Source organism: Lissotriton vulgaris, chromosome 2_1 (genome assembly GCF_964263255.1).
Source record: "Lissotriton vulgaris chromosome 2_1, aLisVul1.2, whole genome shotgun sequence".
NCBI lineage: Eukaryota > Metazoa > Chordata > Amphibia > Caudata > Salamandridae > Lissotriton > Lissotriton vulgaris.
This window is the reverse complement of record NC_141687.1, coordinates 1,523,417,637-1,523,489,725: the sequence shown is the minus strand read 5'-3', so window position 1 is coordinate 1,523,489,725 and position 72,089 is coordinate 1,523,417,637.

Sequence of the window (72,089 nt, the reverse complement as noted above, 5' to 3'; positions counted from 1 at the left end):
CTGATAGTGCCGTTAAAATCTGTAATCAAATTAAAAACATCCTATTGAATTCTTCCAGGACAGACTGAGCCCAGTTCTCACCATAGAAGAATCAATATCACCACTGGTTTACCCTTAATAGACTCATCTACATACAATAACAAATAGGGCTCTTGGGCATAATGATTAACAAAACAAGATCAAGTAATACATTCTAAATTCAAAGACATAGGTATTTCATCAATGTGCCTGAGTCAACCAATGTAATCTCATGATTAAAATGCTACCTACAAAATTCTCTATAAATAGATATAAAATTACTACAAATACATTTTACAGGATTCAAAACCGGTCCCCATAAATGAAGTCTCAAAGGGCCTATATAATGCATGTTGTTAACCCTTTCCATGCTCATGACGAGCTCAGCTCGTCATGATGCACGGTTGAGCTGTGCTGATGACGAGCTGAGCTCGTCATGATTTATGGACTTTAGCAATTTCCAGCATAGGAAGGGAAAACTGCTAGCAGCCAAGGTGTTAATCAACTCATGGATATGCATCAAGGCTTAAGACTAATCCACTGCCAATCACAACTATTCATCCTTATTATTCCTCATCATGAGAGAGTCGAGACATATTATTATGAAGTATTTGATATACGGATACTACATAAACATGTGCAAATTAGCATCAACGATAAAAGGCTAGATAACTTATATTGACTCACATTAAAACAATAAATAACTATCAAAAGATAAAAGCCATTTAAAACATAATGTCCATACTTCAATATGCCTTAATAGTATCCAAATAGACTCCTTCTACATCTAATGTAAGCAACTATACAGACCTTCTGTAAGGTTAAGACCCCCCAGGTTGCTTGGTATCAAGTTGAAGGATATATTTAGTCACAAGTTTTCACAGTTTAGACTCTCTATTGCCACCCCTTCTGCTGGCACTCACTGAATCAATTACATAGTACTGTAACCCTTAATTATTGCTCTGGTGGGACTCTTTAAAGTGTCTGGCTACCGGGTACGTATTGTCCTGGTTTGTTATTGCCCTGAGGTGAAGTATTCGTTGATGCACTGGGAGTTTAGTGCTCCCTACATAACGAAGGGCGCAGGGACATTTCTGGATGTATATCGCATATTCAGTTTTGCCTGTAAGAACTTTGCTTATTGTATATTCCTTATTGCTGATTCTGCCCCTGAATATCAACCTGTTTGTACCATGAGTACAAGCCTTACAAGTTTTACACTTGAAAAAGCCTTTGTTCGTTTGCAACCATGTTGTTTTTACAGGATTTCAGGGCCCGTGTCGACCAGTCTGTCCTTCATAGAAGGGGCTCTACTATAAGTAATTGATGCCTTTTTAGGGAGTAAATTGCTGATTACAGGGTCTTTTAATACTATTGGCCAATTCCTATTAATGATTTTACGCAAATCCTTATGTTGGTTGCAATAGCCAATAATAATTCTGAATGGATCAGCGGGTTTAAGTGATAGGGTGTTACCCTCCAACTCAGTTACTAGTATCTCATCTGAGACATTATATTTACTTAGTAACTGAGTGCGGCTAATCAGCATGGATTTTTGTACTGCTTTCTCAATAAACTTTCTGGAGTAGCCTCTTTCTATGAATCTCGCTGTACTAGCTTTCTGGGCCTGTTGCAATTCGCATTCATTGCTACATAATCTCCTCAGGCGTATCATTTCACCGTAGGTATATTCATTATTAAATGTGCAAGATGTGCACTTCCCGCATGAAGCGTTGTATTGCCTGTAGTGTTTTTCCTGTACAAGTGTGTCTCAAGGCTATTTCCACTAACATATACCTCAGTGTCCAAGAAGGGTACCTGCATCTGACACATGGTTACTGTGAAATTCAGATTAAATTGGTTTACATTAATTTTTTCCAAAAAGTCTAATGCCTCAGCTTTGGTACCCCTCCATACCACGAAAAGGTTGTTTATAAATCTGTACCATACTGTCACATTTTGAGCCATTACCTCCCGGTGTTCCACCCTGAGGACCAGTTCCTCCCAAGCTCCTATGTGCAAACATGCGTAGCTTTGGGAGAAACTGGCCCCCATGGCTACACCCTGGATTTGCCTGTAAAGTAAGTTGTTATACATAAATATGTTATGTTGTAAGCAGAATTCAAGCATCAGAATCAGCATATCATTGTGTTTTTCAAAGATAATGTCTCTCCTGGGTAAATAATATTTGACTGCAGCCACACCATCCAAGTGCTTGATACTTGTATATAACGCTGTTACATCAAGGGCCATAAGCCAATCTCCTTCTTTCCAATCCACATTACGCAGTTTAAATAGAAAGTCACCAGTGTCTTGTATATATGAATCAAGTGATTTCACAAATCCTTGTAAAAAAAATCTATGTACACTGAAGTATTTTCCATCAAACCACCCCTGGCTGAGATGATGGGTCTGCCAGGGGAGTTGTTACGATCTTTAGGTATTTTTGTTATGTGGTACATTGATGGAATCACCAGGAAGTCATTCTTCAAATATCTGAATTCACTTCCGACAATAATTTTATGTTCCTCCATATTGATAAGTATTGATGGTGCTCAGTCTGCATTGTCTTCATCATTACTGCATTTATTCTTTCATAATGTTCACGATTGTTTAGTTGGTTATAGGCTTCCTTGTCATAATTCAGCTTTGTCTGCAGTACGATATTACCACCCTTATCACGAGGGCGCACAATGATATTCTTATCCTTGCTAAATTTAGCTACCAACAATTCGTATTCCGCATTTGTTCTGTCGAATTTGTAACCGCCTTTGCCTGTCTTTCCATGTAACGCCTTGAGCTCTACAGTCACATTCTCATGAAATATGTCAATAGTGTCACGTGGCATAATTGGACTGAACGTGAACCAGTAACGGAGAACACGATTGTAAGAACTGAGAAGTCTACCTATCAGACAAACAAAGAACACTACCAGTGCCAAAGAGAAGAGTCGCCCCTACTCCTGAACCACGAGGCCCCTCACGTAGAGCATACACTGGATGAGACAGAAGTCACCAACCTTCCTACATCCTTCACCCTCTCCAGCACAATCCCAACGGCATTCACACTTCCACCTTCAAACGGACTACCAACTACTCAGGATCTATCTAACTCCATCAACCTCCCGATACCGCTCGCTATCACAACACCAGCGACATGCAGACCTACACCCACAAACATGCTCCTAGTAACTCGGAACATATCCAGCACCAACAACACACCTAATAGAATTGGATCCGACAATCAAAAGGAGAAGATAACGGAAATGGCAGCACAACCTAGAACTGAGCCAAAAAGGAGAAGAGTTGAAGGGAGGTATAGATCGGCCGCCCTTAAGAAGTCGCATCAGAACAAGAAGGACTTTAATAAGCTTCAGAAACTAGTGAGCAAGATAGCAGAAGCCACTATTAATACCATACAGACGATTGATAAAATTGGAGAGATGACGGTGAACATTCATTCTAAAGTCACGGATATCCAAAACCTTGCTCATTCTTCACATAGATAGCGTACCGAGGCGGACTTGCGTTTAAAACAAAGAGACAACAGACCAGACAGGACTAAACCACTATCGAAAGAGGAAACGCTGGCCTTAATCCGAACATATGATCGATCGGACCACATTGAAGGGGAGAGAATCAAAACATTACCACCTGATGCTAACAGAACTTCGAGAAAAAACAATAGAACATCCAACCCCCACAACTTACAACATATACAGCTTACTCCAAACGAAGCCGAAAATGTGAACATTAGTACAATAGGAAAACATCTGACCTGTCTACTACTCAACTGTCGATCAGCAACCAAACATGCATCGGACATAGCGGACCTCATCCTCAACAAGGACATTGACCTGGCAATCCTTACAGAAACATGGCTTACGGAATCTTCATCCCCAATCATGGATTTGCTAGTACCACCGCAATTCAACATTTTGAGACTTGATAGACCTATAAAGCTAGGGGGAGGGATAGCCTGTATTCATCGATCTGACATAGAGGTTAAACAAATTCAGGCCGACCCGCTTGAATCCTGTGAGTATCTTGGTCTTAACATAAGATCAACCAACATTCACCAATGCAACTTGCATACATTCTACCACCCTCCAGGAGATAATGAAAAGTTTATAGTAGAGTTAATGGAGATCATAACAGCCAACTCTAACAACACTGCCAATAACATATTTCTAGGCGACTTCAACCTTCACTGGGAGAACTGCAATGACAAACTGGTCAACATGCTGAAAGGCTTCCTCACTGAACTAAACCTCACTCAAGCGTGCACACTACCCACACACTCTAAAGGAGCGACGTTAGACTGGATTATCTCAAGAAACAATGCTGCAACAATTCACTCCATAACACCTTGTGACTGGTCTGATCATCATGCCATAACTTTCATTATACCCACATTGAGAAAAGGTAGGACCAGGCAACCTTTCAAAGCCAAAAAGTGGACCCGGGACACAAAAGAAGCAAATATGGAACTTCTGGTCGAAAGCTGCGAAAGAGACTTAAAGCCACCCAACAACCTGGAAAAAGTTAACGAGCTGACAGAGCACTACATAGCAGCTGTTGAAGATATCGTTAATAACACCATGCCATTAAAATTGAAAAGAATCTCAGAGAAGACAAAAAACCCATGGTTTAACGAAGCACTAAATGAAGAGAGACGCAAATTGAGAACGGCCGAAAGAAAATGGAGGCAACACCCATCATCTCCTGAACTGGAAGCCCTCAGGAAAATAAGGAACCAATATAATAAAAAGATCATCAACTCAAAAAAGGAATTCATAAGAGCAGAACTGGATAATGCCAAAAACAGGCCACGCAAACTATTCGAAATCCTAAAGGAGCAATCAAACAAACTAGCCAAATCAGTGCTAGAAAATTCAAAAACACCTTTAAACTGTGATGAATTTTCTACATTTTTCACGGAAAAGGCCAAAACACTCGAAGTAGAGCTTAGAAACTCGGCGTCGAACCTTCCCAACGGACCTCCGCTTACTAACGATGCTGACTCTACAACGGATTGCGCAATGGATTGCACCATCGCAAAAAACAAGGCGAGCTGGGAATCATTCGAACTATATGACCAACACACGATTGCTAAGATGCTCGCAGGAATCAAACCTAACAACCACTACCAAGACCCTCTGCCTGCAAAATGCGTAAAAGAAATCAATCACATCCTGATCCCAATATGGACTGAAATAATAAATGCGTCACTCTCACAAGGGATCCTACCCGACTGCCTAAAAACAGGTCAAGTCGTCCCCATAATCAAAAAACCCACAGCGGATCCATCAGATCCAAATAATTTTCGCCCAGTGACTAACATCCCTCTATTGGCCAAGCTGACTGAGAAATGTGTGCAGAACCAACTGAGCCAACACATCACCAAATTCTCCTTGCTAGACGAATGTCAATCGGGATTCAGAGCAGGGCACAGCACGGAAACAGCGATTCTCCATATTATTGATGACGCGCTGCAGGCCCTTGACCAAAATCAAGCTTGCTTACTGATTCTCCTAGACCTATCATCGGCTTTTGATACGGTAAATCATGAGGCATTACTGGCCAGGCTACGGGACAGGATGGGACTATCGGGAATGGTGCTGAATTGGTTCGAATCCTTTTTACAGAACAGAACGCAGCGCTTCCTGGTCAACCAATCTACTTCACTTCCTTGCCCTATCTCAATTGGAGTCCCTCAAGGTTCGACATTATCCCCTGATCTGTTTAACCTATACGTCGAACCACTCACAGAAATTCTCCAAAAATCTCAAATATCCTATCACATGTATGCTGACGACACGCAAATATACTTAAAGATCGCATCCCTGAAAGATTTGGAATTAATGAATGAGACTCTAAAAATGGCACTCCAATGGTTAACCACAAACCACCTGAAGCTGAATGCACATAAAACAGAGTTCTTACTAATTTCTCCACCAAGGAGCCATACAGAAATAAAGGATTGGACGGAAGTCGTGACTGCGCTTAACTGCACCCCAACCCTTGTCAACTCAGCTAAATCTCTAGGAATTACCCTAGACGAGAATCTAGACATCAAAGCCCACATTAATTCAATGGCGAAAAGCGCCCGCTTTCACTTGAACTACTTAAGAAAGCTGAAACCATACATCACAGAATCCGACCTCAAAGTGGCAATCCAATCTTTAGTTATCTCAAGGATTGAATATGGTTGCACTACCTTGGCTGGATTACCAAAAACGTCCATAGCACCACTGAAAGCCTGCCTTAACGCTGCAGCAAGACTTATCACCGGAACCAGGAAATATGATCACATATCCCCGCACCTGAAAGTATTAAACTGGCTACCGTATGAAGCAAGAATCCAAATGAAGATAGCATGCATCACACACAAAGCACTACATGAGAACACCCCAAGTTATCTAGCCAAGAAAATTCAGCTGTCCGGTGGCAACAGACCAGCTAGGAGTGCTAAGGAGTTGCTGCTACGGCCAGCCTTCTTCCGAAAGAAAAAAACCTATGACAGAGCGTTCTCAGGAGCCGCCCCCAGAATTTGGAACTCACTCCCTCCTAACATCAGGAAGATCCAGAATCTGGTAACATTCAAGCGGGAAGTGAAGAGCCTGCTGATGAATAGATACATTACCTAGAACATTGTTCTGGGTTCGGATTTACTACTGCTTGTACTGATCATGTACTCCATTAGGAAGGGAGACATATGCAATTCTTTATTGGAATACATGTCCTATGATCCGAGGATATGAGATCAACCGAAAGGCCATTAGTAATGGCTACTTTGATTGAACAGGAGAACAGCATCTTTAATGAACATATACCGAGCTACCTCATATCTGTTATATATACATGCGTTTGTTAGTAGTTTGTCATATCTGTTATATTTACATGCTTTTGTTAGTAATTTTGTCATAGCTTATTTATGCACGCTAACGTTCACAGGTGTTACGATTTAATATTTATCATCTACCTCACAGCGGTTGCTCGCTAACTGTTTATATATATGTTAACACTTTTTCCCTCTCTCATGTTAAGCGCTCTGATACCCACGGGTCTTGTTCGCGCTATATAAAACTCTAAAATAATAATAATAATAATAATAACGTGGAGGGTGGTTTAAAGGGAGTTAACAGGGCTTCCAATGGCATTGTTGAGATTCCCTGACTGCCGGGTCTGCCCATGCTGATTACTGGAGCCCTCATATCGGCCCCTTCAGTTTCCCATAACTCTCCAATTTTCTGTGTCAGGGATCCCTCCATGTTACTGGCATTCAATACCCTTGAAGAACAATTGGGGTTACTGTTTGCTGTTTTAAGCAGATGGAATTTTTTAAGTTTTAATTTTCTTGTTGCTTTATACATGTCCATTCTGGTAGCAGCATAATTCATATCGGTTTTAGGCGCATAGGAAAGGCCAAGCTTTAGTATATTTTCCTCTGCTATTGTAAGGACCGTTTATGTAAGGTTTACAATAGTTAGCTGAGTATTGCTTTCAGTGCTCACTTTTTGGTCAACTGACCTCTGCCTCGCCTCACATGTTGTCCGCCATTTCCTTGTCCTGTACCTCTTCCTCCCTGAGTAGTTCTTGTGCTTTCTTTGTGATTTCTTTATATCCGCGGCCGTAGTGATGATGCGGTCCCGGCACAAAAAACTAATTTCTTCACTCGGAGACAGTATTTTTTGTGCTTTAGATGCTGCTGCCCCTCGTAGTTCTGACTCAGATTCGCTCCCTCCACCGGAGGTGAAATCAGACATTGTAGAGTCGGCTTGATTTTTATTGCGATTTTTATTGCTCCATCTGCTTCGATCAGTTGTTTGTACCCCACCAGATATCCCACATAGACTATCATATTTTTTAGAGAAATTGAAGATTTGAAAGGGTTCGTAATCTTGTCTGTCTCTTTGGAATTTGTAGGTTTTGCGTTCTATGATTTTTTCTTCTCTCTTTTTTAATCTTGCGTTCATTTCATTTGTTAGTTTCAGTTTTTCCTCAGCAGAGCCCATGCTTTCCAATTCCTCATATAGGGCTGCAATTTCCACTAAGAGCTGTGCTCGGTCTATGTCGGCATACTTGATGAGTATCTGGACTAAACGCCTTGAGGCCTCCAAATTACTCTCAGCCCACTCTCTAAAAAGATCAGGGTTAGGGCTCTCGTAGCTCGGCGCCATGAGGATTCTCAACCCCCAAGGATTTCGGTTCACATCTATATATCGCTGGAGGGATGTCGATTCCCACCACTTACTCTGCTCTGCCTTGGATTTCTTTTCCAATATTTTAAATTTCTCTTGTAGTGTGATATTATTGGGACCACCAGCAGTGTCCAGTCTATCACGGATATTAGCAGGTACTGGATGGCTATCGGAGAACATTGTGTTCGCCCGAGCCTCCCTTTCTCTCACGCTGTCGGACGACATTTTTTTATGCACTTCCACTCTTTGTGCGGGCTTCTTGTACCGTGTTGTGGTTAATTCCGTTAACAAGATTACATCCGCGCATCAATGAATCTCCCCTCCTCTGTGTACCTGGTGCACTTCGGGATCCTGTTAATCGTCCCCAGTATCTCGCGTCCTCTGGTACAGCAGTCACGGAGCTCCTCGCTTTACTTCCTGTGTGCAATGTAACCCTGGGCGTAGTACGCGTAGTGGGGCTATGCGAAGCTACGCAAAGTGGGTGAGAAACTACGCCCACCTTCGCACTTCACGTAGCCCCACTACGGGCCGTATGCCCCCCTCCCCTACATAGCGAATTTAAGTAGATGCGCAAATAAAAATAAATAAAAGGCACGTACCTTATCCGCTGCGTCCCGGGGCTCCCTCTGCTTGTTCACACCACTGTCTTGATAACCAGTGTGCATGCGCAGCCGCCCGCGCATGCGCATTTCTCATGAGAAATTTTCCAAACTTTTGACCAGCTCAGTTCCGCTCCTTACCCAAAAGTTTGGGGGTGATTGGTGAAGTGGGGGCTGAGAAAAAAGGGGGGTCCCTAAACGCGTTTTCCCCATGCAATTTCTCATAGGACCTTTAGCCACAGCTACAGCTCGAACGGCTGAACGGAATTACACCAAATTTGGCAGAGAGGTAGTCCTCAGTTCCGACTTGTGCCTTTGGCATGTCTGGTGTCAATCTGTTCAGCAGTTTCTTTGAAAATTCCGGTTAATGTCATTTATATATCTATGGGCGCGGAGGATCTGCGGATTGTGCGAGGATTGGCCTCGTAGGATAAGCGCACCGTTCCGATCATGCGCTGAATTCTAATTGGCTGTAAAGCGCTTGTAAACATTCAAAACCAGGAATTGTTGGCATCCATTTTGTGCCTCGGTAGAAGCGAGGGTGAAGAAGTCCGTGAAATATGTTGGCAAAATGTGAACAGGGACAGGTTAGACACACCCTGACCCCCTGGACCTGCTCAGGGGGTGACATAGGGACTGTAGGGCAAAAAAAGTAAGAACATTTTATTACCAAAAAAGTCACGAGATGCGCGTAGGATCTGTGCATTTGGTCGCTGAAAAAAACGAAGCATGTATTTTTGAGATATATAGATGGGTGGTTCTACAAGGAGCCCTTGTGTTTATTGAGAGATTTTAGTAATTACAAGTAAGTACCGATGCAGAGTCTAAAGTTCACGAGGAAGACTCGGTTTCCTTCATCTGTAAAATGCACACTATCTCTTTAATAGATGCCATTCATATTGAAACGCAGATTATTGTGGTATATGGACAATATTCTATAGTCTCGTACAAAAGTAGAAAGATTTATTCACATGTTTCTTCACTTATCTGCGCAGATAAGGTGTTCCATTCTTCCCCTATCTCGATGACTGGTTGTTGAAGGCGGGCTCGCCCCAGACATTTGTCTTCCACTTCCAGACTACGGTCGACCTCTTGCACCTGCTGGGGTTGTCCATCAACGTGCCGAAGTCACACCTGTGCCCCTCTCAGAAGATCCTCTTCATCGGAGCGGTTCTGGACTCTGCACAGTTTCAGGTTTTTCATTCCGAAATATTTACGGATATTTAGGCTCTGATTCTGATATTTCAGCTTTTATCCCGGGTCTCAGTCAGGTTGACGCTGCGGCTCCCGGGGCTGAAGGCCTCCTGCATCCTAGTGGTGCATCACGCAAGGTGGCATGTGAATAAATATAAACATAGGTCAGGCAGTTTCCGTCCCGTAATACACAAATTTCAGGGGGTGGTGGTTCCCGGGGCTTGAGGGGAGTCGTTGAAGCCCATATACTTGTAATGTTGTAGGGGGAGTTAGACGCAAAAGTGGCAGAAGGGGCTTGTTAGTCTGCCACACAGTGTTGTCTTACTTTGCTTTCCTTTCTGGCATGTAGAGGATCCTGTGTAAATATAACGATTTCTGTACAGCCAGTACCTTTCAACCATAGCCCAAAACTGCTTACTGCCTGTTACCATATTAACAGTACATGGAACACTTACGTGAGCACAGAGGTTAGAAGTGCACCACAGAATGTTGCTAATCGTTACACTTACTGTGCTGGAGTTGTGAAAGTTTTCCATAGGAACCGGTAGTCGTAGGTATAGACTCTGGTAAAGAGTTAGCCTCAGTATTATACTTCTAGTTATAAATATCATTTCTATTTTTAAATGTTTTCTAACTATATGATTATCACACTAAATAATGGTGAAATGTTGTCAGAAAAAGAAGACGTATATACTTTTTTAATTAACTTTTATTAAAATAACAATAAATAACTAGAAATGTAACTTTAAGAAAACAATGTAATAAATAACTAGAAACATAACTTTAACATAACAATATAATAAACAAAATGTGATATGGACTCCAATAGAAGTAGGGTAGGTAATCTGTAAAACGGAAATTAAAATAAGTGTTTAAAATTAGATCGATGTGACAGAAGGAGGTCAAAGATTAGAAGTTAAGGTAATATTTGGCAATATTTCTTAATTTGCAGGTCTGCAGTGTGCCTGATACATTTCACCTCTCTTATAGGCCCGGGTTCATGAGGTGTCTGTACGGAAGTGCCTACTGCATCAGATTTACATTATGGACGAACAGGTCTTTAGAATGATTCAGAGATGAGATAGAATTAGGTGAGAGATCAGGTCATTATGGCGGACAATATTCTTTGGGGCTTAATTACAAGCCTCTTGCACCACATTTGCGTTACTTTTCCCATGCTAAAAGTGACGCAAAAGTTGTGCAAGGGGCTTGTAAATAAGCCCCTTTACTTCTAAAGCATTTAATCGGAGGCATTGTGTATCTAGTCCGCTCTGATTGCCTTCTGTACACACTCACAACATGAACTCAGCTTTGGTTGCACACTGCAGACTGTCTTACATTCAGACTCAACAGAGTGGACAGCAGCTCCATAACTTTAACCCCTTCCATGCTGGTGACGAACCCCAGCCGTCATGCACTACAGTGCTCGTGTGCTGATGACGGCTGGGGTTCGTCATGGCCCGCCCGTGTTCTGCCGGTTGCAGCACACGGGGAAAATCGCGGCCGCACGGAAGGGGTTAAAAGAGAAAGAGAAAGAGAAATGATGTGAGAGAGAGTGAGAGAAAACACAACATTAAAACTGTGAGAGAGATAAAGTTATAGATGGAGCAGTTAATACTGGAGAAAATCTTCGTAGCTCACCTTTTTGCCTCCTTTGTGTGTCCAAGCATGTGCCGGTTCATAGTATACCCTCTAGTTTAGTGATTTGAAAGATAGTATGTAGAGTTAGTAGTAACATAGTACATACAACTGCACCAGCATATTCTTGCTTTATTTCTTTGTACACTCAGGATACTGTATTTCATCAACTTCCACTGTAAGGAGGCGTCTGTGCGCTGCTTTTCTTCCAAAGTACTATATCCCATGCACTCCCACTGCAAAGCGGTGACTTTTCAATACTGCGTACCCAGACTGTTGCACCCAATTGACTCCCAGAGTCCGGAGGTGAGTACTTTTTCTTGTGCACTCATTGGCAGATTTACAAGCTCCTTGCACCACTTTTCCCATGTTAAAAGTGACACAAAAGTTACGCAAGGGGCTTGTAAATCTGCCCCTGAGACTGTTGTAACCTATCTATTATCACTGCTCGGAGGTAATTGTACATTCTTATGCAGTCAAGCTGCTGCACACTACCCACTCTCTCCATCCACAGATGACTTGTTGTTGTTTCCGAAACAAGCTTCTTTGCTCACCTTGTGCCATTGGCGTGATTCAAAGAGGGTGCACCATGTGTCAAAGCAGCCTTTTCAGACGTTGTTATGATGGCCACGCATCATCGCAGAATGCACAAACTTTGAGCTTTGGAGGTGTTGGGGGGACGCCAATTTGTGAAACACAACCACATCGATACTTTGCTAGGTCCTGTAACGACTCATGCATCGTGTTGTCCCCAGCGGCTACCTATTCTGATGACGGCATTCGTTGAGACTTCACCACTCTGAGTAGGTGGCGGTGAGGTACAAGAGGAAAGCAGCACCAAACAGGTACAACCTTCTGTGAGCATTGCTGATCCTAACATCGATGATAGCAATCACGCAGAGAACTGCACAGTTGCAGTATTTTCGAACTTTCACCTGATGTTGTAGACCAATTTTTTGCGAGTCTGTCTGAAATGATGTTCTCCCCTGAGCAACGAGAATGAACATTTTTAACAAGCACACAGCGTTCCCTGAACTCTGAATTTGGCCTTCAGTTTTGATAAACAAAGCTACCGAAAATATTTGGAACTATTTTTTCCCCTGAAAGCGAAATAATTTTTTTCCATTTTCCAAAATATTTACCTTTTTTTTGGCACATGGTGCTCTGCTTAAAGTAGAACTATTCTTAGAGAACAGAGCTTCTATTTTTAGGATACTAGAGACAATATTTAACCTCAGCCTCTAGCACATATACAGCATTTTGTATAAATATGTGATGGAATTAAGCCTGGGTGAATTTTGCGAATTCGCGACCCGCGAATTTGCAGATTTGCGAATTCGCAATCCGCAAAATTTGCGAATTTGCGGATTTTTTATTTTTGCGTGTTCGCGGGGGACTTTGGGCATTCGCAGGGCGCTTTGCGTGTTTGCAGGGTTTTTTTTGCCTGGTTTATCACTGCCACCCTCTTGTTTTTTATGCCCTTCTGCCCTGTGTACCACTTGTTTTTGGAAAGAGGTGACCAATCGGTCCCCCCGAACGTATGGTTGGGTGCCCCGATCCCCCCGGGAAACCATTTTTGGTGGGAGGCGTGGCTCGGCTGGTATGCCCGAAGTGGCATAGCCGGGGCACGCCTTTTCCCGCCCAGGAGGGGTTGTCCTAGACACCCGCACGGAAGACCACAACCAGTAGGCGTACCGGAGGAGGGTCCCCGCCCTCCCGCAGATGGATAAATAGAGCGGGAATCCGAAGAAGCGTCCTCTTGTTCCTGTGCTCTGAAGGCTGCACCCACTCGTTGCTCGTGAGCCCTCGACGGTACAAGCGGCAATTTTGAGAACTTGTAATCTTGTTGTTTCTCTTTCAGTTATTTGGAGTACAAAGGATCCAGGACCTCGTTGATCAACTAGAGCAGAGTACTCGAAGCCATGGCCAGCAAGAAAGCAGGAAAGGGCTCCGAGATGGAGAAGGTATTGCGCCACTTGTCGAACCGAATGGCGAGCATGGACCGAAAGCTCCGAAAAGTTGACTCGATCGGCCAGGGTTTGGCCGAAGTTAAGAAACAGTTAGCGGCCCAGAACAGCTCAGGCCGCCCTAAAAAGGTGATAGGCCCGGCCTTGCCGGGAGTCGCCCCTGAGGGTAGGGGGAAGCGTGTTAAGAGGAGGGCGGTTTCTGGGGAAAATCCGGTTCCCGAGGTACCCCCAGTCGCCCCCATTACACCGGCTGTCAGCCCGGTACCAAACCCAGACATAGGTTTACCAATCCCGGTTTTAATTACCCCTGTTAATGACGAGGAGATGCCCCCAGAACTGGCCATCCAGTTAGCGGCAGTGCTGCCCTGGCTCAAGAAGAAAGCTGGGGGGACAGTGGCCGCGGGAGACCCGGCCGAGGAAGCTAGACTAATAATCGAGCAGTTACGGCAGTCGAGAGAGGCCGCGACGGCGAATGTTTCTCTTGTTCCTCCACATGTGGCTCCTGGAGGACCTGCGGTTAGCTGGGACAAGGCGGCAGACACCACGGTCGAACCTGGTAAGCACACATTGCCAATGGCAGAGGAGGGTTCATTACCTTCAAGGCGCGAAAGGGTGGCCCAGCACATCCCTGCGGCCACGAAGGAACTGATATGGGGGGAGAAATATGTGAATATGTTTCCCTTGTTGACTGACCATCGCGAGATGGAATATGCAAAATCCCAGAAGGATTTATGGCACCCCAGTGTATGGCGGGCCAAGATGGCGGAATTTAGGGTCGATGAGACTGTAGCAAATTGGGTAAAGGCATTTTCGATATTTACGGCAGTCATGGGGGAACGAAAACCAGAAGTCATGACCGAGTTGACCTGTTATCAGAATAGGATTATGGATTTTTATACCATGTATGAGGGGGACGAGTGGAAAGGATACAATATGAAATTCCGAAAAGTGAAAGAGTTTGATGCAACTTTGACCTGGGATTGCCTCGACTCGGTGTCATGGCACAAGCAGCTCTTGCCTGGGGCAGCGGGTACATCCTCGCCGGGCGGGAGCGGGTCAGGGTCAGTCCGCCAAAAGCCCGCGGTGCCCTTTCGAGCGGGCGCCGGTGGGGAATATCAGCCCAAGACCGGCGGGAATGGCGGCAAGCGGGGGTTTTTTTTGGAACTTCAATAGAGGCAACTGTAGCAGGCCCCATGGAACATGTAGGTTCCGGCAAGCGTGTGCGGGCTGTGGGAACTCCTCACACCCGGAGAGTAGCTGTAGATCAAAAAACAGCGGAACGGGAGGAAAAGGGGGGTCTAAGCAAGAGTGAGGTGGTACTTTGTAACCGGTTGCCTACACCTGTCGATATCATGGCACTGACTCCTTGGTTGAACAAATACCCTGATCATGTATCCGCCGGGGTGTTGAGGAATGGATTCCTATATGGCTTCAACATCCCGGCGGGGGATTTTCGGGGGGACTCTTTTTGTAAAAATCAGTTATCTGTCCAACATAGCCCAAGTGTAGCTGCAAGAAAAATTTCCAAAGAAGTCAGCTTGGGGCGGGTGGCGGGGCCTTTTCTTCGCCCGCCGGTGGCAGATTTCGTATGTTCCCCGCTAGGAGTGGTCCCAAAGAAAGACCCGGGGGAGTTTAGACTCATTCACAACTTGTCTGCCCCAAACGGTTCTTCGGTGAACGAAGCCATTGACCCGGTTATTTGTTCGGTGCGGTATGCATCGTTCGACGATGCCGTGGCCATGTTAAATCACCTGGGCCCCGGAGCGCTGATGGCGAAATCAGACATCAAATCGGCATTCCGGTTGCTCCCGGTACGCCCGCGAGATCAGCGATTGCTAGGTTTTGCTTTTCAGGGGAGTTATTACATGGATAAATGCATGCCTATGGGTTGCTCCATTTCTTGTGCCTATTTTGAAATGTTCAGCTGTTTTTTAGAGTGGGCATTCACCGAGGCCACAGGGCATAGGCAAGTTATGCACTATCTGGATGACTTCCTGTTCTTGGGAGCAGCCGGCGATATGAAATGTGCGCAGGCGCTGCAGGACTTCTGCATCCTCATGCGGGAGTTCGGAGTCCCTTTGGCACCAGGTAAGACGGTTGGACCATCTACTTCACTGGAGTTTCTGGGAATAGAGCTCGATTCTGTGGAGGGATGTTTCCGTTTACCGATGGAAAAGGTGGCCAAGTTTAGGGCTTCCTTGACACAATGTCTGGGCAAGGAGAAGGTGACCCTGCACCAGTTACAGCAAACAGTGGGTCAGCTTAACTTTGCCTTGAGGGTGATACCAATGGCCCGCCCCTTCTCACGCTCTATTGCACAAGCTATGGTTGGTCTCAAGGAGGGACACCACCGTACGAGACTGTCGGCGGAGGTTCGCCAGGATATGCGCATTTGGTTGGCATTTCTGGCGGACTTCAACGGTCGAGTTGTGTGGAACAAGCCACCAGCGTCTTCAGATGAACTAGGTCTGTGGACTGACTCAGCTGGGAGCGTGGGATTTGGCACCATCTTTGGTAACCGATGGTCGGCGCAAGTATGGCCGACGTGGTGGCACTCCAGCGGTCTGACAGGTAACATTGGGTTCTTGGAGCTATTCCCCATTTGGGTTGCTCTGATGGCATGGCCAGACGATTTCAGGGACCGCTCAGTGGTGTTTTGGTCTGATAATATGACCAGCAGGCAGCCCGCTGCAAGTGGATCTTGAGATTGTTGAAAGAAATTGTACTGCTTTGCATGAGATTGAATGTACAGTTCAGGGCAAAACACGTGCCAGGCGTACTGAATCATGCAGCTGATGCACTCTCTCGTTCACACATGCAGGCGTTCAGGGGCTATCTACCCACAGCAGACCTAGTGGCGGCACCGTTCCCCGAAGCACTATGGCTAATCGGTGCTCCGGATTACAAGACCTCGTGGCAGCCAGCTTAGCCCCCAGGACAAGGAAGGCATACGAAGGAGCGTTTCGTTCATACTGCACATTTTTGGGTCCAACAGGGAGACAGAGCTGGGGTCAGGAGGAATCCTTCCTGGGGTTCGTGGCAGCGCTGCACAGAGAAGGCTGATCAGCGGCAACAGCCAATAGGCATAGGGCGGCCATTTCATTCATGGCACAGGTGCATGGCATAAGAGACCCGACGAGTTCCTTTTTGGTTAAGAAGGCGCTCCGCGGCTGGCAACGACTCGAGGGTCGCAAGCAGGATGCGAGGCACCCGATTGGCTTAGACAGATTGTCTTTACTTGTAGCAAAGCTGGGTGAGACGTGCTCCTTCCCTTTCGAAGCAGTTCTGTTCCAGGCAGCGTTCGCCTTGGCATTCCATGGGGCTATGCGGGTGAGCGAACTCGTCGCAAGGAACAAGAAAGATATGGAGGGAGGCTTGGGCAGGGATCACGTCCAAATAAGGGGTGATTCGATGGTGATCTCGATAGCCAGTTCCAAGACTGACCAGGGAGCTATGGGAAATAGTGTTATCGTGGAGCGCGAGGGTCCCCCACGTGTCCGATAAAGTGTTTACAGGAATATTTGGCACTGAGGACGGCTACATGGGGGGGAGTTTGCTTAGGCACAAGGATGGCACCCCACTGACGAGATTTCAGTTTCAGAGGGAGCTAGCACTGTCAATCGCTGCCGCTGGCATTAACCCGTGCGAGTTTGGGACCCACTCATTTAGGATAGGGGCTGCTACTGAGGCTACAGCCAGGGGTCAGAGTGCGGAGGAAGTAAAACAGCTGGGCCGTTGGTCCTCGAATTGCTTCAAAAGGTATGTGCGATTGCACATGTTGTAAAGATCAATTGACATGCACTCACGCTTCTTGTCTTTTGTTTGAATTACAGTTTCGCGAGCCTGTCACGCGGGGCGGAATTTGAAGTCGACCCAGCATCAGGAGACCAGCGGTCAAGGATCACCGACTGGAGAGAGAGTGGTATGGGTCGTGGGCCACTCATATGTGAGGCGCGCCGGGGACGTATTCAAGTCAGGTGACGCGACTCACGCATCTGGGGAATACGGGTGCAGAGTGACCTTCCATGGGAAGGGCGGGCTCTGTTTTGACCAATTCCAATCGTTTTTTGAAGGTCTTTTAGGGCGGCAAAGGTCACCGCCATCTGTAGTCGTAGTACACCTTGGGGGCAATGACTTGGTGACGCTGGGTAGACGAGTGTTATTAGAACTCATCCTGTCGGCTGTTAGCTGGTTGGCTAAAAAAGTCCCGGGGTGCACTATTGCCTGGTCCCACATGATCCCCAGGAAGGTCTGGCGGGGGGGGCTTTCAGTGTCAGCGCTGAACCACTCAGTGAAAAGGGTTAACAATAAAATTGGTAAATTGTTTCGCTCTGCGCAGTTGCATAGCATTCCTCACGGGTGTATTCGGGGTGATCACATGTATCTGAATGATGGGGTTCACCTGTCCAGGGAGGGGAATGATTTACTCATAGGAGACTTCATAGCATGGCTAAGGGGTTTGAGGAAGCATGACCTTTAGGAGGAGTAGGGGGGGCCGGATAGTCGGTCAACTATCCGGCCTGTGGTGGTAAGGCCATGATCGGTGAGCAGTAATTTCAAGGTCCCTAGAGGGGGGCGCCACCCAGAATGGATGGGAGTGCCCGGGGGGAGGCGGCCATTGGCCCCTTCCACGGGGAGGTGGCACCCACTAAGGATGGGTCGCCTAGGGGGAGACGGCCATAGGCCCCTCCCAGGGGGAGGCGGCTAGATGCCCCTCCTACGAATTTCCCGGGGGCCGGATATCCGCGACGGCGGATAGAGAGTGGGGGCATGGGGGGGAGTCCACGCTGTCCTTCCTACAGATACCTCACACGGGAACTCGGACGACCTTTAAAGATGGCGTCGAGTGAAAAGGGGGCCCCCACGACAAGGGAAGTTACAGTTGGCAATGAGGGTAGAGTCCTCTGCGCATGCGCCACTCACACCGCGAGGGCGGGATTTTGGTAGTTGGGATCTGACACCGGTTAAGACCTTGCCGTTGGCCCTTAATGCTAGGATGTACAATTTTAATTTAGAATGTATGCATTTTCAGGATGCTAGACTCGGCTAGGAAACTTTTGTATTAGAGATCTGTTAAGGTTAGCCAAAGAACATGTCTTCATCGAAATGTAAGAAATGTAAAATTGTACATAAGTCATGAAACTTTTATTTAATGTTTTAAATTTTGTTTCATATTTTAATAAATACGGCCGGGGGGGTAACTCCCCCCCCGCCTTCCAAAAGTTCAAACCTGTGTCCGTCTTCTCCCATTGGGGATTGGTGTTGGGAGGGGGTGGCGGGCATCCCGGCCATATGGAAAGGGGCGACCACTCGGTCCGCCAGAACGTATGGTTGGGTGCCCCGATCCCCCCGGGAAACCATTTTGGGCGGGAGGCGTGGCTCGGCTGGTATGCCCGAAGTGGCGTAGCCGGGGTGCGCCTTTTCCCGCCCAGGAGGGGTTGTCCTAGACACCCGCATGGAAGACCACACCCAGTAGGCGTACCGGAGGAGGGTCCCCGCCCTCCCGCAGATGGATAAATAGAGCGGGAATCTGAAGAAGCGTCCTCTTGTTCCTGTGCTCTGAAGGCTGCACCCACTCGTTGCTCGTGAGCCCTCGACGGAACAAGCAGCAATTTTGACCCACCCACCAGCCCCTTATGGCATAGTTTGTTTAAATAAAGTTTTGATTAGAAAGAAATGTATAGGCCTTTTTTCCTTTGTAGAGAAGTAAAGGAATGTTTCATATAATGATGTGACTTCTGCCTTTAGGACACTCTTTCCCTTTGTAGGAAAGAGCAGTTGATAACTCATCAAGGCTATGTCAGTATTTTTCTTCCCTTAGTAGGTAAACAACTGCCGTATTTATTTTTTGGTCGGGCGGTAAGGTCATGATCGGTGAGCAGTAATTTCAAGGTCCCTAGAGGGGGGCGCCACCCAGAATGGATGGGAACGCCCGGGGGGAGGAGGCCATTGGCCCCTTCCACGGGGAGGAGGCACCCACTAAGGATGGGTCGCCTAGAGGGAGACGGCCATAGGCCCCTCCCAGGGGGGAGGCGGCTAGATGCCCCTCCTACGAATTTCCCGGGAGCCGGATTTCCGCGACGGTGGATAGAGAGTGTGGGGATGGGGGGGAGTCCACGCTGTCCTTCCTACAGATACCTCACATGGGAACTCGGACGACCTTTAAAGATGGCGTCGAGTGAAAAGGGGGCCCCCACGACAAGGGAAGTTACAGTTGGCAATGAGGGTAGAGTCCTCTGCGCATGCGCCACTCACACTGCGAGAGCGGGATTTTGGTAGTAGGGATCTGACACCGGTTAAGACCTTGCCGTTGGCCCTTAATGCTAGGATGTACAATTTTGATTTAGAATGTATGCATTTTCAGGATGCTAGACTCAGCTAGGAAACCTTTGTATTAGAGATCTGTTAAGGTTAGCCAAAGAACATGTCTTCATCGAAATGTAAGAAATGTAAAATTGTACATAAGTCCTGAAACTTTTATTTAATGTTTTAAATTTTGTTTCATATTTTAATAAATACGGCCGGGGGGGGGTAACTCCCCCCCGCCTTCCAAAAGTTCAAACCTGTGTCCGTCTTCTCCCATTGGGGATTGGTGTTGGGAGGGGGTGGCGGGCATCCCGGCCATATGTGCCTTTCTGCCCTCTGCCCCACTCTTGTTGTGCCCTTTTGCCCTCTGCCCCACTGGTTTCTGTGCCCTTCTGCCCTCTGCCTAACTCATGCCCTCTGTCCCACTTTGTGCCCTTCTGCCCTCAGCCATAAGTCAGCTTTAACAGGAAGCACTAATAGATCAAGTAAAGCAGGTGCTTGAGTTGAAGGTCAAATTAAGTTACACAGTCATTAATCACCCCAAGTTTGAGGTGATTAATGATTGTGTAACTGAATTTGAGATTCAACTCTAGCACCTGCTTTACTTTATCTATTAGTGCTTCCTGTTGAAGTTGACTTTTGTAACTATTTTAGAGGCTCTGGCAGCTTGCCGGCGCCATTCTAAAATAGTTACAAAAAGTCAGCTTGAACTTTTGACCCAATCTGTTCCGCTCGCAGATTTTGCGGGAAATTCGCGAATCTCGCGGATTGCGAATATACCGAAATCCGCAAAATCCGCGAGTGGAACGGATTTTGCGGCCATGCCTAGATGGAATGGTCCTGACCTTCTTTTCTGTATTAAGAGCCATTTCATGTGTAATTTTGGCAATTCATTCAGCTGTTCTATATATGCATTTATCTGAATGATGACACTGCTTGAAATGCGTACAGCACCAACACTCATTTTCGTGTATTTACCATATACCATTTCAAATGCGAACTATGTATTTTGGGGTGGGTTGGAAAACAAACATGCATTGTTAAATGTTTACTATTGCTTCGTTTTTTAGTAATGATAGACATTAATCCGTGGAGTGGGTGTTGTGTTTGTATCTAGGACCCTAATTTGATATTCCCGATTCATGACCTTGTGTGGTTATAATCAATAATATCCTGATAAAGGCATAAGAATCATATCCATATTCAGTAATAGCCCATGCAGTCCAAAGCACAGCACGGCTACTCCCATCGACTTCTAGAAAGCACAATGCGTTCTTTAAACAAACCAAGCCTCCAGCAGCCCGGGAAATCCCCCCCTGCTTTTGTTTTGATTTGAACAAGAACTCCTGGAGTCCAGAATGAACTGTTAGTTCTTAGTGACGTCTTATGTCCAACCTTACGTCATACTCGGCACCTTTCAGGTATAAATATATCAACAGTTGCCTTAAGCAAACACTCAGTGGTTTGGAGCAGAGCGGCCATCTACTTGCCCGAGAGCCCAGCTAATGCGAGAGCCCACGGAAGCCGTCCCACCCGTTTGATGCACTGAGAGAAACGCTGTCTTTTTCTCCAGCCGAGAAAATCCAGCTCCGGTGTTTCCAGCCTACCCTTGCGGGTTGCTGGGAGATCGTGTCCTGAAGAAAGAGATACCAGACCTCCCACATTCTATTACCAAGGTACAGAGCTGACTAAACCCTTAAGAGAATTCTTGATGCAGATTCTTGGCAAAACACTCTTAACCAACTTAACTTAAACTGCTACTTACTTACTCCTTCCCAAGAATAATGCTTAGGTCAGGTACACTGTGGTAGGCATAGTTAGAAGCACCAGTTGAGTACGTTAGTCAATGTTTTTATGTATGTATATATTTTATCCATTTTAAAGTACCATATGGCTAAGAAACCATATCAATGCTTTTACAGTATTATTTCAACATACTACTTTTACTGTACGCACTTTACTTTATGATAAGTATTGCAATTGTGGCAATTCATTTCTCTTGCATAAGAAAGAAGACTGCTCAATAAATAACACCTTTTATTGAAAACGCCCGTCTCTCTATTTCTCTGCACTCTGGTGAAACTAAGTATGCACGGTTGACTGAGTGAAATAGCTGCCTATTGTTTTCACACGACTCTAGAGATACACTCTTATTCTGAGGGAGCAAAGTTGTCATGTTTATGCGGTTGTCAGAAACTGAATCCCTCCTTGTCTGAATCAGGGAAGTTCATCCCTCCCTATACATTCAAGAAAGTTTCTAGTGACCTCTGAGCTAGCTGGCGCAAACCTAAATTACGTTTAACATAGGCAGTAGAGACCTAGATGACTTCAGTCCTACGTCTACACTGCTGTTTATGTTATTCCAATGCGCAGAGCCTATTGAGAAAATAGGAACTACACTACATGATCAGGACATAGGCTTCAGAATGGAAAAACTCTGGTTGTACAGTGTCATTTGTAGTATAGTTACCAAGGAAGTGGTTTCCCCAGCAAAGTGTGGACTTATTCACCAGTTCAGAATTTTGGAAAGGTGGGCAGCTGAGTTGATCACAAACATATGATCGATTGAGCCATCTTTTTTCACAATACCCACCACTTATGGTGTTCAGAGGCATTGCTAATGCTTTCGTTCATACAGATCAATATGTGGTCCATGTATAGGGGATTTAGATACATTTTTGTAACTTCCGTGATAGGACTCTCACCTTGGATTTTCTTTAACATCCCATTGGATTCCGGGATCTGTAATCTTGATCACATAACGTACCCATGCCTGAAGCCTGCACTACTGGGCAATCATTGTCCCCCAAAAAAAAGGTTTGAAGCACTGAACTAATATCAGCTGGCCATTTAATATAAATATGCCAGAGTCAAGTAGTAGTGGGCAAATATCAGCTGCCTATATGATGTACATAGGCTTTCACAACTTGCCATATATGATAGACCAACGAAACAGAAGCCTGCACAAGTGGACATTTCTGACTCGGTAAGGAACATTTGCAGACCTCCATTATATGTGCTGTAATGCTAAAGTCATCTGCACATCTGAAAAGTGTAATTTTCAGAGCCCGTACTACATCATTACATACTGTGCGTTTACAAAGGGTCTGCCTTGTATACTATAAACATATCTGTGAAATTACATTTTACATGAGCATATGCACATTTTAGAGACCTGAAAGATGCATATATTCAGAGGTTTTAGATGTCCATAGTGGGCATATTACAAGACTGAATGATGTGCATGGATGTCCTATTACTTACTGGTAATCTTCATTACTCCTGGTCCTGTTGACCTCGCCCCATTCCTTAAAACATGGAGATGACCATCTCCACAACAGAAAAAAGAGTACCAGCCCAGCATGCAGCCTGAAAACACCAAGCCAACAACAGGAAGGCCGTCCGCAAGGGAGGGAGGGAGGAAAGTAAGGAATGGGACGAGGTCAACGGGACCAGGAGTAATGAAGATTACCAGTAAGTAAAAGGACATTACCCCCAGGCCCCTCCTGACCTCGTCCCATTCCTTAAAACATGGAGAATACCAAAGCAGAGAACCCGGCCTTCCGGAACCCCACCAACAACAAGGGCACCAGACCAAAAAACAGCACCCCACAGGCCCGAACCAAGACCCCAAAAGTCAGAAGGGGACTGCCACGGAAACAAGAACCACCAACCCGGCAAGCCAAAAGGGAGGCACAGAAGCAGAACCAAGCCAGCGACCCAAACGCAAAGCGAACGGGACGCCAAAACAGGGACAAGAAAGGCAAAACCAACAGAGGCGGAGACCCGGCCCCCAGAGCACATGGGAAAAACCCCGGCACTGAAAGCAAAGGAGAGGAGGCCGAAGAAGCCAAAGGCGCATCACTCATAAAGGGAGCGGGAAGGAACACCCCAGCACCAACGAGAGAGCAAAGGGCACAGGCCGAAAACAGCCCGCACGGGAGCACAGGGCCAACTACAGGCCCCCAAAGCCCCAGGCCCGAAGCAAAGCCAACCGCAAACCAAGGCAGAGCGAGAGGGGCGGGAAGCAGAAATCCGGCCACACACCAGGGGAGGCAGACACCCAAACCCCACAAGCAGGGAAAGGCACGGCCAACAGGGCAGGGCAAAAGAGCCGAACAACCCAAGAACAAGAGGCCACCCAAAGCAAAAGCTAAGGAAGACCAACAAATCCCAGCCACCACCGGAGGGAAACAGGGCGGCAGGCTAAAAGAAACCCGAGCCAACACCACCAAAAAGGACAAGGCCCACCAGCACAGAGGAAAGGCACAACAAACCCACCCGGAAACCAGGGGGAGACACCACCAGAAGGTAGACACTCCGAGAACGGGACAAGCAAAAGCACCCGAAGGGAGCAATAAGCTCCCAACAGCGAAAACCACAGGCAGGCAGGCACACACCCCGCTCGAATCAACAGAAGTGCAGGAACCAAGGGGCGAAAGGAAGTCGCAGAGAGGCCACACACCCGGGGAGACAAACACCCAAAACCCACCAGCAGGGAAAGGACACAGCTCAGCCAGGACCGGCAGGCAGGGTGGGGCACAGGAGCCAGGCACACGAAGAACAAGTGCCCACCCAATGCAGAGACCAGGGAAGACCAACGACCCAGCCACCACGGGAGGCAAGAGCGGCCAGCGTAGCAAAGCCCCAAAGCGCAACCCATCATCCAGAGAAACGAGAGGGGAGAAGGAAACCACAACTGGAAACCAAACCCCACCAGGCAGAAGGCGAGAAGCAAAACCTACAACAACAGGACCCACCAGGAGCACAACCAGCCCGGCCCGGATCCAACAGCCGAACAAGGACAAGGTGCCACCAGGACAGAGAAAGGGCCCATCAGCCCCCCAACAAGGAAACAAGGGGAGGACACAGGAACCCGCCGAAAGCCAGACGCCCTGAGCAGGGCCCAAGCAAAGCACCCGGGAGGAAGCAAGATGCAACCAGCAGCGGATACCGCAGGAACCCGACAGGCACGCACCAGGGCCGAACCCACAGGAACGCCAGGAACCAAAGGGCAGCAGGCCACTGAAAGCATGCCACGGCCCAGCAGGAAGGCACCCTACCAGGGATGGCCAGGCAGCAGGAGGACCAGAAGCCAAAGCCACAGGGCAACACAGCCGCAGAGCACAGCACATGCGGCAACCGACCAACTCCAAGCGGCAAGCACCAGGGGACAGGTCAACACGTCACACAGACACCCACCGGCCAGACGCCAACAAGCCACAAGCTCCAACAAGCGGGAGCCAGAAGACCAGAGGACCCCAAAACCGAGGAAGAAGCCCCCGAAGGACCAGCCCCAGACGGAAACAGCAAAGAAAGCCAGCAAGAACCCCAGATCCAGAAAGCACCGGGAGCCGCAGCAGCAGGAAGGGGCCAGAACACTAGCCCGACAAGGCCCATCCAGAACCCCCAAAACAGCACGAAGGCCAGGGGAACAGGAAGAAAGCCCAATCCATGTCGCAAGGGCAAGCGACAAGGCCCAACTGGAACCCACACAGGAGAAAACAGAGGCGTCCCCGGAACACAAAAGAACACAGAGGACCAGGGTGCAGGCAGGAAGCGAGAATGCACACCACTCTAAGGGCACAAGCGCACCCCACCAGGGGCGGAACAAATGCAGAGCAGGGGGGCCCGAGCAACAGGGGACCCCCCAGCAAGAAAAGCGGTCCGGAGAACTCCAGAGAGAGCCAAAAGGAGGGGGCCTACCCCGAACGATGAAGGAGCCCCAACAACAGGATAAACACCCCAGAACCCCTTCAAAGTCGTAACCCAAGAGAAGGAAAAAGGACTCAAAGGGGGCAGGAAAAATGCACCAGCAGCCCACCACCCCGGCCAACAGAACACAAACAGCCGAGGAGGCACGGGGAGGGCAAACCAAGGCTTCAAGCACGCCAACAGCAACCCCAGCAGCAGAAGAGCGAAGGCAGCACAGGAGACCAAGTGACATGCGGACACGAGCGGAGGAAACTGAGGAAAACAGCACACACCCCACTCATCCGGCAGGGAGACGCCCAGAGGACGACTACCACCAGCAACAGCCATGGACAACATCAGGTCAAGAGACGGAACCATGTCCAGCAAGGCCAACCCGCCCAAACACCGCCTTAAACGCCACACAATACACAAGGACAGCGAACAGGAAAGAAACAGGGACTTCCGCTACACGGTACTCACCAGGGGGGCAGGAAGAGGGCCACAACAGCACACCCCCCCCCACCCCGAACAGACTGCCCAGGCGCCCACCAGAACACCAGCGCCGGGCAGAGAAGTCCGCCCCGCCGAGGCCACAGCAAGACCCACACTGGCCACAGGCAGGTAGCCAAGGACCGGGCCCAGGAGGAACCTGCAAAAGAAAGACAGCAGGAAACCCAGACATACAGCAAAAAAGAAAGAAACTGGGAACGCTATGCGGTACTCACCAGGAGGGCAGGAGGAGCGCCCCAACAGCTCACTGCCCCCCAATAGACTGCCCAGGTGCCCTCCAGGACATCAGCGTCAGGTAGATCAGACCACACCTCCAAGACCACAGCACCGAAGGAACCAGAACCACCGGAGCAACAAGTGGCACCAACCTGAGGAAGGTCACAAAGAGACAGCTCTAACACAAGGGAACCGTCAAGGTAAAGGCCCCACAGCAAGAGGGGATCGCATCCCAGTGGCACGGCACATCTCAACTAGAATCCCGAGAGCCAGCCAGCCACATGCCAAAATCCAAGACAAGCATAGTAAACGTCCAGAGACGCCGGGGAGTGATGGCAGGATGCTCCCTCCGACTGCAGCAAACTCCACGGAGGCCAGAATCCAGGGAGCAAAGCCCAGCAGAGCCCCCAGGACCCACCAACCCCCATAGCAGCGCGCCTTCCACAACCGGCCAAGCCCCAGGGAGACGCGCACAGCAACCCGGAAGAGGACCGGGAGAGCCAGCGCCCCAGCCACAAAGGGCCGGGCGGCATCCAACGCTGCTCCTGGCAAGCCCGGCAGGCCAGGAGAACGTGGAGCCTGACGTCGAGAAGCCCAGCCGCATGACGTGACAGAGAGGAGGACTTCAGGGACGGAGAGGACAGCCCAGCAGCCCGAGGAGACGACCCTGAAGCCACCACAGGTAAGAACAGCAAAAACTCCACATCCATTCTGTCGGAAGACAGAAAAAAGAACAGACTGCATGCTGGGCTGGTACCGCTTATGTACTCCCAGTGGGAGGGAGCAGGTAGGGTATCCCAGCATGCTCCTTTTCTTTTTTCCGTCGTGGAGATGGTCATCTCCATTTTTTAAGAAATGGGACGAGGTCAGGAGGGACCTGGGGTTAATCAGTTACAGGCAGTGCATATGCTAGAGAGATGCATACTGTGCATCTAGCAGAGTCTGATATTCTTCATGTGATAGATGACTTCATAGTGGGCTCATACCTCTCAGCTCTATAACACAATATATTTTTTGGTAACAAGATGTACATATACTAGTGAAATGCAAATTCCCTAAATTCTCACAGCAAAATAATAGAGAAGTGTGTAAGGTGTGGTACTTTTTTCAACTAATAGAGTGGTCCGTGGCAGTTTAGGTTGTTATTTTAAAATCAACACTGTGGAGAAACAAAACACAATAGAAGTAGAGAGTAATGTCAGCATTACTTTAGAGTCAGGCCTTTCAAGGTCAGAAAAAGTTCATTTTCTGCGTTTCCAAAAGGTATGACATCCGGTCTCTTTTGTGGGTTTGCCTTGATTTTATCAACAACGTGTTTTGCTGAAATTCAGACTGGGTATTACATCTGGCTTTCAGGGCCAGTGATAGTTGAGGATGTGGGTGGAGCCAATAAAGTAAGTGGGTCGAGCTAGTGGAGGAAATGGGTGGAGCCAGGGATTGGGTGTTGCCTCCTATGAATGAAATGAAATGAAAAGGGGTTTTGTAAAGCGCAACTGCTGTCCTAAGGTGTCCAGGCCCTGCCCTAAAAATCTGAGCACCTGTACTTAATATTTTACAAAGTAAGCACTAACTGTGAGAGGTAGTCAACTAGTAAGTCAGCGAGTAGCCCTTTTATACACTTTTAATGAGGAATTGTTGACTGCATCGTGTAACTTTAGCAGGAACACAGAACATAACAAAAGCTAAACATCTTATTGAAAACTATTTGCTTCACTCTAAGGCGGAAGATCCTTCTAAGGTCATTGTTTATTTTAAGCTATGTCGCTATGTTAGTTTCCAAAGCTAGCAAAACATGAGGTGAGAAGTTTAACATCCCAGTTGGCCCTCACTCCTACTCTTAGCCCATCTTGTTCTTCTAGATGACAGATGCATCCTGTTATTGCTACATCTTCTTGATATTCAGAAAGATGTACACACAGAGGAAAGGGGCTTGGAGACTTGTTCATTAGAAAGTCAGTGACCTGAGGTTATTGGCCTTCATAGGAGAGATACATCTTAGGTTTCAGGACGGCAGGAGGTCTACTGCCTCTGTAGATGCTGAAGGCAGTGTGGTCAATTTTAGCACAGCCTTGTCTATGGGCTGGCAGGGGCATTTGAAACTCCCATGCTTCAGATGTGGGCAGAATGGCCGTGGGGCAATATATGGTAAATCTAGACACCTGGTCTCAACAATGTTAACATATAGATTCATCAATTTACAAAGAATTAAGATACATAATCTACACTTATGAAATAGGAAATAATACCCATTAGTTAAAGTGAAGTGTACGAAAAAATACAACACATATCTGAGTATCCAAGAATAGACATGGAAAAGGTGGACCCCCTCGATTAGATCATGAATTTGATCAGGTGGTATCAGTGGTGGAGATGCAAAAATATGCCCCAGGAGTCCCAAAAAGGTGATTGCTCATTCATCCTGCAAATCAAATGCTCCCATGCCACTGTCTGCAACATACTATCCATCCAGTCCTCAAGGATGGGAACTGTGGGCTTAGACCGGCTCAGAAGAATAAAAATGTTGATGTTGCCAAGCCAGTAGAAAGCCAGGGCATAATATGTCTAGTTACTGAAAGAACATTCCAGGCTTCATGTAAAATTATGAGTACCACCGGAGGTCCACAGCCCAGGGCAAGGTATCCGTGCAGTTCTCTGATGTTTATACAATTATTCACAGGGAGCATTCATGAATAGAAACAGAATATGGTCCTAATAAAATAATAACTATGCATCATTCCGTGTCCAGAGCCTTCCTCTTCACGGGTGCTAGAGGAACTGGTTCTCGTATCCTACCTTTTGCGTAAACTGAAGGATTTCTTGAGTGGCTCACAGAGTAAAATATTTCAAAATAACCTGGTCCAAACCCAAAGAAATGCCCAGCATGTCTCAATTTCATTGATGGCAGGAAGCTGGCCAGCAAATGCTTGTGCTGCCATCAGCTAAATACTGCTGCTGTGATGAATTATATAGACAGCAGAGAAGAGCTGGGCTGTTGCCCCTACTCTCCCCTCTCTGTTTCTGCTTTTATTCTTTTTTTAAACATCTTCTAGTGCCTTGAAGAAGGTGTGTAGTCAGTTGACCACTTCACAGCGAAACGCATGTCGGCACCTCTGATTTTTTCATTCAGACACTGAATCAAACTACAATTGTGAAATATGTTACCAGGCATACGTGCAGCAGGAAGAAGAGGAGGACACAGACGACGCTGAGGTGCTGGACCACCCGGAATCCCCGGAGGGTCGGGTGGAGCAGATGCCATAGTATTTATTGGAGGAGGCTGCGGGAGGGGGGCGTGCGGTGATTAGCAATAGGATGAGCCGGGTCCCGTCTGGGTGGCCTGGGTTGGGGAGAAGGGTTCCTGTGGTATTGACTGTAGGTAGTGAAATATTAGCATACTGTCACCTCCGATAGGAGTACACCACCAGGAGCATTATTGCAGGCACACGGGGGGAGGTGAGGGTTGGTTGGGGTAGTTAGTTTGTTTCTGGACTGTTTTCGTATTTCTAAGGCCTTAGACACAAGCGATCACCAGATGCTTTCTAGCGCTACTGGTCCAATATACTCTGCTGATTGGTTGTTACTGAACAATGTTCTTTGGAGGATTGCTGCTTTGTACGCCGCCGGGCCCCCAGGATGCCGGCTAAATGGCTGTGTCCAACATAACTAAGCTAAGTGATCCAGTCGCACTGTTAAGTCTGAACATGCAATGTTATGTGCTGTACAAAGCAAGCTATGTTTCATAAAGAATAAAGGTCTTTATTAAAAAAAAAAAAGTGAAATATGTTCTTTCTGATTTTCATATCTTTATTTTGATGTTGATAAAAGATAACTGAACTAAATAATCTGAACAGATGCTTGAACGGACGTGTAAATGCATGTATGGTCTAGAGAAATATGTGTGTGCTAAGGCAATATCAATTTGGACCATTGTTGTGAGGGGAAATATGCAGTCTTTCTCCTTGGGTTTTGGTGTTCTGAAAGGTGTGTTGGTATGTTGTTTGTGAGGGGGAGACAGTTCTGGTTCGATTAATTGATGCTTAAGTCATTGTTTTCAAATTAAGTTTATGTACAATAAATAAATGAACGAAATCAAGATATTTCCATTATAATACATTGTTGTGTTGCTGGATTAATTTTTTGACTCTGCATAGAGTGTAGCTTTGGAAGTCTTTTGCATGTTCCCATGTACATCATGGTTTCAGGGGAGAGAGAGATTTATCTCTATCATAATTAAATAGGCAAGTGTTTTGTCTGCCGGGCTCATTGTCCGGGCCCTTCATTTCCATGAGCTGAGATTGAGGAAGGTTCAGTGGCTCTTCAGAAGTAGGTTGGGATGTATCCATGTTCACAGTTTGGGTCCCCGCTTGTTCCACTCTTAAACAAGTAGCATTAGAGGGATACAAAATCAGGCCACCCTCCACTCACACAGTTTCTCAACAAAAAGACCTGATTGCGACTGACACAAAGAACTTTTGTATTCTTAATCCACTGGGTACAGAATATGCCTCCTGGGTACGGCCATGCTTATAATATTTAGTCATACCTCTCATGTGTGTACATTTATTTCAAATAAGACATTCAACCAGCAAAGTATTCTAATAACCCTAAGGCTTGAGGATGATATTGGCACATTGGTCATAAGAAATGTGAAAAAATGTGAGGTGGGTCAGAAAGTGCCTCACGTAAGCAGCCACCACAGCTGCTGGTAGGTACTCATCAATGTGCTCTCTTTGTCATCATCCGCACTTTCATGACAAGAAAAAATGGAAAATAAATGTGACCTAACTTAAATAAATGTGAGAATAAGAAAGGTATTGACCATCTCTACCCTGTAACGTGTAACAAAGAGTCAACTGCACTCCCCATTAAAATAGGTTGTGACACCTGTCATATGTATTTATTATTCGTCTAGTGTTAACACCCAATTTTAATAAAAAAGGAATATACCCAGGAGGTATATTCAGTACCCAGTGGATCAAGAATACAAAAGTTCTCTGTGTGTCAGTCACAATCAGGTCCCCTCTTGTTCCAGCCAAAGTTCAAGCCCCACCGCATCGTAAAAGACCTTGGCATGGTCATTCACAGAGACAATCATGAGTAGTGGATCCAATCATCTAAATTGCAAATCGAGCTGCCTTAGAGTGGGACAAAAGGCTGCAAATTTCTACTGGGTAATGTGGGTTTCATAGGAGTTAAGGGTATGGAGAACCGTGGGCCTTATCAGGGAACCGTTGTTGAAGGTAGAGAGTAGCAGTGCCATTCCAAGGAGCACCACCACCGGCTCCAGTTGTTGGGGTGTGGGAGCTGATGGCTGTGCAAGGAGCTGAATATAGAGTGGTATGACAAACTAGAGGCGTAATGGTCAGTGGTTGATGAGCTGAGCGGTGGCATTTGTAGGAGATGTCCTGGGAGGCAGCTTGCTGGCTATGGAGTAGGTATTGATGTCGCTCTGGACTGTTCTGCACCCGCTGTGAGTGTCGGAGCTTGGGGAGCAGTACTAGTAGGCCACCTTGAGGCCTCCATGCATGGACGTCATTTGTAGGTAGTCAGGGCCCTCAAAGACGGGTAAACCTTTGCCTCCTCTGAGGCCAGGGGACCCGAAGGGATTGCCAGAAGTAGCTGACTACCCTAAAATGATCTTCATACCTGTGTGGTGGAGTGGAGAATTCAAGCAGGTAAGTGAACTGGGCAGGGGAGCATCTTGTGGGCGCCCCCAGGAAGAAATCAAAGGGGAAACAATTGTACCGTATTGGAGACTCGTGAGGAAGGGCCACCAGAGCTGCACTAAAGAGCAGCCATCTTCTTTGCCGTTTAGCTCCTCCCCAAAAATATGATTGTTGATGGAACTAATGTTCATAATGAGTAAGCCTGCTTAAAGAAGAAAATCACATTTTAAGATTATACCTAAATGATTTTAAATCGGCTTTGGAGGTGATTGAGTGTTGTGATGTGACTTCTCCTTTTTGGACTCTGCTGTGTCCGGTCCATGTATTACATAACAGAGAGAATGTTGATATCGCTGTGTTCTATCTGCAACAGTTGGTAGAGCTGGCGTGAGGTGACACGCTGCTCTTGCCGTTTTGAGGGTCATCTTGTTTTTCATGGTAATGAACCTTTCCTGACTGATCCCGTGTTTGGTGTCATCACTACATTTTCGTGGTGACGAGCGCCAGCCTTTGTAGTGACACCCTTACGGCAAGAGGCGTGTGAAGAAAATTTTGTTTTCTGCCTGTGTTTTCCTGTCAACATTGACGCGTACGGGGTGTAGCGCATGTCTGCGCAAGAAGAATCATCACTAGAAGAGTCAGCGGCAGGTCAGCCACAGAGTGACAGGTTAAAAGGAAGTATGCTGATAACAAACATGGATACTAGGGGTCTAACAGTATGAGGATAAAGAAACTTACAGTGGCTTGAGTGTGTCTCCATGATATACAGAAAGTTGAGAAAAGAGAAAAGAGAAACCCATCAGCCCACCCAGTGGCGGAGCATCGTCATCTGGGATTTTATAGAAAAACTGGTATCTATTCTAGGTATCTCACTAGTTGTTATCGTGAGATATCCTAGTCTGTATTCACCAGTGATGAGAAACACCCAAAATGAAGATGCAGTGGTGCTGAAAAACAATTTGCAGTGCTGTAAATGTGTAAGAACGCAAAACGTGAGGTGAAAATCAACTACTATGATACCAAAGAACAAGTTTATTGAGGGGTCATCATAGTGTCAAGATTAAAAATAGTGTTAGATAGTATGAATAAATGGTAACTATCTTGTGATGGTTAAGGAGGTCAACATGTTTCAGCAATTCCAGGACGGTAGGTAGACCAGTGGCTTTCTTCAGTACCAGTTAAATAACACTCCTGCAAAAACAAGTGCAAAATAAATAATAATAAATAATCAGAGATACACCCTACCATTTGTTGAGTTCCAGATTCTGGAAATGATGTCTCTGTAATATGATTCTTTTCCTGCAAGATAACATGTATACATATAGAGACACAGACAATTTATTGAACGCCACTGTAAAAAACGTATAAATAGCCACATAACTGCATTCTGTAGCTACTGTATTCTATCAGCATATTGAATTGATATCCATCCGGTATATCAACTATGTCAACTTTTCTCACCCAGAAACCTCTTGGGATCAGACCTCACCTCTCCCGGCGCTCGCTCAGGCAATGAGGTCCGCTCTATAGATGTGCAAAAAGAAATAGCAAGAAAACAAATATTATCCTGCCATTTTTGGTATGTTAGCAACCAATCAACCTTGGTAACTTGTAGAAACATGAGGGAGCAGTCTATAACAGACCCTATGATGTCTAATGATGATTTATAGAGATGTATCCATTTACGTTGTAGGCAACCCAAATACAGTTGTTGAAAATTAATTTAATGCCTCGGTATGTACGGGCTGGTGTTAAGTACCTGTGTACCTGGACAGTACTCTCAACACATGGATTGGGAAGTTGTAAAGAAGCTCATCAAAGCCCCAAACCAAGTGGAGGTTAAAGATTCAAAAATGATGATTAGCGAATCCTGCTCTCGAGGAACCTCCTCGAATATATAGAATCCGCTATGCCCAGCCCTGCTAAGAAGCCTGTAAGTGGAGCGGCGAAAAACGCCAAAGGACAGATCCTTCCAAACGCCTTCCTTGTGTCTTGCAGCCATACCTGTCCGTCGGTACCTCAGGCTTTGTCCTAAGCCGAGGGGGAGGTACCAGACGGAACAGGAAGACCGCTATTTATATCCTGTTTGTGAATATTCCGATTAGAGCCCGCGGACCAGAGTGGGAACTGCTCGCGAAACCGGAAGATAAGCTTGTATCCGGCTCGCGCTCGGCTCACGATAACAACTAGTGTGATACCTAGAATAGATACCAGTTTTCCTACAAAATCCTATAGATGATGATGCTCCACCACTGGGTGGGCTGATGGGTTTCTCTTTTCTCTTTTCTCCACTTTCTGTATATCATGGAGACACACTCACACCACTGTAGTTTCTTTTTTAGCCTCATACTATTAGACCATTAGTATCCATGTTTGTTATCGGTACAGTTGGATTGGGGGATAGGATACTAGAGGGTCGGTAATCTCAATTCCCCTTGGACCCTCTAATAAAGTTTATGTTTACATAAAAGGAAGTATGCTCCAGACTGAAGTAAGCGTTTGAAAAGAAATCGCTTGTCATCACCTCAAGAAGGAGGGAGAAACTCATGCGTGCGTATGGGAGCATTAGAACTGTCGGTGTGGCATAATTTAAATAAGAAGAATCTTATAAAAGAAATATAGCAGATGTGATGAGAGGAGCGTTTAATAAGCTTTGTATGATTTGACAGCTGGAGAGTGTCAGCGGAATTGAATTGCGTGTGAAGGACATTCATTTTTGCGAAGGAACACCTGTGTAGTGAGGAATGCTGACAAACGCTGACAGGATCCGAATAACATTGTCAAAGTGATCTGAACACTTCAAACCCAACGATTTGAGTATGCCAATGTAAACAGCTGACTTCCTTCGTTCTAGTCACGTCTGTGTCAAGGACAATTATCATTTCTTGGCAAAGCGAGCCCTCTACTGGTTTCTGGGTGTATTGCAGATACTCATTTTACCACCATCTAAAGAGCTTTTTGGTTATCCATTGGGAATTCTGCAATATAGTTATTTATAATGGCGGTATTCTCAATTTTAATTCCACCTTTCTTTCTGGCACAACCTGGGCAACCTTCAATGCCATGGGATCAGTGGATTGATTTATTTGAAAATTACATCATAGCTTTAGATGGTGTGGAATTCTCTGCAGAAAAAAAGCACTTCTTTTGGGCACGATAGGAAAGGAAGCACTTCGCATTTTCAAGTATTTACCACAAATGTTCGGAAGTGGAAATCAGGCTGTTGAGGATGAATACCAGGAAGCCAAGTTAAGGTTGGAGAAAAGGTTTGCTAAAGAAGAGAATGTCGTCCTCTCACGATATGAGTTCCACACTAGGCCACAAAAACCAGAGGAATATGTGAATGATTTCATTTCAGTTCTGCGCGAGTTGTCAATCAAATGCAATTTTGGTCAAATGGCAGATGAACTTATTCGTGACCAATTTATTGTCCAATGCCACAGTAAAAAGACACAAGAGTGCTTATGGGCAGCTTAGAACCCAACACTGAAAGACGCAATTTCCATCTCAAAGGTTCTAGAGGAGAGTGAGCGATGTATGAAGGTCATGAAAAAGAAAGAGGAGGTTGCAGAGGAGGTGGCAGCTGTGGGAAGGAAGGATTACCCAGTGAAGTATACAAATGAAAAGTCCAGTATGGAAGTGCAGAAAGGCACAAAGCAAAGGGGATGTGCAAGATGTGGGAGTTCTGTACATAACAGGGATTCAAAACGGTGTTCCGCAGAAAGTGTGGACGTAGAGGTCACTACGCAAGAATGTGTAAGAAGCAGGACCGGTCGAGGGTTGCGGTTGCGGAGGAATCACGTTTGGATGGAGATACTGAAGAGCGCGTCCTGATGGTCCTTCCAGGCAAAGTTAATGAAGGGAAAAGGCAACGTCCTTAAGCAACATTTGACATCCAAGGCAAGCAGGTGGAACTGATGGTGGATTGTGGATCTTTGTGGATAATTGTGCCGAAGTGGATGTGGGAAAAAGAGTGGCCGCAAGTCACACTTGAACCAAAAGACATTGATCCAAGAGGATACCAAAGAGAGACAATCAATGTCTTGGGCTTATTCACTGCTTCAATCAATTTCAAGTCAAGGAAAACTATGGGGAAGATCTACGTTGCAGAGGATGGACCTCCCATTTTGGGGTGGGGTCATTAGTTTGATCTACATATCATCATAGATCCGCATGCTGAGGGGCAAGTTCTCAGTGTGTCGGATGTGTCCACTGAGGAAGTACTGAGAGAAATGGAGGAAGTATTTGCTGGGGGACTGGGAGAATTGAAGGGGTACACCCACAAAATTATCTTGAGGAAGGGCCCGGTCTCTGTGAAACCTAAGATGGGGAGGGTACCTTTTGTGGAGAGAGATAAAGTGAAAAAATGTTACAGGAAAGGTTGGAGGAGGGAGTCATAGAACTGGTCATAGAACCGGTCCAAGCCTCAGAATGGGTCTCTCCCGTGGTTAGCAGCAAAAAAAGTGATGGGAAGTTGAGATTATGTGTGGACTTGCTCAGTCTGAACCAGCATATCGTAACTGACATATTTCCTCTTCCAAACATTAATGAAATGTTGTTATTGATTGGGGGTGGTAAGTACTTTTCAAAACTGGATTTGAAGAGTGCTTACCACCAGATCAGGTTGCACAAGGAGTCAAAAGATCTCACATCATTTGTCACCTTGGAGGGAACCTTTAGATTCAGGAGAATACCATTCGGGCTATCATCAGCATCTAGCGTCTTCCAACGCATCATGTCAGAAGTGTTGAGGAATGTTGAAAGAGTAAAGTAAAGATAAACTTAGGTCCCTCATGGGCTTAATTGAGTATTACGCTAAGTTTGTCAGTTTGTTTGCAACCAAAACCGAAGCCTTGAGACTACTGATGAAAAAGAGATGTTCATTTTTATGGGGAGAGGCACAACAGATAGCTTTTGAGCAAATTAAAAGAAACATATGTGAAGGGGGTGTGCTTGCACCTTTTGACACACAAATTAGCACCTTTCTTACAGATGACGCAAGTGCATGTGGTCTGGGGGCTGTCCTGTCCCAAATTCATAAGGGGTGTGAACGCACTGAGGCGTTTGCATCCCGTACGTTGACTGAGTGCGAGTGCAACTATTCTGTCATAGAGCGGGAGGCATTGGCTGCAGCGTGGTCTGAAGAACACTTCAGGACCTTCTTGTGGGGCCTTGATTTCTGTATTCATACAGACCAGAAGCCCCTGGTTAAAGTATTGAGCCCAGGTGGTGCTGGTAAGGGGTCAGCAAGATTAGCCAGACTCGCGTCTCAGCTGCAGGAATATAGGTATCAGGTCACACACATTCCAGGCTGGAGAAACGCACAGGTGGACTGTTTGTCAAAGTTGTCATTAAAATACAAGGATGTAATGAGTGGAAGCTCTTTATGGGAGCTAGAGGGTGCTGTTGCCTCTTTAGGTGATGTGGCAGAGTGTGGGGAAGCTGCATTTTCGAAAGAGGAATGGAGGACGAACATGGAGTGCAATTCCACCCTTAGGGAGGTAGAATATATGTTGATCAAAGGCGGAAGAAAAGAAAGCATTGTTGTGCCTACTGTCAGACCAAACGTAAAGATTTTGGATGAGTTGAGCTTGAGTGATGCTAAGGTATTAATGAGAGGTAATAAATGTGTACCCCTTATTGGGTTGAGACGTAAGATAATCGCACTTGCACATGAGGGTCATCTCGGCCAAACCTTGACAAAGAAACGTGTGAGAGAAAACTTCTGGTGGCCCAGCATGGACAAAGAGATCAATGCGTGGGTGGTTGGCTGTGAGGTGTGCTTGCTTAGACTTCATTGGACCCATGCATGGAGTTGGGGAGGAACTCAGAAATCCATTGGTTATGATAGATGTCCAATCCTGGTTGCTCATTGTACATTGTATGCCTGAAGTCACTACTCATAGCACCATTGAGCAGCTTAAAGCTGTATTCAGAGAGGAGGGTCTACCTCATGTCCTGGTCACTGATAATGGGACCCAAATTGTCTCAAAAGAAATGAGAGATTTCAAGGACAAGTGTGGGATCATGCACCATCGTACGTCTTTATACAACCCCCAAGCCAACCGTCTGGTTAAGGGTACAATTTTGATGGCTATCCAGAGTGGTAAGAATGTGGGAGAGATGGTTGATGAGATGATGTGAACGCATAGAACTACTGTGCATAGAGTATCTAAATCTTCTCCATTTGAGAAAATGCTTGGTAGGAAGCCAGGCACTAAAATCATACCTGCATGGCTTTTTGCCCCCTCTACTATTAATGTTAAGGAGGTTGTATCCAGCTCTAAAAATTCTATGATCTGCGCTGGGGTCTTAGTTAAAATAAGGTACGGAAGGACTGTGAGAGGTCTGTCCTAGTTTTGGGGTCCATTCAGGGTAAAGCAAGTGTTTACAGATTATTTTGTGCTAAACAATGGTAACATTTGGAACAAACGCAAGGTGGCATTGTTTCGCAAAGGTGGAGAAAGGTGGATTAAGACGGACAGTTATGACATTGTTGCTGCTAAGAACATTTCCAATGACTTCTGGCTTTTGAGTGATGTTGAAAAACGTATTAATGACAGTGTGTTGGGTGGTGACGGTTGTTCTGGTCTCCCCTCAGGTGGAGCTCTAGAAAACCTTCCCATTACCTCTTCCCTCCGCTCGGGGGATGTGTCCGCATGTCCCGGTTGTGACAAGAGCCCACCTCGTTATTTGGATGACTATGTACTTATATGATTTTCTTTGTTATTCGTTTTATGCTTCACCCTCTTCCCCTTTCCAACCTTCCCTTTCACATCAGTTTTCATTCTGCTGTTCTTTCATGTGAAGGGAGGGGTGTGTGTTGTGATGTGACTTCTCCTTTTTGGACGCTGCTACGTCCGGTTCATGCATTACCTCACCGAGAGAATGTTGACATTGTTGTGTTCTATCAGCGACAGTGGTAGAGGCTGACGTGAGGTGACACGCTGCTCTTGACAGTTTGAGGGCTATCTTGTTTTTCATGGTAATAAACCTTTCCTGACTGATCCCGTGTTTGGTGTCATCACTACAGTGAGCAAGAAGGAGATTCCACATGGCAGGTGCGTTTACAGCAAAGGGCTTCCTCCAGATTTATCCTTAGAAAATGTTGGCTAATCCAGCAGTTATGCTCAAGTCGTTCTTAGTTTGCATGCTTAGAGATATTTATTCAATTGTCATGCTAAAAAGCGGGGGAAAGGAGGGCAAGGCCGCCAAGGATCTTGAATGTAGGGGAGCAGGTTTTAAATTGGATGTGTCGTTTACTGGCAAACAGTGGAATTGCTAAAGTAAAGGGATTGCATAATTCCAATATTATCCGTGTTAATTCCTTTGTAACAAGCTGGAGTTTTTGTAATGTGATATCGGTGAGGCCAATATAGACTTTGTTTGCATAGTCAATTTTCAATATTGTTACTGCTATAACAATCATCTTGTGTGCATGCAGTGGCAAGTGAGGGACCATTTTATTTAGCATCTTAAGAGTGGCTATGCATTTAAATCTTACTGAGTATACGTTGGGTTTCATAAAAAGGCTACTGTCGATAAACACGGCAATAATTTTTGACTATGTTTTTGACTCTGTTGTTTCTTCTATTCCCACTGGCCCGTACAACTGGAAAAAGTTGTTCCTATAATTTATTTGCAATATCCTTTTAACATATTAAAGAGGAACATTCATTTTTGTTAGGCACGGGGAGATTAAGTGATTTTCCAAAAATCACACAAAATCACAAGATGTTCAGTGTCATTGTCGAGACTCGATTCCGGTTCCCCAGATTCGAGGTCGACCGCCCTAGCCGTTAGTCCAACTCCTCTCCCCAATGATCATTCCATTGCCCTTATGCCAAAACTATTGCTCTTACCTAAGTGTCTCCCAATAAAATTTTAAGCAGTACCTGCTTCAACTATCAAGCAGTAGCCCCCAACTTAGCTAAGAATGGAGATAGAATATTAAATTAATCCAGTCCTTTATATGTGGGAAGTAAGTTTGGATAGATGTAGGAATACTCGTAAAAAATCATACAGTGGGACAGTTAATTGAGGTTGTAATTGTGGTAGTCACTATTTCATACTCCTAATTTTTTTGCAGATCATGGTTTCATGTGGAACCCTACATACACCATCCTATTCACTTATGAGGTGACAGAGAAAAATTGCAACAATTCTCTTTTACTTGCGTCCACTACTAATCATATGCTTACAATTTTTAGGCCTTGCCTACAGACAGACTTAGCTGCATGATGACGCCTAATGTACCCCACAACATAACACCACACACACACACGCACACATGCAGAAAAACACACATACACACCCCTGCACACGCACACACACACAAACACACACACACACACAACGACAACAACATACAGGCATACGTACAGCAAGAAGGGGGTTTTGGACAATCTCTTTCAGCCATAGGCTACTGTGGTATAGCTGGCTTTAACCATCAGTTGTGCATCACACTTTTTATCAGCCTATCACAAAGCATATTGCAGATGTCAACTACTTAAAAAACCCAATCCACATCATATTCCCATTTATTATTTATACAGCGTTATTATTATTATGGCTGCCAGAACCCTTGCTCTCTGCACTTTCCCTCCAGTGGTCCTGCTCCAGTGCTCCCCATCCAGCACTGTCTTACATTTTTTTTTACTTTTAATTCAGTTTGAGTAAATCAACCATATAAGCAAAAACAATCATAGTCAATCTTCACAATATTAATATATAAAAACCACAAGATACAGATTGAAAAAATTGTAAATATGAGAAAAACCCTGATACAGTAAGTACAAATACATAATTCATATATAGACCCTGGCGATATATATACACATGTATAATTCCAGTACAAAAAAGTGCAAGTGCAAAAATTATGTGAGAAAACCTATAGATCATGTAGTTAAAAATCATTGGTCATAGATTTCCTAATGCTAATAGCTTTCAAAAGAAATGTTGCTGTATAAAAACACAGACCTGGTTCCTCTAATCTGAAGAGCAAAATCATATGATCTTTAGTGGATCTTATATTATTGTGCAGGAAGAATGGTTTTAAATAGAATTTTCTAAAATTAGAGTACCATTTGCAAAATGATAACATATGGCAGCAGCTTTTGGAGGGAGACTCCATCGCATGGGCATGGTTGGGTAGAACACTGTTTCATAACTGGAAAATTGACAAGATGATGTATGGCACCCAATCTTAGACGTGTTAACAGAAATCAATGTGATACTCTTGTCACGACTGACAGGTAACTTTGAAACCCCTGTTTAAGATCCAGTTGAAGCTAACTTGTTTGGATCTTAAGAACACGAGAGCGGGCCTCTATTTTGTGGGCTAGTAGGGTTGATTTTATCTCACTTTTAGCAACATAATCTGCACATTTGGGATCCTATTGGATATCAATATTAAACAGAAGTTTAAACCAGTGGAAGATATAGTTTAACCACGGAATTCTTGAACAATACTCAATTTTAAGGCAATCCCGTTTTATAGATTGAGTAAACAGAGTCTCCTCTTTGGAACATATAGATTTCCAGAGTACAAGAGGGCGCAATGAAGCCAGGTCAGAGATATATTTGATGCCCACTTCATGGTGAATGATTTCCATGGAGGCCGATAATGGGGCACACAACAAACGTTTTAAAAATACATTTTAGGTTTGTTGTAATACATTGCCTTGGCAATGTCCCCAAACCCCTGCACCATGAAGTGCGGCAGTGACACATCGTATCTCATAAATTGTCAACATATCTCTAATACATCGATTGCGCAGCTTATCAGCAAATCTAAAAATACACTTTATATTCCTCAGCATCTTAGCACAGGCGTTGTCATGTTCCTGCGCCCATGACCTGTTCCCTGCAAAAGTAATGCCCAAATAGCAGTACGTTTTTTTTGTAGGTTTTTTTTTGTTTAAAATATTTTATTGAATTTGTATATTGATAATACACAGAGACAATACAAAAAATATTACAATAAGGTGAAAATACCTACAACAAAGTACAATAAATATATCAAAATATAAATAAGGTAAATAGAATAGCAATTTCATATGAACAAAAAAAAAAAGGGAAGGGAAGGCATAAATGCACAATGAGAGCATTAGGTATTGACAGAGCTACTATAACAATAAAAATTAGCAACACTTGAAGAAATATATAACATAAACTAGAAAATTATATATGCATTACTTAATATCTAAATATAAATTATCAGTAGTCCTCTTTATAGATAGTTGAGCCCCTTTTCTAGTCAAAAGAACCCATGACCACCATGCATGAACAGATAATGAAGAACTATCTTTCCAACAATAAGTAACCAATTTTAATGCTGCTGAAATTAGAAAATTGAAAAGTTTACTTTCTAGAACAATTTAATTAAATAGCTGAAAGTTTTAACTGTCTAAACCTTAGAGCCTTCTATATAATAAGATCTGGATAAAATTGGGTTCCTGCTGCAAGCCATAACAAAAGTTTTACATTTATTAATTAAGAGCTTTCGTTTGGCAATAAAAATAGTAAAACTATCAATAAGACGCTGTAACCCAATGGGGGTATGAGAGAGTAAAACTGCATCATCAGCGTATAAAAGAATTGGAATGGGATTCCCATCCACCCTCGGGGCATCTGACTCTGTCAATTTCAGGGCTGCGTCCAAATCATTGATAAATATTTGGAAAAAGGGGACCCCTATATAGTACTTTTGCACTTGCTATACATAGGGAAAAAGTAGGTTTAGGAAAGGTCTATAGCCAAGTGACAAAAATAGATTAAACAAATTATTTTACTATTTTCTAAAGTGAAACCAAAGGTATTATATACCACATATATATATGATGTGTAAAAGTCCAACTGTATACAAAACCAATAAGCATTAGATATTTCTGATATAACTTTATTATTTTTTTTATATATAAATATAGACTTTTAAGTTCTTTTTTTCTTTGTTATCTTGTTTTGTTTTTTTGGGTGAATATTTTTTGTTATATAATATTCAGTTAAAATTACTTAAGAAAAAGATACAAAATCAATAGACATGAAAGTCGTGTAGAATGTTGAAGGCAAAGCGGTAGACACCACTACGCGCGTTTCGGCTCTTGAGCCTTCTTCGGGTGACCGTCTATTGTTAGAATTTCAGAGAGTAAATAACTCAGGTTTGAATGTGGCGGGTTTAATAAGTCAGTCGAAAAACAGCTTCTTGGAATCTCAGAATTGACGAAATATAGTCCTATAGGGTATCTTGTGATATTTTAGTCCCAGAGAAGTAATGGGAGTAATTCTAATTTGGATTGAAGTTTAGAGTGATATCTCCACAATTATGTTTCACTTCAGGCAGAGGACACAATGGTGATGGAAATGTTACTGGAAATGATTAACTATCTCCACCTGTAAAATTTACATCCGGTAGTGGAAGATGATAACGGATGGTGAATGCGAAAAATGGTTGACCATCTAAATTGTGAAATTATTTTCAGCTTACTTTTAGATGGTCAACCATTTTCCGCATTCACCATCCGTATATAGGACTATATTTAGTCAATTCTGAGATTCCAAGAAGCTGTTTTTCGACTGACTTATTAAACCCGCCACATTCAAACCTGAGTTATTTACTCTCTAAAATTCTAACAATAGACGGACACCTGAAGAAGGCTCAAGAGCCGAAACGCGCGTAGTGGTGTCTACCGCTTTGCCTTCAACATTCTACACGAGTTTCATGTCTATTGATTTTGTATCTTTTTCTTATGTAATTTTACTTTAATATTATATAACAAAAAATAATCACCCAAAAAAACAAAACAAGATAACAAAGAAAAAAAGAACATAAAAGTCTATATTTATATATAAAAAGAATAATAAAGTTATATCAGAAATAACTAATGCTTATTGGTTTTGTATACAGTTGGACTTTTACACATCATATATATATGTGGTATATAATACCTTTGGTTTCACTTTAGAAAATAGTGAAATAATTTGTTTAATCTATTTTTGTCACTTGGCTATAGACCTTTCCTAATCCTCCAAATCATTGATAAACAATGAAAAAAGTAGGGGAGCTAGGACGCAGCCTTGTTGAATGCCTCTTTTAACTTTAAAAAAGGGGGTATAGTCACCTGAATACCCGTACCGCACATTACTAGACAGTTCCTCATAAAGTCTTGCCAGGAAATAAACTATCTCTTTGGGGGCACCCATCTTTAACAATAGGCGCCATAAGATAGAGTGGTCTACCAGATTGAAAGCACTACTAAGGTCAGCAAAGCATAAATATAAAATACACTCCTTTGCTAGGGTATATTTGCCGATTAAAAGTTCCAAGTTGATGCACTGCTCTAGTGTGCCAACTTCTTTTCGAAATCCATATTGTACTTGAGCAAGGATCGACTTCTCAGTAATCCAAGCTTTTTATCTAGATAGCATGACCTGGCTCATAATCTTGATAGAAGAGCCCAGGAGGGAAATTGGGCGGTAATTACGGATGTCGGTTTTTACCCCTATTTTGTGGATGGGTATTATAATTGACTGACCCCATGATATAGGAAATTGGGTCACAGCGGCGGCATTAAAAACTCTGGTTGAAAACGTTGACCGTAGGGTCATTTCATTTTTATAAAGGTCTATCGGGACCCAGTGCCTTCCCCCTTACTACTAGTAATGGCCTCGATGACCTCCTCTACCCTAATTGATAAGGGTACAATTGGCCAATCGGTAGGGGGTTGGGTGTGCAAGATGGAAGAGGCTACTCTATCGATTGGATTGAAAATATTTGAAAAATGCTCTACCCAGCAATTACAATTATTATAAGAATTAAGTTCTGGGACATGATCATCCTTCAAAAAGGGACTATTACCATGTCCCAGAACAATTTGCTGTTTTTAGTATCATCAGCATAACTTAGGTCATCCCAGGCTATCTCTTGAAGCTCTACTTTTCTGGTTTTGATGGCTGTGGCATATGCTGCACGTAGGACCTTAATTGTGTCTGGGTTTCTTGAGTCACACCCAAGAGCTTGTTTGAGGCGACATAAAGCCGCAGTACAATTGCCATCAAACCAACTCTTCTTGTGTTTTTTGTTTCCAAGGGCTGGTTTCGTCAATAAATTCTCGATGTAACTATTAATCTTAGTAAAATTAGCAGGCATCAGTTGGGGGTCGACCACATCCCCTAAGCATATTTGAATTTCATTCAAGCAATGCAAAATAACATCATGTTGAATTTTAGATGGATCCAAACCGGTTCGTTTCATTCGAACACTATTCAGTATTTTGGGAGCAATGGGTAGACTATTAAAAACACTGATTACAATTTTAAAACCCCAACATAATAAATGAAAAGATACACTATTATGGTCGCTGGCTGGTTGGTTCGTTATCCAAGGTGGCGAGGACAAATGTACACTATTATATGAGATTATAATACGGTCAATATTGGATATAGCGTTTCTTCCGGTAAGTGTAGCGCTTTTCACATTTGGTTTATCAGTGCCACATTGCAATAATTCTAAATCCAACTTGTCAATAACATTATTTAAGGCTGTACCATATTCACAGTGGGGGAAATGCGTAAAACAATCATTGTCTACATCCCCTCTCCTGGGTCCACAAACTTTAGTAAGCGATAATGGGCATGTTGGAACATTAAAATCGCCAACACAAAGAATAATAATTGATTGTCTGATGGTACTAGTCAGCCTATCAAGTTCTCTTTCCAGCGCATAGACAACTGACCCTTGGGGAGAGTTAAACACATTATTATAAAAATTGATCAGAATGACATCTTTTCCCACAGCAGATACCAGCCACATAATTTGGGAATAGGTACCAACACTAATGCAGCGCTTGACCCTACATTTGACCCGATTGGTAGAAATCAAAATCAAAAGGCCTCCCTTTGCTCTACCTGAGGTGGAGGCCTGTGCTGGGAGCCATTGGGAGGTAGAACCCTCTACATGGATGTACTATGTTACTCCGCATACTATTACAACTACCTACCGTTACAACGCGACCATTACAACGCATACCATTACAACGCATAGCGCTTTGAGGTGCTGGATAGTGGTAAGTATAATTTACTATTCTAACTCCAGTCCCCGTGGACCCTAGGGAAGGTGTTGGATAGTAAATTATACTTATTCCCCATCCTAGAGCGCCCCCCAGCGCAATGCGTTGTAATGGTATGCGTTGTAAAAGTCGCGTTGTAACGGTAGTGCGTTGTAACAAATGCGTTGTAACAGGTGTATACCCTCTACATAGATTGGTTTCGGTACAACATGTTTCCTGTAAAAATATGATGTCATGTTGGGCCATTAGGAAATCAGACCATGAAGGCGTACCTATTTTACTTTTAAGACCAGAAATATTCCAAGTGGTCACCTGATACCCGTTACACGTATTGACCTCGTGGGCATCCTGGAGGGGTACTTCATGCTCCCCCATGTCCCTAGTGAAAGGTGATTCAACTAAAACATGATCTATATCACTAAAAGTAGTTAGTTTCTGGGTGTCATTTGTAAGTAGCACCCTACCCTGCTCTATCGTACATTGATTGGTCTTATCAGATAAGTAATCATTAGACATAATTCCCATTATAAGATCTTTTAGTACAGATTTTTCCTGTGCTATCTGTCTAAACTAAATATCCCCCTTGTGCCAATCATTGGTGTTGAGGTTGTGCAGGGCCTGATATTTGTTGGCAACTGGAATAGCAAAATTAGGGAAAGTAGGGAATGAGGGGGAGGCTAACAACGGTCCATTTCTAACCCAACTACCATTTCCATGTGTTGCCATCAGATGTCCATAAAAATATGCTAGAGGGAGAAGGGCGGTGTTAAATTCCCAGGGGGAGGGTGGTGGTGCATTTTTGAGTGTATTATTTGCCCAGCTTGGGGATCGAAAATTGATGATATTACAGTCCCCTGCAAAACATTTTTTAAGAGGCCCGATCCAACCCCCTCTACGTGTTGTTAATATCTGACTTACCCCTTCCATTGGATAGCCACAATTTTGGGTCAACCAGAACACCACTTTGTTCATAAGTGAACCATGGTCTTCTACCTGATCAGGTTGTAGTCTAGGTATGTTAGCCAGTATAGCGACATAAGCACGACATTCGGGGGGTAGATTTATACATGTGGTGGTTGTTCTCTCCTCAGAAGCAGTAGCTTTTCGGCTATCAAACTTTGCAATATCAGGGGAAGTAGATTTGCCCGGCTTAGACACTGCGCTTGCCTTCTGTAATGGGACAGATCTATAACTTTTATTAGAAGATTTACCTAAAATTGCATCTTTGTCCTTATTTAACACCTCCAAGGTATTTTTCCCTTCCTTAATGGTATTGATATATTCGCTATCCGAAACTTTGATCTGATTGGTGGGGCCTGCAACAGTAACTTTCTGCATAGTTCTAATCACCTCGTTTTGGAATTTATCATTAAGGTTGGACAGCGATCCACTGATCTTATGGATTTCTCTCGCCAAGGTGTCTAACTTGTCATAAAGTGGCCTTAAGAGCTCCACCATTTTCTCAGAGATATCTGCTAAAGTTAAACCATGCTGTGGATGGTCTAATCTAACAGATGAACCTGGTTTCTCTATATAAGTATTCCTTTTGTCTTATTTAGTCTTGAGGTTGGGATTGGCGTTCTCTTGTTCAATATGGTTCTTTCTACATCCCCTGGTCTTTTTTTGGGGCGGGGGGCTTCCACGTGTGGCCAGAATGGGAGTCGAAGATAATAGGGTATAATCTCCATTAGTGCATACCGCTTTAGTGTCGTTGGGGGCTGTCTCCTAGACTAGCAATGGGAGATTAGTTGACTTATCAAATAAGATCCCACTTGAAGGGCTTGTAAGATCCCTAGCCTCGGTCCTCTGGTCTCCCCCATATGACTAGAACCCATGGACAAACGTCTCTCAGTGCGGTCTATTTCTTCTGAGAGAACGTTAACTGCTTTAACCTGATTTGTGTCAATCGTAGCACAGGGTTTATCGATATACGGCTTGGCAGGCTTCCTTCTTGCAATGATGTTACAAATGGGCAAAGCTCCAATAGCCTTAATGCTATCAATAAAGAGCAGTATGGACTAACCTTGGTTAAAAGGAAACGTGCCTCGCTGCTAAACAATAAAGTGCAATGTATGGGTTGGCCGTTATTAAAGTGACACGTGCCTCATTGCTAGGAATAGAGTGCAAGAAAAGCTAACTTTCTTTAAAGTGACATGTGCAATAAAGTACAGACTTGACTGAGGCAAGCTTAGTTCTGGGCGACCCACTAAGGACAAAAAAGGAGGGTGGATCAGCCTAAAATGAAGTAATGAAGGCTGGGCAATTCAATTGAATCACAGGATTATTTTTGGTCCCACAATAACAAAAACACTACATAGAATGGAAAATGATTAAAACCGATAAAATTAGTAAATAAAAATTAGCATAAAAGATAAACAATTCAGTAGTATTAGCAGCATAAATGTCATAAAACTGCAAGTTCTGAGTGGAAGTATTATCACCAGGGTCTAAAATAGGTTGATGAAATGTTCTGGACCACAGTTACTCACAAGTCAGGGTAGTCACTAGAAAAAGTCAAACTCAATACCTTTACCCTGGTCCCAGAGTCCATAGTGATCCTAGTTGTTAGAGGGGGAACTTAGCCCCGCCTCTTCCCGGCGATGACGGGCAAGGGTGGGGGGGTGGGCCTGCGCCCTGGCATGCCCGCACACGTCCCGTGCTGTGGGAGGGCCTGGCCGGCTTTGAGGAGCCCCGGCGCCCTCCTCTGACGTGTGCGAAACGCGCCTCACGAGCCCCCTGGGAGTTGTAGGCGCGGGAGCTGTGGGCGCTGCTGGGCGATGGCCGTTCCCCTCCCGGCGGTGGCACCTTTAGCGAGGGTGGAGGCTCCTGTGGGCAGGCAGGTATGTGGAGAAATTAGCCATTACCCTCACGGCTCTGTTTCCTGTTTAATTTAGCGCCTCCTAGCTGTATAGTTCTAATATTCTTATTTTCCCTATTCCGGTACGGAAAGGTAATTTCAATAAAGTAAAATATTTCCATCATCGAGTCATGATGCATGCATGTGTATGTTTCACAACACATATGCTGCAATGTATAAACATGCATCTTCACCCATGACAGTCATTTAGCAATAATCTACAACAGTTGTTTTTTACTTTTTGACTTCTCTGGACACTCACTGAATAGCTAATTGAAACCAGAGACCCCAGATTTATCAATTTATGTGATGTGAACCTCAAAACATCCCAAAAACAAGTACACATCAAACAAATACACAAATTCTGAAATACTTTATTTAATTTACAAAATACACAAAAATCTAATCAAAATTTTAATTGTAATGTGAAGGTTGAATCTTTCCAAAAATGGGTTATATTTCTAAAAGACAATTCAAAATATGTTTGACTACCATATCACTTTATCATTTTTGCTCCTAATGAATACTGTTGGTTTATCTGCACAAACCAGTAATTCAATTTAGGCCACCAATCGTCCATGTCAGATTCTACTAATGGTACTCACTCTGCTCCTGTAAATCAAGTTAAGTATTCCAACCTATTTTTAACATCCACATTCAAATGCCTTCATACTTATAGAATGTTTTGAAATGACCATTTATCATTTTGCTTTTTTATGTATATATTCTTTATTAATCTGCTAATATTACTTCATTTTCTAATAAATTGTAGGCCCCAAAAACACATATTATGGACTTTCAGAAGTCCATAGACCAGTGCTTAATTTGAGCTGGCGGTTTCCAGTGCTCGTTAGTAATTGTGGTGGTATTGTCATCTGCAGCGCTGACAGTGGCAATGGGTGGTGCAAGCTGAAGCATTCTCCTTACAAGGGCTTGGCACTTATTTTTTCACAAGTCAAGCACTGCCATGGGCCCAAGGTTAAGAGCCAATTAGCTACAAAATGGCGCCATAGCTTCATGGGCATGCATCACAAACCATGGGCCATTTGCGTCATGACACAAGCGCACACATGCATTGTGATGTGCCAAAGAGACATAAACAAATGTTGTCAAAGCCAATCGTTAAGCACTCACATTCAAACCGCTGCGTGCTAATGACGAGTTCAGCTCGTCATGAGGCACGGTTGAGCTGCACTCATGACGAGCTGAGCTCGTCACGGCCGTTGGAACATTCGCACGTGTGGATAATTTCCCCGCTGTGCTGAACGTTCGGAAAACGGGTGTGGCCGTGACGAGCTCAGCTCGTCATGAGTGCAGCTCTGCTGTACCTTATGACGAGCTGAGCTCGTCACCAGCACGGCGGTGCCGTGTGCGTCCCCCCTACCCCCCCCCCCCCCCCACAGGAGGTGAAAAACCCCCACAGGGAAGGGGTTAAAGGCTAGGCCTATGCTTGTTTTTTGCCAGTATTATTTGCCCAAATAATATTCATTAAAATGCATACGAGATATTTATGCAATCATACATGTAATATGTGTTTGAAGCAACTATGAAGTGGCCTGAATGAATTAAAATTACCTGAATGCACTAATAGCTAATGTTATGAAACTAGACATCATTTAAATGTGTAGAAGTGCTCCTTACTTGCAGGGTAATGGCTTGCTGCCAACAGCGCATAAGAAATAAATCCACAATTAAAGCAAAATGCCAACAGGAAATGCCTGCCTGCAACCCTCGAAATAAAATTCTGTTCCGAGCAATTAAGGGCAGACCGTATTCAACTCATTATTAAATCTGTGTATATAGAGCGGGTGCAACAGAAAGAACCATCCGCGAGGGTTCAATTAGTTGGAATATTAAAAAGCAACCACTTATTTACAGTGTTATGATTATGCAGCTTCTGCATGGAGTCGGCCTTTCTCCTGGAGTGTGCTCTCTCAGGACAAGCTGTCCTTTCATATCACATATTAGCACGTACTGCTAATAAAGCCTTTTTTCTTTTGCACGAGATCCTTCCCGTGCATTAATTGTGTTTATTTATTTCTGATGTGTTGTAATGTGACTTGGTTTCTGCTCAGGCATTGTTAGCATTCTTACAGGCAGCATGTGCACGCATGTGAGTGTTCCTTTCATTCATTCATGCGCTGTACATTCCGTGCTTGCCAGAATGTCCATGCTATTGAAATTCTGTTTTCCTTTGAAACATGCTTCAGTGTTAGGGCAGCTTTGTTCTGTTAAAATAGGCATTTTTCCCTTCAAATCTGTTAAGCTTTCTTTATAATACTGAGACTCACAGTTGAGTCAGTTGCTCTTGGTTCTGATTGCTGCCAGACTTCCTGCTGTGGGCTACTTGGATTACACTTGAAAATACTCTTTTACTTTTAAATATACTGGATTGCCATTCTCCTGCTTCTTGCTGTTGTGTCATTTTTCTGGGAATCCAGTACCACATTTGATGATGTTTCATTGTAAGTTGTTTTATGTGACATGTTCTTTATTTTAATTTGATTGACCGTGCACTTTTTTGTGATCAGTTTTTATTGGAAATTCATCGCTACCATCAGTTGATAAAATGCATAAACAACCTTGTACTAAATTTATCAAAAGCTAAAGGCAGACATTATTTTTAAATATCAAAGGTCATTTGGTGACATCACAGGTCAGGACAATATAAAGAACACTACAGGCTCATGCTATTGTAACCTACGGCTACTGCGTAGAATTATTCCCTACTTGCCCCTGGAACACCGGAGAACTGTAGTGCAGGCGATGATAGGAAGTAGGTTAGATTATGGCAATGCCCTGCTGGCAGAGGTTGGAAACACAGCCCTTTCCAAATTACAAGTAATACAAAACACAGCCTCCAGAATGGTCTTGGACAGCCCCCCCGGCACTCCATTTCTTAAACAGCTACATTGGCTACCAATCCAAATGAGCTCTGTATTTAAAATCTGCTGTCTGACCTTCAAAGCGCTCAGAGGTGAGGGCCCAGCCTACCTTAGAAATAAACTCACTAAGCACTCAAATGAGCGCAACCTTAGATCCAATTCCCTAGCCCTTCTGAATGTCCCCAGGATTCGACTCAACCGCACAGGCGGCAGAGCATTTTCGTTCGTAGCTCCAAAATACTGGAACTCGCTTCCATTGACACTGCGGGAATCCACAAACTGCATGTCCTTTAGGAAACAACTAAAGACTTGGTTGTTCTAACACTCCGTACAACGCCGGTCTTCTCTTCCCCTTTGAGGTTCCTCCTTCAGGTAAAGCGCTGTGATGCCCCTGGGTGATTCACGCGCGATACAAGAATCACTAACATAACATAACATAACATACAACACACACACACACATGTGCGCACATACACATACCAATATACTGCCCAGTATACACACCATGAGGGATACACAGCTACACATATTGAACATCTCAACACAGTGACCTTTGAATGTGTATATATATATTACCTACTGGCGGTCAACAGAGAGCCTTGTTCCAAGTAGTGAAGAATCGGATGGAGGAGCCCAGGGTTCAGAGGAAGGGGATTTGGGGCAACTTACTCTGGACGAGGAGATGGAATTCGTGAGGATCCAAAGAAAAGGCACTCTACGCTCGAGAAACGCGAAAACAAGCGGCGCAGAAACACAAGACGTAGGGAACGCCGTAAATGCGCCAAAAAGCAAAGGGCGGCCACAAAGGAAGAGGAACGTGGTGAACAAGCAATAGCGATCAAAAAAACCATTGTGAATCTGACCAATGTGCAACTTGATCAAGCTGAGAAACAACTGCTGGCTTTAGGATTATCATATTGCCCTGAGAGCAATTTCAACTATGGGAACACCCGAGTAGACGTTTTCAAGTTCATCAGAAAATTAAAATTGCAAAAATACTATGCCATCAAAGGGGGTTTAACTCAGACCAAAAAAACTGGCCCAATTACACTCAACCCAGAAAGAAGTGGGCTACAAGCTAGAGATGTCCCCCTTTTGAAATCTATGCATGGTTTACGCAACGAGGTGACATCCACTCCATGCACTCAGGAAGTGGCTTGTGAAGAAAACATCGAAATTGGCCAAAGTGAGCCAAGTGGCTTCAAACCACCATCAACGTTTATTCCTTCTATGCCCAAGGATGCCATAGACACTTATGCAGAACTACTAACCGTTGGTTTAAAAAAATTGCACACTCAAGTTAGTAGACATAAGAATAACATCAATCCAAAAATCAAATCTTATAATGATCTAATCAAGAAATTACAATCGAATAACACCATCATTATAAACCAATCTGATAAAGGTGGCAATGTGGTACTTTGGAGCAGATCTGAATATATGGAAGAAGCGTATCGCCACCTTAATGACACAGCTTGTTACGAACCTTGTGATATAAGAACAGTTAGAAACATCCAAACAGCATACTGGAAAGAATTGAATGGTTGGAGAAGGGATGGTCTTCTTACCAAGGAGGAAATGAAATATCTGTATAAAGAACATCCTGTTATACCGAATATATATTTCATCCCAAAGGTCCACAAGGGGGTCAGACCAGTACCTGGAAGACCCATAGTATCAGCTATTTAAAGCTTGTTTGAAAACACCTCGAAGTACATCGATCATTATTTGCAAGACTTTGTGACCACCCTTCCAGCGTACATTAGAGACAGCACGGATTTTTTAAGAAATTTGGAACAATGTAAGTGGTCTTCAGATTTCCTGTTGATTACCATGGACATTGCCAACCTTTACACTAGCATATCCCATCAGGATGGTTTGAAGGCTTTGAGACATTTTCTTGGCAGGAGACCAGTAGAATTACATAAACACAATGCAATGCTGTTGTCCATGGTTGAACGATGCCTCAATAATAATGTTTTCTTGTTTGATGACAAAATGTTTAAACAATTACGAGGTGTGGCTATGGGGGCATGTTTCTCTCCGACCTACGCGGGGCTCCACGTGGGTTGGTGGGAGGAGCATGTCCTCAGAACGCAGTACTCCACTATATGGCAGGAAAATATTGTAAAGTATATGAGGTACATTGATGATATTTTTATCATCTGGAGAGGGAGCAAAGAAGAGGCAGAGAGTTTTGTCAATGCTATCAATGTCAATGATTCCAACCTCATCTTTACTGCTGATATCAGTAAGACCAACATCAGCTTCTTAGATGTGCAAGTGAGTATAGTCAACGGTAATATAACAACAAGCCTGTACAGAAAGAGCACAGCAGGCAATACTATATTGCACGCTCATAGCTTTCACCCGGGTCATACTATCAGATCCATCCCATATGGGGAGTTCCTTAGAATACACAGGACGTGTAGTTCATTAGAACAAAGGGACTTCCATCAATCGGAAGCTATGAGAAGGTTGGAAGCTAGGGGTTACAAGTCTAGTGCCCTCAGAATAGCGATGAACAATGCCAACAAACTAGACAGAACAAATCTCCTGCAGGCCCCGTCCAATGCTATGCCCTCAGTTGTAAACCATGAAGAAAACAGCAATGCTATAAGATTGATAACTGGTTTCAGCCGACAGGCAAGTCAAATTTCTAAATTAGTCAGAAGGCAGTGGACGGTTATACTTACTGACCCCATTCTGAAAGAAATTATGCCCAACAAACCAGAAGTGACCTATAGGCGGGCATACAGCATGAGAAATGCTTTAGTGTCCAGTTCACGTGAAACAACTAAAAAGGAAGATTGGTTGTCACCTCGGAAGGGTTTCTTCCGATGTATATCGTGTAGAGCGTGCAAATTTGGCACCAACACTAAATCATACACAACACCTTTTGATGACAAACCCATCAATATAAAAGCTCATTACACCTGCAAAACTGAATTAGCAGTTTATGTTCTCACGTGCTCGTGCAATCTGAGGTACGTTGGGAGCACGAAACTACCAGTACACCAACGTATTCTACAGCACCTGAGAGCAATAGTGAACTGTGACAAAAGTTATCCAGTAGCCCGCCATTTCGATCAATTTCATAATAGAAATCTATCCCATCTGAGCTATTTTGTAATAGATGCGGTTAGAACCAGCAGGAAAGGTGGGGACTATGAGAAACAATTAAGGCAGATGGAGTCCCTGTACATAGTTCGCCTCAACACTAAGATCCCGGGAGGTTTGAACATGGGAGAAGATTTGAGCACCTTTCTATAAATTATGGTTTTTGTGTCACTTTGACAAAGCGTTTGGGCCAATGTACAGATTCAGTCCGGCTACCCCTATTGTACAGCATATAACATCTTGTTGCCTAATGACAGTTGCTTTTTTCGTTTTCTTTTCCCTACATACCACTGCAACCATTGAAAGCTGAAAGCTGATTACTCTATTTTATTGTCACTCCATATGGAAGTCGATAGTCTGTGGCAGGGACTAATGGCTTCACCATGTGATAAAATTACATATACCACCCTGTGTTACAAGTGTGCAATGATGGAACTTTATGCGTCAGCATATTTTAATGTAACTGAAACGGTTTAGTTAATGAATTTTGTTCCCCATACCCCCTGATGTCTTCCTGTTTATTCAAGTAGGACATCCTAGCACTCCCTCACCTTTAACAATTTCATTTGTATTTTTGGTAGCGGTATAGTAATACATTATTTTGAACTTGTTATATATCGATCGTGTCCAAGCATTGAACCTCAATCTTATTTTTATGAACCCAGTGAAAAAGAATGTAACAACAGAATACATGACATGCCAAGCACTGAGGTTGTGATACCCTATGGAATCTTGATTCTTTAAAAGTTTGTTTTTAACATAACGACAACTGTAAATAGAGGCATAAGTGACCAAATGAAAGGAATTGATTTTAAATTTGTGCATATATATATGAAATGCCAATATTGGAATGTAATCGTATTTGTACGAGTATTATGTTGCGTATTTGCACAGAAAATAATCTTGCGTATTTGCACAGTCAATATTTGCACAGTAATGGTATTTATGCACTAGCACTTTATATCAGATTATTCCTTTCATTCATATGCCGCTGTCGTAACCAATAACCAATGATTCCAAGGAATTGCTAACACCTCTAATCAATGAATAACTAAGTCATGTTATGCACAAATATATCTCTGCACCATTCCAAAATGGCCGAACTAACAGCAACGTGTATTGACAATGGGTCCTTACTATAGTCCTCTTTTTAGTTCACTGAACTGCATGAGGAACTTTTGGCGCGATGTTGCAATTAACCAATGTATTATTTAAATGAATTGTGTACCGCTTACCCGCTAACAGTGAGCAAAGGCGTTCACGCCCGAAACGCGTCTGTTTGGCAGTGTGTTGCACCTCTGCACTTTAAATGCAATAAAGGAAGAAGAATATCCTAAGTAAGTCTGACTGTGGATTTATTCACCTGTGTCTGCGCACTGGGTTTGGTGCGAAAGGCGTTGCACAAACTTTCCGGTTGGAATTCATATATATATATATTCAATGAAAAAACCATTGGTTTTAGGCCATATATAGTTAGGGATTTGCATTTACAAAACCTTATTTTACTCGCATAAAACCATTGAAATTCCATATATAGTTATAAGCGCTAACTATATATCGCGCACCCGCAATCCACTGCTGATGATGTCACATATTACATCATTCATGACATGGTTAGTGACATCACTGATGACATCACTGATGACATCTCAAATGACATCACTGATGACATCACTGATGACAACATGCAGTGACTGTATGTTTCTGTAAAGTTAAAATATCTCTTACATATTGAAGAATGAGTGGATATATAAGTGTCTGGATGAAGGATTTAGTAGGTGCATGACTGACTGTATGAGTGAGTGATTAAATGTGTCTCACTGAGTGCATGGGTTAGTGACTAAACTGTCTTAATTTGTACATCATTATGTCTGTTGTTCTGTAAACTGTTGCATGTGTTGATAAGTAGCTATATGAGTAACTATATGGGTTATTGATTGGTTGCCCAAGTATTTGTATGGGATACTGAGTGTGTGTGTAGGTGGCTGGGAGGTGTATGACTCTGTGCATAGATGTGTGAGCAGTTGATTCACTAGATGTATGGTTTCAAAAGTGCATGTGGAAACAGCTGTATGGGCGGTTGACTGTGTGCATGAGTGCATTGGAGAGTGAATGGATATCTCAGTGCTACATGTCAAAGTAAGTACATATGTAAAACACAGTACATGTGAGAGTTGACATATATAAATAACTGTGCATAAGAGCCAGTGAATGTGTGAGTGGCTGTATGGATCATTGTGAACTTGTATCAGGGATTGTATAATAGAGTAAATATGTGTTAGTATATGTTTGAATAAGTAAATTTTGTATAACTGTATAGTTGAGGAAATGGAGGTGTGATTGATTCTTTGCATGACTGACTAGGTGTGTGAGTAACTCCATGGATGAGTGACAGTCTGTGAGTGTCTGTTTACACTGATTGTATCTAAGGTTATATTAGAGTCTGAAGAGGTTCATCGTATTATCACATGAATGATATCATCAGTGATGTTATCAGTCATGTCAAATGAGATGTTTTCAGTGATGTCATCAGTGATGTCATTTGAGATGTCATCAGTGATGTCATCAGTGATGTCACTAACCATGTCATGAATGATGTAATATGTGACATCATCAGCAGTGGATTGCGGGTGCGCGATATATAGTTAGCGCTTATAACTATATATGGAATTTCAATGGTTTTATGCGAGTAAAATAAGGTTTTGTAAATGCAAATCCCTAACTATATATGGCCTAAAACCAATGGTTTTTTCATTGAATTTTCAAGGTTTTGTAAATGCAAATTCCTAACTATATATCCACTATAACCTATGGTTTTTTCTGTGAATTTCATTGGTTTTTTAATAGCAAATATGAAAAGCTTTAAAATGTCAAGTACGTGATAGATGAAAACATTTTCGTATTTATGCACGCTGATGTGCTTTGAACGCTGCACCCCCCCCCCCCTCTTTTGTCTTAGTAGTACTCTCTCTTTGCAGATAGTGAACGGTAGTTAACGCAAGCCTTTCCCCCCTTTTTAATCCGTCGTGCCTGCTTGTCTCTCCATTTGATTGATTGTTGTCCAAGCATTTACTGTTTTAGAATTGGTTCTCTTTGGATCATTCTCTATTTACAAACAAGCACAAAGTCGCAATACTCTGTTTAGTCTTTGCAGATAGTGAAAAATCGTGTAAAAAAAATAAAAGTAATCGAGCAAAATCAGTAGGCCACTAATTGGATCTCTTTTTGACCTCGCTAAAATAGAAATATTAGGAACAACCCTTCATGAGAAATACGAAAATAGTGAGATGAACTGAGCTCCACACCATGAGGGCTGCAAGACAGCTCGGCTCCATCACCCATCCCGCACAAAATAACGACAAACCCTATGCAAATATTAAAAATATAGACAACACACCAGCAAAGAAACAGGGTAAAACATTTTATTAAAAAACTATTTACATAACGTTGGTTTATAAGATGATATCAGTAGTGGACCGATGTGTGAATAGATCAAAATCAGCACAAGGCTCCAAGATCCGGATGGCAAGCTCCTGGATGTTGGGTGCCATAGTTTAGAGTTCTGAATTTGAGCCTTTTTCAATGCCTGTGCTTTGTTGAATCAAAATGGCGGCTTGACACAAAGCTGACTCAAGCGTTGCTACTGATGCTATGCAGACCAAAACTGGTTTTCAGTTTGTACATTTTTCTAGATTTTTCAATCCAAGTTTGGTTGACTTTGTAGAACGATGGCTTCAAATTTTCAACATACGGTGTGGTGGCGCTGACTGGGAGGGGGCGCTTCGCTCCTGCCCCCTCCCCAAGTAAGATTTTCATACGTGAAAGTACGTTAATGGTTTTGGTCCCTGAGATGCTTCGATGTCACTGCCATTCTCAAATAGCATAAGTTCTGGATGTTGGGTGCCATAGTTAAGAGTTCTGAGCAGTGCTTGTTATACTGTCTGAAGCTTATTTCCACCTACTGCAGCTTCACTATTCTCAAAGTAAGTGAGTGTCGTTTGTGGACCTGACTGCATTAGAAAACAATGTGATATGTTAGCTTCCTAAACAGCTTGACGGAGGCCCCTGAGGGGCGGTGTGATGGCCATGGACTCGGAGAAGACGCTTGGCTCCGACACCCTCCCCAAGTCTTATAGCACTGGTGTAGCCTGAGATCGCCCCCGACATAGGCGGCCGGCTCCCGGGATCCGGCGGAACTTTTTGCCTTTTGATGACTCTTCAATTCTGGACCTTGTCCCACAATCCGTTTGACCTGAAGACAAGCTGTAGTGGGGCGCCCCTTTACCGTTTTAGTTGCCATTCCGCCCGCTTTTGCTACACTGTGCCTCTTCCGCCATTCACCTGTTTACCGCCCGCTCTTGTGACTACAGCGTCTCGCTCATCATGTAGTTGAGTTGCTCCCGCTCTTGCGGTGCAGCGATAGGCGGCTGCCACAGGACTCTCAAAATGGCGGCCGGCTCTTCGGTTTTGGGCCTGGTCCACTAAAATGGCCCTGGGGCACCTTGGAACTCGGACGCTTCCCTAATAGGGCTTGGGTCCCATTCTCGAAAAGAGTCCCCTCAGCCGTGAAGATTCTACAAAAGTCTTGGGGGCCTCCGACTCCCGCAGGCTTCTGGTGGGGAGCGGCTGCCATGATTGCTCGTGGAATGGCCACGACGGAGCTACGAGATGGTAGTGGTCTCATGCTGACGCCAGCTTTAGTCTGAAACATCCAGAAACACTGTAGACTACCAATTCGATCAGTTCCGGTAGCGCCCCAACATGACCCGGAAGAGAAGAACTTGCCCTCCCCTCTTTGACTGATGGTTCTTGTTGCCTGTCCCCTCTGTTGTCATTTAACAGAACTTTTTGGACTGCTGAAAGGGGTTGTGTTCTGAACGCTGGTTGGTGGAGACATTTTGACTATATTCTTGACCTACGTTGACGCGTAATGCGTTATATGACACGCCGCGTTAGCGCACCCGGAAGTGATCCGAGGCGCGGCGCGCAGCGCGTAACGTAAGTATAACAGGTCATGTGACTTGTTAATAAAACTTTTCATTGGTTCATTTTACTTTTGTTAATTTAATGATGAAAAGCTTGGTCATATGACCTAAAAATTACGCTTTTTATTGTTTTCGAACAATATTTTTTTTTCAAACATATGTTATAATATTCCAGGCTAATGTACTTTCCCGGAAAATTTACAACTGTCTTGCAAGTAAAATATATTCCTTTTTCGAGAAAAAGGGCGTTTCTTCCTTCCATGACGGAACCGTTGAGTAAAAGAGATTCGGCCTGCTGTCTTAGTCGCAGATACGCCTGATTATCAGATTCTTATCGATCACTTTATGTTGCAGACATGAAAAACACAACTGCCCTTGACCATTTATCTTTACTGCGTTCCTACATATTATACCTTTTATCCGTCATGTAATTGGACTGCTTTATTTCACTTGCCTTTTACTTATTCGAAAACAGTGACTAAAAGTAAAAACTTTACCAATGTAAATACTACTACCGTGTTTTGTTTTAAAAACCTTTATTGTGAAAATGTCAGTATACAAATACGGGCCTATAACCACGTGGGCCGGCCACGGAGCAAACTGAAATCGTATATGATGAGGAGACATTTACACTGTAGAGGAACGTAACGAGCGGGCCATTAGGTTGCAAGAACTAAGGTGTCTAACAGTTGCGAAATCGGTGGACATACATTTTGTAATTAAAATAGGACAGGGCCACTTACAATAACATTTTCTAGATATACATTTGCGGGCAAGGAGTTACGAGTCCCATTTATACCGGCGCCATTTTGGGCGAGGCCGGGCAGGTCCAAGATATAGTCAAAATGTCTCCACCAACCATCGGCCAGACCAGAACCCCTTTCGGCCCTTTATGCTACAAGATGGTGTCTTCCATTCAGAAAATATTGTTGGCAGCATTTTGAAAGGAAACAGAAACAGCCGTTCTCCTAGTGAGTTTCACATTGTTACATTTAGGAAGAATGTTGAAGAGTAGTATGTGGAAAATCTGAAGCCATTTTTCTACAAACTCTCAATCAGACTTGGATGGAAAAAAAAAACCTGAAGAATGTACAAACTGAAAACCAATTTTTGTCTGTATAGCATCAACAGTAACGCTTGAGTCAGCTTTGTGTCAAGCCGCCATTTTCATTCACTCAATAGCGTCCCCCTACACACATTCAGGGACCTGGTCGTGTCTTCAGATGAAACGGATTGTAGGAAAAGAAGCAGAAAGGAAAAGGAAAAAAGTTCCGCTGGACACCACCTTGGGCAATAGTGAAGCTGCAAAAGGTGCAAATAAGCTTCAGACAGTCTTCAACTTACTCTGATTCTTATAATAAACTTCAGATAGTCTTACAAGCAATGCTCAGAACTCTCAACTGAGGCACTCAACATCCAGGACTTGCCATTCGGATCTTGGCGCCTTGTGCTGGTTCCGACCTATTCACACATCGGTCCACTACTGACATCACCTCATAAGCCAACGGGGCACCCCACGCCGACTTTCGGCGCAGCATTGTAGGATGGCCACACCAGTGCGGCAACTTGCTGGACACAACATCGGGGCCATCCAGATCTCGGCGCGTTCGACTCACTGTACCGCAACAGTGACCGCAACTCAGCTGGACACGCCGTCTTTCGGCGCAGCATTGTAGGATGGCCACACCAGTGCGGCAATTTGCTGGACACCACCTCGATGCCATCCGGATCTCGGCGCGTTCGAGTCACTGTACCGCAACAGTGACCGCAATTCAGCTGGACACGCCGTCTTTCGGCGCAGCATTGTAGGATGGCCACACCAGTGCGGCAATTTGCTGGACACCACCTCGGTGCCATCCGGATCTCGGCGCGTTCGAGTCACTGTACCGCAACAGTGACCGCAACTCAGCTGGACACGCCGTCTTTCGGCGCAGCATTGTAGGATGGCCACACCAGTGCGGCAATTTGCTGGACACCACCTCGGTGCCATCCGGATCTCGGCGCGTTGTGCTGCCTTCGGCCTATTCGCACATCGGTCCACTACTGACGCCGCCTCACGTGCCAATGGATTTTCTACGCTTTTTGTAGCCCTATGCCGCATAACAGGTCATGTGACTTGTTTATAAAACTTTTCATTGGTTCATTTTACTTTTGGTTTCCTAAAGATGGAAGGCTTGGTCATATGACCTGAAAATAACACTTTTCATTGGTTTAGAACATTTTTTTTTCCCAAACGATGAAAGCCCCACCTTGTTTCTGGATCATTCAGACTGAAGCTGGCGTCAGCATGAGAGCACCACCATCTCGTGGCTCCGTCGTGGTCATTCCGCGAGCAATCATGGCAGCCGCTCCCCACCGGAAGCCGCGGGAGTCGGGGGCCCCCAAGACTTTTGTAGAATCTTCACGGCTGAGGGGACGCTTTTCGAGAATGGAGCCCAAGCCCTAGCAGGCAAGCGTCCGAGTTCCAAGGTGTCCCAGGGCCATTTCAGTGGACCAGGCCCAAAACCGAGGAGCCGTCCACCATTTTAAGAGCCATGTGGCAGCCACCTATCGCTGCACTGCAAGAGTGGAAGCAACTCAACAACATGGTGAGCGAGACGCTGTAGCCGCAAGAGCGAGCGCAACTCAGCTAGATGGCCGCCACCTGGGGAGGCCCGTTCACGCCGCCTCCCCCACCCCCGGGCCGCCGCACGCCAATTTTCGGAGCAGCATTGTAGGATACCAAAACCAGTGCGGCAGTTTACTGGACATCACCTGGTTGCCTGTCGTACATGTTGTGTCAGCTGGACACAGTCCCATCAACATCTCAACGCGTTCTGCTGCCTTGGGACTATTCGCACAACAGACCGCTACTGACGAGGCCTCCCCCCGCACCACCCGGGACGCCCCATGCTGTTTTTCTGTGCTGCATTGTAGGATCCCAAAACCAGTGCAGCACCCAGGCGACATCACCTGGGTGCCGTCCAGAACTCTGCACGTTGTGCTGCCTGGGACTATTCGCACAAAAGACAGCTTCTAACCATTGTTGCTTTTTGTGTTGAAAAATGTTTAAATGTTTTCAGTTTTTGTTCCGTTCGTTATAGTTAATAGTTAATAAAGTTTTATAATCTTACTTTGTTGGAGTGTTATCTATTTTTTTTTAAACGGGTGAATGGGGCCTTGAATCGGGTTATTGTCATGTGTGGGCTTTGGAAGTGTGCTGCTGCAGGATCGGACATTTCAAACTCAAATGCACATTCTTTTTCTTACCTTTCCGAAGCATGGAGCGCAATAGCAGGCAGAGAAAGGGTGATGCACGTGTTGAACACTACCTGACCTGGCAAGTTGCTGGCAGTGCCCCCCCCCCGCCCGCTCCTGAAAGAGGACACACACACACCGCCGCCCCGAGTACTTCACAAATCTTTAAAAGACCATGCGCTTGTTCATGAGGCTTAAATGGTTTATCACCTCTTCTAGAACCCCTGCATCGACCCTCTGACGTTTCCTGGAAAAATTACCATGTAACACAATACCAAGCCCTGTCAGCTGAAACCCCCAAGGAATCGTGGGGCATATTATCAAGGGGGTTTATCTCCGCTTTTTTGGCTTTAAAAGCCAAGAAAGCGGAGATAAAACTATCTCCCTATTACCAAGCTGTCGCTAACAACAGTTAGTGACAGCTAAAAGGAGATAGCGACCATCTTGGGCCCCGCTTTGCATGTCAGTGATACTTATCACTAATGACATGCAAAGTGGCGTGCCAAGATGTTAGCGACTGGAAACAGTCCCTAACATCGCTATCTTCTATTACCAACTTTTGGAGATATTCGCGCTAAGCGCGAATATCTCCAAAATCTAACACCTGCCCTGAGCAGTTCTTAGCCATGTTATCCAATGGGAGGTGGATAACATGGCTAAGAGCATTTGCTCGATAATACATGAATATCGCTGACTTTTCTGCGATAATAGCAAGGTTTATCTGCGATAAAAATCGCCGATGTGCGGCGATAATTTTTGTCTCTAAACAAGTTAGAGACAAAAATTATCGCTAGTTGTTCGTAATATGCCCCCGGGTTTTTGCTTGCAGAAATCGGGAGGCGGGAGACTAGCACTGAAATCAGTAGTCACACGCCTGAATCGGGAGGGTTGGCATGTCTGAATTCTCTACAGCTGGGGCCATAAACTACATCCGCAGGGGTAGGTGATAGCCTAGGTCCGGCCTGGACAATCGGACACAGAGGAAGAGGAGTGTCAGAGGGTGCGGTAGTGAATAGGGTGAAAGAGAGGTGTCGGGAGGGCACAGGGTGTGATTCTCAGAGAAGAGCAGCGCAGATGGGGGGAAGTATATGGCCCATGCATGAGAGAGAGAGCGGGGATGACCAGTGCGTGGGGGAGATGCTTGCGAGGGTGGAGAGCCATGCTGAGGATCGGCGGCGTGCAGAGAGTGGGCCTGGTCAAGGCATCTAAAATGGCTGCCGTGCACGACAAAATTGTGGCATTGGACAAAAAGGCAAGATGGCGCAGACAATGTTTTTCAATAAGGATTCATTTATAACAAAATATTTACTCGCAGTGACAAAATGGTGGTCAACACTTCCTGATTTCCATCGAATCGAACGTTAACAAACGTCACGCAGCAAAAAAAAAAAAAAAAGCTCAAGCACAGAGCAGTTTTTAACCATGTTATCCAATGGAAGGTGGATAACACGGCTAAGAGCATTTGCTGGATAATGCATGAATATCGCTGACTTTTCAACGATACTCATGCATTGTGGCCGATGTGCGGCGATAATTTTTGTCTCTAAACAATTAAAACGAAGCACAAAATGGCGAATTCCCGTTTCACTACCAGTTTGCGGCCCAGTTCGCGGCCCGTGAAGCGCTTCTACCGTGAAAAATCATTTTTTTTTTCTTTTCCCCACGGGACCCTTTAATAACCCCAACAACATTCCTAGGGGGTCAAGAGGGGGATACCTTGCCCCCTTTCATTAAATTCCCCTTTCGTTTTTCACCTCTTCTTCTCTCTCGATCCTACCGAGAGACAAGATGGCGGCCGCTCCGGACTGTTTAGAATGTTGACAGACACCGGAGAGCCAATCAGCTTTCTGCGCGCAAAGTTCCGAAACGCGAAAAGTAAGCGAACCGGATCGCTGCCCGGAGCGCTGTTACAGATATATATCTTGATTTAAACGTTAATTTCTCAAAATCCACTGAAGCACATATATTGAGACCTAGCAAAGGCACATCGGGCTAACAGTCCCTACAATTTTGCCAAGTTTCGTGCAAATCCATTCAGCCGTTCGAGCTAAAAGTGAGTCCAACCGCCCTATGGAAAACTCAATGTAAAAAACGCGTTTTGGGACCCCCCTTTTTTCTCAGCCCCCCCTTGACGATTTTCAGGGGCTGCTCAGAAACAAAATGTGCCATTTTCCTGAAAATTTCAGCCGATTCCGTCCACAAACGCCAAAGTTATTAGACATAGAATTTTCAGAAATCCCATAGGGAATTAATCCTAACTATATATACCTACTGGCGATAGCCAGTAGGTAATATATATATATATATATATATATATATATATATATATATATATGTTGCAACACCAATTGTCCTGTTGCAGAGGGAGCACATTTCATTTGGTGCCAGAGTCGAGACCAGGACAGGGTCTCGTATTCTCGTATTGTATCCCACACAAAGGATGAATACTCTTGGCACTCCGCTTGGTAATTTCAATTAGTTTATTTCACAACTGTAGAAGCCTACGCTTTTTGAACCTGTAGTTCCTTCTCACGGCAGTATCATACAGTTTGTCCCTTATCACTTTCCATATTTATGGCATTTTTGTCTTATCAAGGCATTCTGGGATATGTAGTTTCTGATATCAAGTTTGAAGCTTTATTGTTTTTGTCAGCAAACACCCACGAGTTATTTATATACTCTATGTGGTGTTGCATTACCATTGTATGTGATGCCATTGTATGCGATTTGAATTAATGCATATGACCTTCATATGAATTGGGGGGGGGGAGTCCACTGTTTGGATTTCATTGCGGTTGTGTCCCCAGGTTGGAATCAAATGGCAATGCTTTTAAGTGTGTCGGGCTGTGTGCCCTTTGTTATCAGTTTATACTACATATCTAAAATAGTGAGTGTGATGTTGCCTGGTTTCCATTGTTTAATTGGAAAAATTCATTGTCCTATATTAGCAGCAGATTCATACATATGTGTTATGGGTAATCTGGCTGTGCGGTGTGTTACTATACACTATCTGAAAATATCTGATATGTGTTTGGTTTTTGATAAATGTTTTGTATTACATTTAAAAATTAGTGATGTATAGTGTAAGGTTCGTTACTCGGGCTGAGTGCCCTTGCCACCGCCAATTTATTAGCCCGTGGTTCAATCCTGTTAAACCAATTCTGTTACCCAGTTAGCTGCTATTTACATCAATTTGAGTCAATACTGCCTGCATATAAATCACGTTGTTTCAATGTCATAATTTTCAAAGTCCAGTGTTCTATTGGCATGGAGTTTGTGTTTCAGTTTCCGTTTTTTTGTACTCTGTTCCGATCACAAATGAACATATAATTCTTCATCCCCATTCAGGCCTGCCTGTTGTCTGGTTTTGAATCTCATGATAAGTTTGGATTCCAATCTCCTTAGCTTAATTTTCCTGTTTCCCCCTCGTTCATGTTGTGGTATTGTTGCCAATCCAAAGTATTTGATGTCCGACCAGGTTTTCTTTGCATGGCAGATGATATGTTTCACCATTGCATATGTGTGGTCCCCATTTTGTATTGCCCGTATGTGTTCAAAAATCCGTTTTTTTAATGTGCTTCCAATTTATCTTTTTCCACAACAACAATGAAGTAGATACACAACATATGAGGTTTCACAAGTTATGCTGTCTCTGATGATAACGTTTTTTCCTGCTGGGTCTTTTAGATTTTTCAGATTCATACCAATCTTGCATGCCTTACATGTTAGGCATTTGGTGAATCCCTTGGATCTCTCATTCAGCAAATTTGCTGACTTTTTCATTTCAAAATGACTTTGTACCAGATTATCTGAGAGGTTTGGAGCCCTTCTGTAGGTCATGAGTGGTCGATCACCTATATTAATGTCTATATCCGTTTCCTTTTGGATGACATGCCAATATTTCATCTGAATTTTTTTAATTTTGTAGCTTTCTTTGTTAAATGTCATTATCATGCGTGGTGAATCTTCCTTATATTCACTCTGGTTGTTTCTTTCTCACAATTTGATTCCTGTGTTGTTATCCTATTGTTATTTTTTTCCTTGGTCAGGAGAGTCTCTGCCCTTGACTTTTTTTCTGGCTTCTTGTTCTCCTCTACTTATATCTTCTGGTTTGTATCCTCGTTGGGCGAACCGTTTTTTGGTCTCGGTGAATTTCTTCTCCATTTCACTGTTTTCAGAGCAGTTTTGCTTTATCCTTAGAAGTTCTCCATAAGGTATACTTTTTTTTCAGCTTTTAGGGATGAAAGCTTTGGCCGTGTAGTATGCTGTTCCGCGCCGTCTTCTTTCTGTGGACGGTTGTGTGTAACTTATTCTGCTTTACATATACCTTGGTGTCCAGAAACTCTACCTCTTTAGCACTGATGTTGTATGTGAATTTCAGCCCTATGTCGTTGGTGTTCAAAATATTGAAGAATGTTACAAATTCTGATTCTGTTCCTTTCCAAAGAATAAAAAGATCGTCTATAAAGAGCAGCCACAAAGCCACGCCTGCCATATGTTGGTCGTTTTCCTCTCTCCAAGCCACGCTCCTCTCCCACCACCCCATTATGAGGTTAGCATAGCTTGGAGAGAAGGAAACTCCCATGCAGCTCTGCGCATACACTTTCTTGTTAAATAGGAACAATTTGTTATGGAGGCATAGTGTGATCCTCTCGATCAACATTTTAGAATGTTCGAGTTCCGTAATAGGCCTCTGTTGCAAAAAGTACATAATTGCTTTGATGCCAATGTCATGATTGATAGACATGTATAATGAAATTACATCAATTGTCACAAGGAGGTATGTTGGTTGCCACTCCGTATCCATGAGTGTGCGTAGAAAATCTCCAGTGTCCTTTAAGTATGAGCTCAGTGTTGGTACAATTGGAGAAAGAAAATGATCAACATAAATGGAGATGTTTTCATATAGACTTCTACAACTATATATAATCGGTCATCCTGGTGGTTTGTTGAGGGTCTTATGTACTTTTGGGAGAAAGTATATGGTGGGTGTGATTGGATTTTCGACCATAAGGAATTTTATGTCATCTTCCGATATGAGGCCCCTCTCTTTCCAGTTTTGTTCGTAGCTCTTTCATATAGATTAACGTTGGCTTTCTTGTTAATAGTCTATAGTTAGTCGTGTTCTCAAGTTTTCCATGATTACTATATTTCCGCCTTTGTCCGCAGACGTGATGTCAATTGTCTTGTTGGTTTTTAAGGTTTGAATTGCCATGCGTTCCTTTTTACTCTCTTGTTTTTGATTACCATTTGTCTTAATTTTCTCGAGGTCTCCCAAAACCAGTTCATAAAAGGTGTCTATCTTGTTACCTGGATGTAATGCAGGACATAATTTCGACTTGCTTTTGAATTCTGTTGGTATTCTTTTTTCAGATTCTATGCCCATTTCTTCCAGTACTTGTGTGTTTGTGATTTGGGATGCTGTTTAAGCCTGGGCGTAGCAGGCGTAGTGGGGCTTCGCAGAGCTACGCGAAGTAGGCCAGAAAACTACGCCCACCTCCGCACTCACTGTGCCTCCCTCCCGCCTTCCTCTACTACTTTATTTTTGTTACAGAGCCATAATACAGTAAATAAAACACACTTACCTTGTCCGCGGGTCCGGGGCTCCCTCTTCTAATTGCGCACCGCCATCTTGGATCCCAATGCACATGCGCGGACGGACGCGCATGCGCATTGAGATCCAAGAAGGTGGCGCGCACGCATTTAGAAGAGGGAGCCTGGGACCCGCGGACAAGGTAAGTGCATTTTATTTGCTTAATTAAGGCTCTGGTGACAAAAATAAAGTAGAATGGGAAGGCGGGAGGGAGGCCGGTGGCGGCCAACACCGCTACGCCCACGGAATGGGCGAAGTGCTGCCGGCTACGCCTACTTCGCAAAGGGCAGAGTAGGCAGCACTACGCCCACTCCGTGGGCCTAGCGGAGTCGTGTCATTTACCAATTCATAGGCTACACAAAGTTGTGGAATTTCCCTTATTTGATAGATTGCATGCTCTTCACTTGTTGCTCCAATATTTGGATTTGTTTCTTTAGAGGAGGGAAATTTCTTGAAATGTTTTTTGAGCTTAAGTTTTCATTTATACTTGTAGAGATCTATTTTCGTGTCTACAAGATCTTGATGGATTTCTGGGCAGAATGAGAGTCCTCTGTTGAGGAGGTTTGTTCCACTTTCAGTTGGTGTAGATATGGACACGTTAATTACAAGGTCTGGGGGTTTGTTTTTCTGTGATTGCTGTGTTATAATTTTTTTGTTATTGTTCGATTCCTCAGATTGTATCCGCCACTTCTTGCCCCTGCCTCTCCTTTTTTTCTGTCCTGTCCGCCTGATTGAGAGAATCCTCTGCCTCTTGCTCTTGTTCGGTAAACTGATAACAAAGGGCACTCAGCCCGACACACCCAAAAGCATTGCCATTTGATTTCAACCTGGGGACACAACCGCGATGTAATCCAAACAGTGGACTCCCCCCAATTCATATGAAGGTCATATGCATTAAATCTCATACATTGGCATCACATACAATGGTAATGCAACACCACATAGAGTATATAAATAACTTGTGGGTGTTTGCTGACAAAAACAATAAAGTTTGAAACTTGATATCAGAAACTACATATCCCAGAATGCCTTGATAAGACAAAATGCCATAAATATTGAAAGTGAAAGGGACAAACTGTATGATACTGCCGTGAGAAGGAACTACAGGTTCGAAACGCATAGGCTTCTTGTATCCAAGGATCACAGGAGAGAGTAGTAAACTTAAGGATTTAAGTTTATTTATGAATAACAAGTACAGCACCAGATCAGTCAGAGTGTTCTTCCATCAGGCATCAGTCTTCAACTGAAGATCAGAGCCTTAACATTCTAACATAACCTAGCAACCTGAGTACTAGGATACAGAAGTATAATGGAGAACATACAATGAAGAGAATAACTAGGAAAACATAGGAAATAAGAGAACATGGTATATAACACACCTCCCTTCCCATAAACACAAAAAAATAGAAAAAATAAAACATTTCAAGTTACAAGCCAAACATCTTAGAAAACAATAGAACACATTAAGTGGCATATTCTTCTCAATATTTAGGTTTAGACCTAATTCTCGAACTGGACCTAGAACAAGAAACAGACGCATCAGACAATGACATATCACATTTGTTAACATCCATGTTATCCACAGGAGGTTCAGAAATACTAAGATTGCAAGCACCCCCTTGTGAGCCCTGGAAATCGCTCATGTAAGGAGATAAGACATCCAAATCCGCCTCAACTTCAACAAGATCTAAATTTGAATTCTTCACCTTGGCAACACTTCTTTTACTCCACCACTTGCCACCAAGCACCTTGACAGCATGTTTGCTGACTTGAACAACAGTTGTTTCAGGATAAAATTTTGACCCTTAACCTTACAAGGCCTTCTAATTCTAACTTTGTCACCAACATCCAAATAAATATCTTTCACATGTTTATCTTGATCATACCTGATTTTAGTCCTCATCTGAGCAGACTTAACATTTTCCTTAATTTGATTCAAACTAGATACCCCCTCCTTCATGAAAAGTTTTACTAACCACCCAACCAGGAGACAATTCATTAAAAGACTGTCTTCCTCTTAACAAAAAGAATTGAGTTACTCCAGTGGTCGAGTGCGGGGTGATGCTGTATGACCAAATTCTGTCGCTCACGACTTCCTGAACACTAACACCAGAAGAAATAGCTAACTGGACTGCATCCTTCAAGACACGGTTCACTCTTTCCACTAAGCCATTTCCTTGAGGACTATATAAGGCAGTGGTAAGATGCTTAATGGCAAAATTATCCCAAAAATGTTTCATATCATGTGACACGAATTGTACTCCATTATCTGAAACCAGAAAAGTTGGAATTCCCTCGGATTGAAAAAGTTGTTTAAGACACTCTATAGCATTTTCAGTGTTAGGTTCCTTCAAAAACTTAAAGACAACCCACTTTGAATGATAGTCAACAAAGGTAAGAATAAATCTATAACCTTGATTTAAACCACCAATCGGTCCTAAAAAATCTATGCCTAATGTCTCCCATGGACTATTAGGAAAAACAACAGGGCACAATGGTTTTTTTACGGTACGTAAAGATTTCTCAGCATGCGAACATTCAACACAATCATTCAAAAAGGTATCCACACAAACATCCATCCCTGGCCACAAATAATAAGGTCTCAAACTCTTCTTTGTACTTGTAATCCCTCCATGGCCTTTATGAGCAATGTTAACAATCTTATCTCAAATGGACACAGGTGGAATAAAAGAAAACCTCTCAGAACAAAATCTCCCTCCAATCTTAACTCTTCTCTAATTTTGGAGAAAGGAAGAATATCCTTGTCAACTTGATTTTCTCTTGGCCAACCTTCAGCAATGTATTTTTTTAAAATACAAAGAGAATTGTCTTGCAAAGACGCTTTAATCCAATCTGACTCAGAAACAACATCCTTGGCTAAAACTAAACCATCAAGTTAATTAACTACCACTTCCTTATCATCAAGAATAGGTTACAAAATATGGACAGCCTGAAGGACATCTAGACAAAAAAATCAGCGGTGAAATTCTTTCCACCTGGAATGTGTCTCATTACAAAGTTAAAATCATAAAGCTTAGAAAAAAGTCAAACTAATCTTGGACTTGCATTATAATGGAGAACATACAATGAAGAGAATAACTAGGAAATATAACACTTCCACAGTTATGAAATAAACTAATTGAAATAACCAAGCAAAGTGCCAAGAGTATTCAATCTTTGTGTGGGATATATATATGTATCTATATATATATATATATATAGATACATATATACATATACATATATATATATATATATATTCACAGAAAAAACCATAGGTTTTACACACGTTATAGTTAGGAAGTAGCATTTAAAAAACCTATGAAATTCACTGA